This window comes from Patiria miniata, unplaced genomic scaffold (genome assembly GCF_015706575.1).
Source record: "Patiria miniata isolate m_02_andy unplaced genomic scaffold, ASM1570657v1 HiC_scaffold_25, whole genome shotgun sequence".
NCBI lineage: Eukaryota > Metazoa > Echinodermata > Asteroidea > Valvatida > Asterinidae > Patiria > Patiria miniata.
The window spans coordinates 15,110,775-15,171,814 of NW_024037064.1; the positions used below are offsets into that span (position 1 = coordinate 15,110,775).

Genomic DNA, 61,040 nt, shown 5'->3' on the forward strand with positions numbered 1-61,040 from the left:
CTGTTAAAATAACAGGACAACTACCCGTCAAGAAAAAAGACAACTCCGCGAAGAAGAGACGACGCGACCTGGGGTCAGTCGGGGCATAAACTGTGCACAATCGCACACCCTTTCCTCCCCCCGGACCGCGCAAAATTCCAGAAACGATCCTTCCATCAGAATCGATGGAAAGATCAGAAAATTCAAAAGGACTTTTGGCAGGCAGAAGGATGACGGTCCCGCAGGAAGAAGATGTGCCAAAACTGGCAAAAATCTTCCCCCTCCACTCCGCCTGCCAAGAAACTAAATCGTCATTGCCAGAAATATGACACTCCTGAAGACAGGAAATATCATACTCCCGACAAAGACTAAAAACGCGTCTCCTCTTCACGGGGTCACGCATTCCATTGACGTTCAATGAAAGCAAATTGACCATGGTGTGCTGAAGTGAACATATTACTCGGGTGGATCACCTTTCGGTTTACCACCCGAGTCTAGAGTGGCAGCGGGGGGAGAACTACTGTCCCCCACCCGCTTGTCCGTATCCGGGCCCTGGGGCTCGGACCGGCTAGTTTGTGTGTCCCCCGAAGGTGTTGTGCGGGGGACAGCACTAGTTTTGGATGAGCTTGTAGGCTCATCCACTTTCATCTCAGACTCAGATGAGTCTGAGAGACATTTCCCCGAGATTTTTTTGGGGACTGCACCCGAAGAGGGAGAATCGGAGCCAGAAGAGGGATGACGAGCCCTCTTCTTCATCTTCCTCTTCCCTCTAACGGGTAAAAAACCCACCGCCCTATCTATTGCAGCCGCCTGGCAGTCAATGGCGTCGCAAGACACCACGGGCTTGGTGTTAATACCCGTGCAGTCCGCGCAGCCGGCCACATGAAAGGGCATAGCCCTCGAAATCCCACGGTCGCAATGGAAACATTCCCACGCGACCGGAGACTTCAGAGGGCCTATCTGCCTCGAGCATTGAATGCACGATGCTCGAGGCAATTCAAAAATCGATGACTCGGAACTCTCCGAGTCTGACAAATCAGACCCGGGAGTTACAGCTGGGTTGGACTTCTCCGCCGCCGCCACGTCCAAAACGGGCGTGGACTCGGGGGAAGACGGAGAAGACTCCAACCCACTAGATTTGGCAGGAGAGGATTCCGCTCCAACAGATGGTACTGGAGCAGACCTCCCCTGCACTACTACATCAGCCCACCGTTTGGTGGGCTGAACTTTCCTGGCGAAGGATTTGGGACACAGCTTAAAGCCATGCCCCTCCTCCTCGCACAAAGTACAAACCACCCTGTTGGGGCATTCCCCAGAAGGGTGGCCTACAAGCAAACATTTGTAGCACCTTACGGTACTACATTTGTTTGCCGAGTGTGTCGGGTCCCCGCACCGGGCGCACGTCCGGGTCTGGCCGGAGTGGCCGACCCAGGCGTTGCGGTTCCCAATGCGGAGAACCGACGGAATAGATTTGACACCCGACATTAAGTACTGTCGGGTGCCAGTGAATACGGCAGGTTCCTCGGGGTAGGTTTGGAATCTTCCCTTGTGGACCCTGCCGTACCTAGACAAGATGGACCGGACGACATTGTCGTCCACGTCCATCTCTACGTACTTGACAGTGACCAGCTTCAGGCCGAATGATGAAACACGGCAACCTGGAAGCCGGTCTAAAACTGGCTCAAACTTTCGAGCTAGTGCGACCGATTTGAACGTCATGTCAAATCGGCCGCCAGGTAGGGGTTGCAAGGCCTCAAGGTGAGTGGCCGGGATAATCCCGACCCCCTTGAGGGCCTTGAACACATCACTTGACGTCTCCTTGCCCCCAAAACTAAGTTCGAGGGCTCGGAGACGCCTGGCTTCGCTAGCGTTTGACGGCATGCTAAGCCTAGAAAGAAAAAGGAAAGGAAAAATCCGACTTGGATTTCCTTCACAAAAAATAAAAAATACCGTTACAAGCTTGTAACGGTATTGACTATATTAAATATATACAACGAAGAGTGAGTCACAACTGCTGACTCACTCAACAAGAAGATAAATCACAGGTAGCAACTGCCTACCTGTGATTAAGAAAGAAAAATGAACGCGGAGGCCAGGCCCCGCAGACCCGAAATTCCCCACCGGTGTAGTGCAGAGAACCCCGAGCCTACAGGCCCGCAATACCCGCGCTACGGCTCGCTCCCCGCTGCCGACCCACCACCTAGTGTAACGGCGGTAGTCGGCTGCGTAACGGGTCACAAGCCGCAGCACAAGCACACGGGTCCCAACCCCGCAAACACTAAAGAAAGGAAAAAATTCCCCCAACAAAGGACTTCACGGGGCTATGCACACGCACAGCCCCACCCAAATGAATAGGGCCGCGCACGCTGCCACGGCCTAAACAAAGAAACACGTAGAAACGAATGGGCCGTGCACGCTGCCACGGCCCAAACAATAGACGTGTACAAATGAATAGGCTGGCGTGTACAGCACTGCGTACACAGCCAGCAACGAAAAACCAACACGAAAAACACCCAAAATATCACCAAAAATGAAACAAAAATCTGTAAAAACTAGACCCACTTGGTCTATAAACCAAGACAAAAAGGTGGATATCAAAATTATCCTCTCACTCGATCTAAAAACTTGATTTTCTTCGAAGACAACCCGGAGCTCCGGGGAGGCGTGGCTGTCTGAAAAGAACAGATACTAATTTTTCATTTTAGGATCCCCCTAAAGAAGATCCCAGGGTAGGGTAGTCCCACTACACCTTAGTACGTGAGGCTACGAGCCTCCCTACCCTTTTAACCTAATATTTAAACCAACAGACACTTGACAAAGACAAGACATGCAGTCAGTGTAGCCACGCTACCCACGCATTACCATGGTAGGGTACGACCCTAACTGGCTGACAGGAAAAATAAACAAAAAGAAAACTATACCATAGAACTTCCGGACGCAACAACGCTCATACGAGCAAACATTCAATAAAAAGGACCTAAAGGGTCCTAACCAACAGAGCGAAAACGCTCACAGGTCCGACATTAGGATCCGAAACGGTCCTAAGACAACAAAAGCCAGCACAAAGCTAAGCTTAGTAAAAAAAGGCCTAAAGGGCCCCAAAACCAGGAGCAATAAAGACTCCCAGAAAAGGGGACCTAAAGGGTCCCAAAAAACAAGGAGCAAAAGGCTCCCTCAAAAAAGACCTAAAGGGTCCAAAAAGCAGGGAGTAACAGCTCCCACACAAAGGACCTAAAGGGCCCGAGATAAACAAGGAGGAAAAAAAATCTCCCACACGAAAAAAGGTTGCAATAATGCAACAACAAATTTAGAACTTGAGGACAAGATGGTCGTCAATGACGACACATACCGCTCCCCGCACGCACCAGATGGTGCGGAACTTGGCCCGGTCCAGCCGGACAAAGTCTAAATGTAAGCGGTTCTTGACCGCAGCCTTGACACGGTGAAGCACGTGGTCGGCATCCGGCCGTGAGCCATCATACAATGTCTCACAGCGCGAACACCAAACCAACCACTTCACCGTGCTAATCAAATACCAGACCAGAAGAGAGTCTGGCCTGGTCTCTAGCCCTGACCCATACAAAACGCAGGAACGGGTCAGGGAAAAATAACGGGCCAGGGCTTTGCAACCAATGTGCTCGACCCAGGCCCACAAAATGTAAACGAAAGGGCAGTCCCAAAAAACGTGGCTAAGTGACTCTGGAGCGGCACAGCCGACCCGAGGACACTTGCCATCACCAATGCCCCAATGGCCTAAACGTTGGGAGGTTTTTAGCGCCCCCCATGCCACCCTCCAATTCAAGTCCCGCAAGCGGTTACTCAAATTGGAGGAGTGACAAAGTTTAAAAACATGCTTAAAATCAACACCAAAAATTGCCGGATGCTGGGTAGGCTCCCGGCTCGACAACAGGTCGTAAAGTTGCCGGACCCTTACGGGCCCCCAGTCGATGTCCGGCGTAATGGTACAAATAAGCAAGACCAGCTTGCAAAATTGACGATAAAACCCAGTGGGTTGCAGGGCGTGTGGGCTGTCATTCCTCCAGACGTTTCGGGGGAGAACCCCAAGGAGTGACGAGGCCGCCCAGTACAGAGAAAAAAATCTCCAAGGAGGACCATCATCACTCAACAAAACCCTAAACCCACTGGCAAAGAAAGCGTCACATTTGTGACGAATATTGGTGACCCCAAGGCCACCATTAGCTAAAGTCTGGACAAGGACTGACCTTTTTACAAGTTCAGTCTTGCCAGACCAAATAAACGAAAAAATGGCCCGGTTAATAACCCTCTCTACCGAAACCGGCAGAGGATAAACCGGGGCCAAGAAAAACAAAGGAGTTAAAATCAAGGTGTTGACCAGCAACACCTTGCCTAAAAGAGAGAGCATTCTCCCTTTCCACATGTCCAAAGTGGACTGCAGATTGGGGATCCGCTCTCTCCAATTCATAGGGCCCATGTCCCCACCGCCAACCCAGACACCGTTGATTTTAATCGGGTCTCTGGTCCACTGGATAGGGACCTCGTCGGGAAGGCAGTCGGGCCATGAGCCAAAAACCAAGCCTTTGGACTTGGCGAAGTTAAGGCGAGACCCGCTCGCACGAGAAAATGCATCGATGATGCCAAACAACCGCCTCACCGATCTGAAATCCCGAACTATGCAGGTAGTGTCGTCTGCGTACTGTAGAACCCTGCATTCGAGACCACTGGCCCCGGGGATTGTCAGACCGGTGAGACGGCAATCTCTAACAATAGTTTGAGCAAAAGGCTCAATAAAAAGCACATACAAAAGAGGGGAGAGGGGGCAACCCTGCCTCACTCCCCTCGTGACTAAAAAGGGATCCGACAAAGATCCATTGATAAAAATGGCACTGGATATGTCTGTATATAGCAGCTCTATCCAGTGCCGGAAATTAGGTCCAAAACCAAAACGGTCAAGGACCTTAAAAAGAAAATCCCAATTGACCCTGTCAAAGGCCTTCTGCTGGTCAAGGGAAATAACAAGGCAGTCAAGGTTCTTCCCATCCACGAATGCTACCAGATCCCGAAGGAGTCTGATATTATCATGGATGGACCTCCCCTTGACGCCACAAGTTTGAAACTGACCGACAATGTCGGGCAACACCCGACCAAGGCGGAGGCACAAGGCCTTCGACAGGATCTTGTAATCTACATTGAGAAGGGATATGGGGCGCTTGTTCCTAGGATCAAGCGGATCCCCTCCCTTCTCTAAAAGTGTGATGATTCCCAATCGCTGAGAATCACCTAGACTATTTACAGAAAAGGCGCAACGGAAGACCCCCAGAAGGTCGGGACCGACCAAATCCCAGAACTTCACGTAGAATTCCTTGGGCAGGCCGTCCCCACCAGGAGTCTTACCGTTGGCCATGCTACTTAAAGCCGCATCAAGTTCCGACAGCTCAAGTTGGCTGTCCAAATCGATGCGGCTCTCTTCGTCTAGAAACGCCGACAAAGAGTCTAAAAAAGGAGATTGCAAATCGACCTCCACAGGCTCGTCTGAAAACAAATCGAGATAAAAATCTCGATAAACAGCGGCGATCTCCTCTGGAGAGGAAACAGTGTCCCCTCCGGGACTGTAAACGGAAGAAATGATTTTCTTCCGAGCCTGGGAGGTTTCTTTTTGGTAGAAGTATTTGGACGGCTTCTCCCCTTCATCGAGGTCACGAACCCGCGAGCGGACTCGAGCCCCCTCCGCTTCGAAGTCGTCCAGTTCGGAAATTGCACTCCTAATATTTTCATGCCGAGCAAGAACTTCAGGAGTGGAGTGCCCGGCATTAAGTTCTGAAACGACGGAGCGCAGGGCAGCCAAAAGTGACTCCCTGCGCCTCCGTCTACTTCTAACTTGTCTATAAGAAAAAATGGAAATAAATCGCCTAATGCGGGACTTGACGTCCTCCCACCAGAGGAGTTCGTTTCCGTACCCCTCCTTGAGAGATCGCCAGCCCGCATAAGCTTCTCTAAATTCCCTTTGAAAGCCAGCGTCGGCCAGGATGGAAACATTACATTTCCAATAACCCCGACCGGCGCCAGCAATCTCCGGGAGATTAAATTGCAAAACAACACCGTCATGGTCGCTAAAGTAGCATGGCGAATGCAGGCAAGACACCACGTCGACCGAACTGGACGCGTAAATACGATCCAGCCGGCTCGACACCGTGTTCGCCGCATTGCGCCATGTAAAAGAAATTTCTGACGGATTGAGAGACCGCCAGCAGTCGCTCAAAGAGAAATCGTCTATGAGATGGCCCAGCTCGCCGGACCCAATCCCACAAGATGTGGAATCAGAACCACGGCGATCTAGGTCCAAATTTAAAACACAATTAAAATCTCCCGTAAGAATTACGGGAAGATGTCCCGTCAGACGGGATGCAACTTCCGTGAAGAAGAGACGACGCGTCCTGGGGTCGGTAGGGGCATAAACAGTGCAAAGTCGCACTCCCCTCCCTCCTCCAGGAGCGCGCAAAATACCAGAAACGACCCTCCCTTCAGAATCAAAGGAAGGATCGGAAAAAACAAACGGACTTCTGGCAGGCAGGAGGATGATGGTGCCTCGGGAAGAGGAAGTGCCAAAACTGGCAAACATCTTCCCCTTCCACTCTGCCCGCCAAGAAGCTAAGTCATCATTGCCGGCAATATGACACTCCTGAAGACAAGAAATGTCATACCCCCGGCAAAGACTAAAAATCCGTCTCCTCTTCACTGGATCACGCATCCCATTCACATTTAGTGTGAGAATGGCGACCATGCCGAGTGTATAAAAAATTACTCGGGCGGATCACCCTTAGGGGATCCGTCCTTTGTTTTGCTAGGTGAGGGAGGGGGTTTTGCAACCCTCTTCCCTCTGTCTGAGTCTGAAGACGACTCAGACAGGTTAACTGATGCCGCCCCACCCGGGATGGATGGCGCGGCACTAGAGGAGGGTGCGGCCTTAGCCTTACCCTCCTCCATCTCCGAACCGGAGGAAAACCCTGGCCCCGTGCTCTTTTTCGGGGCCACACACGAAGAGGCCGAGTCCGAACCAGAAGAAGTACTTCTGGCCCTCTTCTTCTTCAATTTTCTCTTCTTCCCCTCTACTGGGGAAAAAGGAATTGCTTTCTCGATGGCCGCTGCCTGGCATTCGATGTCATCACAGACCACCACTGGTGGTCCGTTGACGCCAGTACAGTCGGCACAACCGACCCGATTCGTGAGTGTGCCTCTGGTGATCTCACGACCGCAGTGGAAACATGCCCACGCGGTCGGAGCCTCCAGAGACCCACAAACCCTCGCGCAGCGCAAACACGCTGCTCGAGGCAGTTCAAAGGTGGCTAGAGTCGGAGCCTCCGAGTCCGATGTGTCGGACTTCGAAGACTCAAACTCGTCCGAGTCGGAGCTCTCCACCCCCGTCACATCCACAGCTGTGGATGCGGTAGGAGGCGAAGGAGGCTCCGACTGGCTAGGTTGTGCAGGGGCAGATTTCCCCTGCACAACTACGTCAGCCCACCGTTTGGTGGGCTTCACTTTATTAGCGAAAGACTTGGGGCACTTCTGAAAGTTGTGCCCCTCGTCCCCGCAAAACGTGCACTTAACTCGGTTGGGGCACTCAGACGAGAGATGCCCCAACTTTAAACATTTGTAGCATTTAACGGCCTTACAGGCAGATGCTACGTGGGCTTGGTCTCCGCACCGGGCGCAAGTCCGGGTCTGGCCAGTGTAGCCAACCCAGGCATTGCGGTTCCCGATGCGGAGAACCGAGGGAATGTTTTGGACACCCGACATAAGGTATTGTCGTGGTGCCCGTAAATACGGAGGGCTCTTCGGGGTAGGTCTGAAACCTACCCTTATGAACCCTCCCGTATCTAGAGAGGATGGATCGGACGACGTTATCGTCCAGATCCACCTCGACAAACTTAACAGAAACCAGCTTGAGGGTGCCGTGTGAAAGCACACGGCACCCTTCAAGCCGGTCTAAATGCGGTAAAAACCGCTTGGCTTGGGCGGCAGATTTGAACGTTACGTCAAATCTGCCACCCGGCAACGGCTGTAAGGCCTCAAGATGGGCCGCGGGGGAAATCCCCACGCCTTTGAGCGCCTTAAACGCGTCACTAGGCGCCCCCTTGCCGTCAAATTTGACTTCAACGGCGCGGAGGCGCCGAGCTTCGTATGTCTTGGAAGACATATTGAAGCGATCCCCAAAATAAACCGTCCAACTAGGACCAAGAAAGAAAAAACAAAAGAATGGACACCGAAACTAACTTGTGTCGATGTCCAAACTAAGGGATGGTAGCAAACTGCCTACCAGTCCCACAGAAATATATAATACAGATACCGATACAAACTTGTATCGGTAATAAATTATTTATTATATACAAAAGAGTGAGTCACAACTGCTGACTCACTCAACAAGAAGATAAATCACAGGTAGCAACTGCCTACCTGTGATTAAGAAAGAAAAATGAACGCGGAGGCCAGGCCCCGCAGACCCGAAATTCCCCACCGGTGTAGTGCAGAGAACCCCGAGCCTACAGGCCCGCAATACCCGCGCTACGGCTCGCTCCCCGCTGCCGACCCACCACCTAGTGTAACGGCGGTAGTCGGCTGCGTAACGGGTCACAAGCCGCAGCACAAGCACACGGGTCCCAACCCCGCAAACGCTATAGAAAGGAGAAAATTCCCCCAACAAAGGACTTCACGGGGCTATGCACACGCACAGCCCCACCCAAATGAATAGGGCCGTGCACGCTGCCACGGCCTAAACAAAGAAACGCGTAGAAACGAATGGGCCGTGCACGCTGCCACGGCCCAAACAAAAGACGTGTACAAATGAATAGGCTGGCGTGTACAGCACTGCGTACACAGCCAGCAACGAAAAACCAACACGAAAAACACCCAAAATATCACCAAAAATGCAACGAAAATCTCTAAAAACTAGACCTACTTGGTCTATAAACGAAGACAAAAAGGAAGATACAAAATTATCTTCTCACGCGATCGAAAAACTTGAATATAGTCGCAGACAACCCGGAGCTCCGGGGAGGCGTGGCTGTCTGAAAAGAACAGATACTACACATGATCTTAGCCAAAAGGCCGAGAAGCGATAACGATTAATATTAAAACAATAGCGCGGAAAGGGATTATTCGTCTTGAAATACTGTTTGCTATTGTTCTTCTTATTATTTATTTTTGCCTTTTTTTGTTTCCTGGTGTGAAAACAAAAAAAAGACTCCTGCGCGTCCACCGCAACTCAACGAAACCAGGGGAGAGAGAGATGAGCAAGAAATCTCCGGCTTTCTCAGATTAACAGAGACATATACATTCTTAAAAATATTTCTATCATGCATTTTCATACACCTCGATCATATTTCACCCAAAATCTTGTTGAAAAAATTAATCCAGACAAAAAATGGGATCAATGCATCAGTGAGCGAGAGCGTCGGCACTAAATGCCGTACGTACGATGTACCGGGACAAGCATATCAATAGATGGCGCCCTTCAACACTCCCGGTCATCGCGCCTCGGCGTTTCCCATCTGGGTATTTCTCAGGGCCTGCCAATGGGTCCCACATTAGGGGCGGGGAAATACTTCAGTTTGTCAGTAAGCTCCGTGGCCGAGTGGTTAGAGAGCACATGTAGAAAGTAATAGACCGTGGGTTCGAGTCCCAGCCTGCCGCTTTCCTTTAATTGCTTGGTTATTGTTTTGTTTTGTTATTTTTTCACTTACTTATTTCCCCTTTTTGTAATAATTACTATTTTATTTCATTGATTTATTGTTTATTTCGTCATGAAGTTATAAGAAGAAAATTCGAAAGAAAAGAAAACATTCGTCATACCGTTTTCATTTGCGCTTATAATACTTATGTATCAATATCAATGCGGTCCCGCGGGGAGTTAATTGAAGAGAGAGAAAGAAAGAAAAGAAACAAACGGGAAACAAATGTCAACGCACCATTATTTGTCCATTTTTGTAACCTTTGGTGAATAAGTCATTCACATTCTACATGAGGCAACATTTAAGACAATGCATATACATACATGTATGGCTAATGTACTCAGCCGGCCGGCCGGTCACATACGCAGTGCGTAAAATTTTGCATAATGATTAAGTTAAAGGACACAGTGGGAATTCTATCTGGAACAGTGTTCTATTGTTTATAAAAAAAATTAGAGAAATTGATTTCGGCTATGAGTGAAGGTAGAGGTGGAGTTAGACAGGCAGCGACAAATCTCTTTTTTGAAGGTTGTGGTGGCTCTGAAAAGAGCCTTTTGGGTTTGTGGATGCAAAGTAAGTTCTTTTCTTTACTTTGACACTTTGGCGGTCTTCTTGGGCAGAAGAACTTGCTGGATGTTGGGAAGGACACCACCCTGCGCGATGGTAACTCCGCTCATCAACTTGTTCAACTCCTCGTCGTTGCGTATAGCAAGCTGCAGATGGCGGGGATTAATTCTCGTCTTCTTGTTGTCTCGTGCAGCGTTTCCGGCCAGTTCCAAGATCTCCGCGGTAAGGTACTCCATCACTGCCGCAAGGTAGACCGGTGCACCGGCACCGACACGCTGGGCGTAGTTGCCCTTACGCAGAAATCTGTGAACACGACCCACGGGGAACTGGAGTCCCGCCCTGGAGGACCTGCTCTTGGCCTTGCTTCTTGCTTTGCCGCTCTTTCCTCGCCCAGTCATCTTGACAGTATAGTGACAGAAGATGAATGTACTCTGCAGTAAAGGTGGTGTGTGAATGAACCCACTTGGAAAACACAACACTAGTTATAGCGTTCTGGTGGATTGGCTGAAGCGTGCCAAGTAGCCAATCACGCGACACGGGCGTGCCCGTCGCACGGTTGGGTGCACCGCATCCATTTTGGACGCGGGGGACGAGGGAACAAAAAATTACAACTGTGTCATCGTCGTTCAAAGTAATGGAATCACTAGATAAAACACAGAAACATGCAACATTCTTACCTCCATTTTAAGACGTTTTATTGTTATTCCGCCGAAGAAGTCCCATGATCTTTCGACCAGCCTCCGCACAATGGCAGTGATTCGTTGCTCTCACGCGGCGGTTAAAACTGGCCTCGGTTTCTTGCTAGATATTTGTAACATCCCACAGACGAAATCCTAATTTATTTTTTAATAGTAACCCACTCAACAAAATGCAAGCACTCGTCCGGAGATTGAAAGAAATGACCAATTGAAAAAGGCTGTGGCATAAATTAAATTATGTGTTTACGACGACGACAAGACTCAGGGATTAACTTTAATCGCATTACCTCCCCTCGCCTCACGAAGGGTAAAAGCATATTAAAAAAAAAGAGAGAGAGTGAAAGGGACACAACAGAATAAAAAAAGGTTAGTTGTAAAACCTAAGAAATGGGCTGATCGGGCGAACTGAGCTGACTGGCAAATCTCTTTTTGGAAACTGTGTTGGCTCTGAAAAGAGCCGTTTGGTTTTGAAGCCTTCAAAATTTCTATTTTGAAGTCGTGTACTTGGTGACGGCCTTGGTGCCTTCGCTGACTGCATGCTTAGCAAGCTCCCCGGGAAGAAGTAGGCGTACTGCTGTCTGCACTTCACGGCTTGTGATGGTGGACTTCTTGTTGTAGAGAGCGAGGCGAGAAGATTCGCTGGCGATGCGCTCAAACACGTCGTTGACAAAGCTGTTCATGATGCTCATTGCCTTGCTCGAGATTCCGGTGTCGGGGTGCACCTGTTTCATCACTTTGTAGATGTAGATGCCGTAGCTCTCCTTGCGACGCCGGTGCCTCTTTTTGTTTGCGCTAACCGGACCCTTAGTATTTCCGGCCTTCTTCTGACCTTTTCCGCTAACTTTGGGAGCCATATTGGAGGACTTGGAATGTATCGGATCGTGAGATCGAATGAAAGACCAGCACGTCTTGGCCGGCTTTTATTGTGCACAGCTTGGATTCTGACCACCCATGCATCGTCCACTTTCCCGCCAGTGACCGCTAACCCATGCGTGAAGAAAGCGGTATGCGTGCATAGTTATACAATGCACGCACGGCACGACCCCCCCCCCCCCCCCCCGGCAAGGGTATTTTTAGCCTTTTTCTCAGACTGACACGTGTATAAGTGTCCTTCTTAAATATTATTGTCTACTGAATTTCTGGGAAATAATAAAGTCATCTCCAGCGGAGGGCGAATTAATATGTCGTAGTGCACCAATACTTCTTTAAATGTTGTTTCCCCCTTATGCACCATCCATTTATAATGAATCATACAATGTAACGCAAAACCGACGAAAATAAGAGAACGAGTACCTGTAATTGTCAAAACAGATAGGAAATATATATCATTATTACCATGCCCATAACAATTCAATTTTGCCTGGAACACGTTTCGGATGAGGCATACGTATAGAACCCAAAAAGTGGAATGTATTTGGACAGAATATCAACAATAATAATTCGGAAAAAAATCAACGGCCCTTTATTCTTTATTTGAAGGAAAACTCAGGGATTGGACTTAATCTCTCTTTGAAGAAGTAGTGGCTCTGAAAAGAGCCGTTAGTTTTATTTCTTTTTGCGCACACAACGTGCTCAAGCTCGTTCACCCCGAATTCGGCGGGCCAACTGGATGTCCTTGGGCATGATGGTGACCCTCTTGGCGTGAATGGCGCACAGGTTGGTGTCTTCGAAGAGGCCGACGAGGTAAGCTTCGCTCGCTTCTTGCAATGCCATGACGGCAGAACTCTGGAATCGCAGTTCAGTTTTGAAATCCTGTGCAATTTCACGCACAAGTCTCTGGAATGGCAGCTTTCGGATCAGCAGTTCGGTGCTCTTCTGGTAGCGGCGAATCTCACGGAGGGCGACGGTTCCCGGTCGGTACCGATGGGGTTTCTTGACACCGCCAGTCGCCGGTGCGCTCTTGCGGGCCGCCTTGGTGGCCAACTGCTTCCTGGGGGCTTTCCCCCCGGTGCTCTTTCTTGCCGTCTGCTTGGTGCGCGCCATGGTCAAGGGTATGGTTTGATGAACGGTGATCACAACTGAGTGCAGATTGAGCGAACGGACCCCGCCTCTTAAGGCCGGCGCATAGCATCCTAGGTTGGAAGCCTAACAATGGGCTATCTTCCGATTGGGTGCTTCGGGGGCCAAGCGGAGACGCTTCAGTGATCACGATTTCCGTACGTTGAAAAAGTATAGACGTTAAATTTCAATCGAAAATGCTGCTTTTCCGAGCCTATAGTATTATGAGCCCTCGGCAACAGAATCCATTTGGGATCGTTGTGACTACAATATTTCTCCCACCCCCTACTTGGGATTAATTGAACCCCAATAAACACCCCCTCCCCCACCCCCTAAAAGAAAAGTGACAAACATACGGATTTCCCTGGCTGCTGTTTATGTTTGTTTTGTAATAAAGACAATAATCACACACACCCATTCGCGAACAAAATGTCACGGATCCCTCTATACGTTCCCCGCTATATCCTGAGACGAGCACCCAGTAATTATTACTTAATCGACTTTGACAAAAAATGGAGACCAGACATGTTTTACAGTGGAAATAGGGAGGGGAAAAGCAACTCTAAGAACACACATGACAAGGACAAGTGAAATCGAGTAAAATCAAGATTCAATCTCTTTTTTGAAATAGTGGTGGCTCTGAAAAGAGCCGTTCGGTTTGATTTTTGAATATGGTGTCTAGCCGCCGAAGCCGTACAGCGTGCGTCCCTGTCTCTTCAGCGCATACACCACGTCCATTGCAGTGACAGTCTTCCTCTTGGCGTGCTCGCAGTAGGTGACTGCATCGCGGATAACGTTCTCCAGGAAAACCTTGAGGACTCCGCGGGTTTCTTCGTAGATGAGCCCGGAGATACGCTTGACTCCTCCGCGGCGGGCCAGCCGACGAATGGCTGGTTTAGTGATTCCCTGGATGTTATCTCGGAGAACCTTGCGGTGTCGCTTGGCACCCCCTTTGCCTAGTCCCTTTCCTCCTTTGCCACGGCCAGACATGTTTGTGTCTCCTCAGTCGGTTGTAGATGATTCAATGGCCATCCCAGCCCCGGCGAGGCAACTTATAGGACATGCGCGGACGCGATATGAGCATGCGAAGCCATCAACTGTTACGGCGCCCTCTGGCGACCAATCGTGGCAGGAGCACTCATCCTGGGAAACAAACAAATCAGAAGCAAAACAAGGGGGAAAAGGGATAACAAATAAGAAAAGGAAGAAGATGCCTAGAAACATATTGCAACGAGACTCAAACAATACATTTATAACCAGACACAGAGGGGTCGTGGCCAAGCCTTTTTTTTTTTTTTTTTTTTTTTTACACCTTGAACGGAAATCAATGGAAACGCCAACATCATAATTTAACAAGACTTTACACACTTACTAATATTTACCGTAATTCAATGTGAAAGCCCTGTCACCAAAACGTCAAAAGAAAACGAACCTTTAACGACGGGGCACCGTAGTCAGAACCTGTTTTTGTATTAATTTATGTTCCCCGAAGGGAGTGGGCCGAATCCCGGATGTACTGCTATACCGGGCCAACCCGTGGCCGGGACGAGGCAAGCCTCTATTCCACGGCCCAAATCCAAAAATCAGTTTAATATACTGGCTGTTCAATGAACAGCGTTTCAGATATTAAGCTGAAAAGAACAGATACTAATTTTTTGGTTTCGGGATCCTCCTAAAGAAGATCCCAGGATAGGGTAGTCACACTACACCTTAGTAAGTGAGGCTACGAGCCTCCCTACCCTTTTACCTACTATCAAGAACAAACAGACACTTGACAAAGACAAGACATGCAGTCTGTGTAGCCACGCTACCCACGCATTACCATGGTAGGGTACGACCCTAACTGACTGGCAGGAAAATATACAAACAGAAAACTATACCATGAAACTTCCGGACTCAACAACGCTCATGCGAGCAAACATGCACTAAAAAAGACCTAAAGGGTCCTAACCAACAGAGCGAAAACGCTCACAGGTCCGACCTAAGGAACCGAAACGGTCCTTAAACAACAAAAGCCAGCAAAAAGCCAAGCTTAGTAAAAAAAGGCCTAAGGGGCCCCAAAACCAGGAGCAAAAGAACTCCCACAAAAAGGGGACCTAAAGGGTCCCAAAAACAAGGAGCAAAAGGCTCCCACAAAAAAGGACCTAAGGGGCCCGAGATAAACAAGGAGCGAAAGTCTCAAGGCTGTAATAGTGCAAAAAAACAAAATCACAACCTAAAGACAAGTTGGTCGTCTCTGATGAAACATACCGCTCCCCGCACGCACCAGATGGTGCGGAACTTGGCCCGGTCCAGCCGGACGAAGTCTAAACGAATGCGGTTCTTGACCGCAGCCTTGACACGGTGAAGCACGTGGTCGGCATCCGGCCGTGAGCCATCATACAATGTCTCACAGCGCGAACACCAAACCAACCACTTCACCGTGCTAATCAAATACCAGACCAGAAGAGAGTCTGGCCTGGTCTCTAGCCCTGACCCATACAAAACGCAGGAGCGGGTCAGGGAAAAATAGCGGGCTAGGGCTTTACCACCAATGTGTTCGACCCATGCCCACAAAATGTAAACAAAAGGGCAGTCCCAGAAAACGTGGCCCAGTGACTCGGGAGCGGCACAGCCAACCCGAGGACACTGGCCGTCACCAATGCCCCAATGGCCTAAACGTTGGGAAGTTTTCAAGGCCCCCCATATCACCCTCCAATTCAAGTCGCGCAAGCGGTTACTCAAATTGGAGGAGTGACACAATTTAAAAAGATGAAGAAAATCATCGCACCTAACCGCCGGACACTGGACCGGCTGCTGACCTGACAACAGGTCATACAGTTGTCGGACCGTAATTGGCCCCCAGTCAATATCCGGCGAAATTGTAGATACAAGCAGGACCAGCCTGCAAAAATGGCGATAAAACCCAGTGGGTTGGAGGGCGTGTGGGGTATCATTCCTCCAGATGTTACGGGGGAGAACCCCAAGGAGTGACGAGGCCGCCCAGTACAGAGAAAAAAATCTCCAAGGAGGACCATCGTCACTCAACAAAACCTTAAACCCACTGACAAAGAAAGCGTCACATTTGTGACGAATATTGGTGACCCCAAGGCCACCATTAGCTAAAGTCTGGACAAGGACTGACCTTTTTACAAGTTCAGTCTTGCCAGACCAAATAAACGAAAAAATGGCCCGGTTAATAACCCTCTCTACCGAAACCGGCAGAGGATAAACCGGGGCCAAGAAAAACAACGGAGTTAAAATCAAGGTGTTGACCAGCAACACCTTGCCTAAAAGAGAGAGCATTCTCCCTTTCCACATGTCCAAAGTGGACTGCAGATTGGGGATCCGCTCTCTCCAATTCATAGGGCCCATGTCCCCACCGCCAACCCAGACACCGTTGATTTTAATCGGGTCTCTGGTCCACTGGATAGGGACCTCGTCGGGAAGGCAGTCGGGCCATGAGCCAAAAACCAAGCCTTTCGACTTGGCGAAGTTAAGGCGAGACCCGCTCGCACGAGAAAATGCATCGATGATGCCAAACAACCGCCTCACCGATCTGAAATCCCGAACTATGCAGGTTGTATCGTCTGCGTACTGCAGAACCCTGCATTCGAGGCCACTGGCCCCAGGGATTGTCAGACCGGCAAGACGGCTATCTTTAATGACAGTCTGAGCAAAAGGCTCGATAAAAAGCACGTATAAAAGAGGGGAGAGGGGGCAACCCTGCCTCACTCCCCTCGTGACTAAAAAGGGTTCTGAAAGAGAACCATTAGTTAAAACGGCACTGGATATGTTTGTGTACAACAGCTCTATCCAGTGCCTAAAATTAGGTCCAAAACCAAAACGGTCGAGGACCTTAAAAAGAAAATCCCAATTGACCCTGTCAAAGGCCTTCTGCTGGTCTAGGGAAATAACAAGGCAGTCAAGGTTCTTCCCATCCACGAATGCTACCAGATCCCGAAGGAGTCTGATATTATCATGGATGGACCTCCCCTTGACGCCACAAGTTTGAAACTGACCGACAATGTCGGGCAACACCCGACCAAGGCGGAGGCACAAGGCCTTCGACAGGATCTTGTAGTCAACATTGAGAAGGGATATAGGACGCTTGTTCCTAGGATCAAGCGGATCCCCACCCTTCTCTAAAAGTGTGATGATTCCCAATCGCTGGGAATCACCTAGACTATTAAAAGAAAAGGCACAACGGAAGACCCCGAGAAGGTCGGGACCGACCAAATCCCAGAACTTCACGTAGAATTCCTTGGGCAGGCCGTCCCCACCAGGAGTCTTACCGTTGGCCATACTACGTAGAGCCACATCGAGCTCAGGCAGCCCAAGTGGGCTGTCCAAGTCAATGCGGCTAGCTTCGTCCAAAACATTGGACAGAGAGTCCAGAAACGGAGACTGCGATTCAACCTCCACAGGCTCGGCCGAAAACAAATCGAGATAAAAATCTCTATAAACTGTCGAGATTTCTTCCGGAGAGGAAACAATGTCCCCTCCAGGACTATAAACGGAAGAAATAGTTTTCTTCCGAGCCTGAGAGGTCTCGAGCTGGTAAAAATACCTGGACGGCTTCTCCCCTTCCTCGAGGTCACGAACCCGCGCGCGGATCCGAGCCCCCTCCGCTTCAAAGTCGTCCAGTTTAGCAAGCTCGTTTCTAATTTCCTCGTGCCGAGCAAGAACCTCAGGGTTACATTGCCCGGAATTGAGGGCGGAAACGACTGAGCGCAGGGCAGCCACAAGTGACTCCCTGCGCCGTCGTCTATTTCTTACCAACCGGCAAGAAAAGGAAATAATAAATCGCTTAATGCGGGACTTGACGTCCTCCCACCAGAGGAGTTCGTTTCCGTACCCCTCCTTGAGAGTCCGCCAGCCCGCATAAGCCTTTCTGAAATCCGTTTGAAAGCCAGCGTCGGCCAGGACGGAAACATTACATTTCCAAAAACCCCGACCGGCGCCGGCAATCTCCGGGAAATTAAATTTCAAATCAACACAGTCATGGTCACTGAAATAGCATGGCGAATGCCCGCAAGACACGACACCCACCGAACTGGATGTGTAAATACGATCCAGCCGGCTAGTGATCGTGTTTGCCGCATTTCGCCATGTAAAAGAATGCGTGGACGGGTTGAAAGACCGCCAGCAGTCCTTAAAAGAAAAGTCGGAAATGAGGTGACCGAGCTCCGCGGCGCCGATCCCACAAGATGTGGAATCCGAACCACGGCGGTCAAGCTCTAAATCCAGGACACAGTTGAAGTCTCCTGTTAAAATAACAGGACAACTACCCGTCAAGAAAAAAGACAACTCCGTGAAGAAGAGACGACGCGACCTGGGGTCAGTCGGGGCATAAACTGTGCACAATCGCACACCCTTTCCTCCCCCCGGACCGCGCAAAATTCCAGAAACGATCCTTCCATCAGAATCGATGGAAAGATCAGAAAATTCAAAAGGACTTTTGGCAGGCAGAAGGATGACGGTCCCGCAGGAAGAAGATGTGCCAAAACTGGCAAAAATCTTCCCCCTCCACTCCGCCTGCCAAGAAACTAAATCGTCATTGCCAGAAATATGACACTCCTGAAGACAGGAAATATCATACTCCCGACAAAGACTAAAAACGCGTCTCCTCTTCACGGGGTCACGCATTCCATTGACGTTCAATGAAAGCAAATTGACCATGGTGTGCTGAAGTGAACATATTACTCGGGTGGATCACCTTTCGGTTTACCACCCGAGTCTAGAGTGGCAGCGGGGGGAGAACTACTGTCCCCCACCCGCTTGTCCGTATCCGGGCCCTGGGGCTCGGACCGGCTAGTTTGTGTGTCCCCCGAAGGTGTTGTGCGGGGGACAGCACTAGTTTTGGATGAGCTTGTAGGCTCATCCACTTTCATCTCAGACTCAGATGAGTCTGAGAGACATTTCCCCGAGATTTTTTTGGGGACTGCACCCGAAGAGGGAGAATCGGAGCCAGAAGAGGGATGACGAGCCCTCTTCTTCATCTTCCTCTTCCCTCTAACGGGTAAAAAACCCACCGCCCTATCTATTGCAGCCGCCTGGCAGTCAATGGCGTCGCAAGACACCACGGGCTTGGTGTTAATACCCGTGCAGTCTGCGCAGCCGGCCACATGAAAGGGCATAGCCCTCGAAATCCCACGGTCGCAATGGAAACATTCCCACGCGACCGGAGACTTCAGAGGGCCTATCTGCCTCGAGCATTGAATGCACGATGCTCGAGGCAATTCAAAAATCGATGACTCGGAACTCTCCGAGTCTGACAAATCAGACCCGGGAGTTACAGCTGGGTTGGACTTCTCCGCCGCCGCCACGTCCAAAACGGGCGTGGACTCGGGGGAAGACGGAGAAGACTCCAACCCACTAGATTTGGCAGGAGAGGATTCCGCTCCAACAGATGGTACCGGAGCAGACTTCCCCTGCACTACTACATCAGCCCACCGTTTGGTGGGCTGAACTTTCCTGGCGAAGGATTTGGGACACAGCTTAAAGCCATGCCCCTCCTCCTCGCACAAAGTACAAACCACCCTGTTGGGGCATTCCCCAGAAGGGTGGCCTACAAGCAAACATTTGTAGCACCTTACGGTACTACATTTGTTTGCCGAGTGTGTCGGGTCCCCGCACCGGGCGCACGTCCGGGTCTGGCCGGAGTGGCCGACCCAGGCGTTGCGGTTCCCAATGCGGAGAACCGACGGAATAGATTTGACACCCGACATTAAGTACTGTCGGGTGCCAGTGAATACGGCAGGTTCCTCGGGTAGGTTTGGAATCTTCCCTTGTGGACCCTGCCGTACCTAGACAAGATGGACCGGACGACATTGTCGTCCACGTCCATCTCTACGTACTTGACAGTGACCAGCTTCAGGCCGAATGATGAAACACGGCAACCTGGAAGCCGGTCTAAAACTGGCTCAAACTTTCGAGCTAGTGCGACCGATTTGAACGTCATGTCAAATCGGCCGCCAGGTAGGGGTTGCAAGGCCTCAAGGTGAGTGGCCGGGATAATCCCGACCCCCTGAGGGCCTTGAACACATCACTTGACGTCTCCTTGCCCCCAAAACTAAGTTCGAGGGCTCGGAGACGCCTGGCTTCGCTAGCGTTTGACGGCATGCTAAGCCTAGAAAGAAAAAGGAAAGGAAAAATCCGACTTGGATTTCCTTCACAAAAATAAAAAATACCGTTACAAGCTTGTAACGGTATTGACTATATTAAATATATACAACGAAGAGTGAGTCACAACTGCTGACTCACTCAACAAGAAGATAAATCACAGGTAGCAACTGCCTACCTGTGATTAAGAAAGAAAAATGAACGCGGAGGCCAGGCCCCGCAGACCCGAAATTCCCCACCGGTGTAGTGCAGAGAACCCCGAGCCTACAGGCCCGCAATACCCGCGCTACGGCTCGCTCCCCGCTGCCGACCCACCACCTAGTGTAACGGCGGTAGTCGGCTGCGTAACGGGTCACAAGCCGCAGCACAAGCACACGGGTCCCAACCCCGCAAACACTAAAGAAAGGAAAAAATTCCCCCAACAAAGGACTTCACGGGGCTATGCACACGCACAGCCCCACCCAAATGAATAGGGCCGTGCACGCTGCCACGGCCTAAACAAAGAAACACGTAGAAACGAATGGGCCGTGCACGCTGCCACGGCCCAAACAATAGACGTGTACAAATGAATAGGCTGGCGTGTACAGCACTGCGTACACAGCCAGCAACGAAAAACCAACACGAAAAACACCCAAAATATCACCAAAAATGAAACAAAAATCTGTAAAAACTAGACCCACTTGGTCTATAAACCAAGACAAAAAGGTGGATATCAAAATTATCCTCTCACGCGATCTAAAAACTTGATTTTCTTCGAAGACAACCCGGAGCTCCGGGGAGGCGTGGCTGTCTGAAAAGAACAGATACTACACATGATCTTAGCCAAAAGGCCGAGAAGCGATAACGATTAATATTAAAACAATAGCGCGGAAAGGGATTATTCGTCTTGAAATACTGTTTGCTATTGTTCTTCTTATTATTTATTTTTGCCTTTTTTTGTTTCCTGGTGTGAAAACAAAAAAAAAAGACTCCTGCGCGTCCACCGCAACTCAACGAAACCAGGGGAGAGAGAGATGAGCAAGAAATCTCCGGCTTTCTCAGATTAACAGAGACATATACATTCTTAAAAATATTTCTATCATGCATTTTCATACACCTCGATCATATTTCACCCAAAATCTTGTTGAAAAAATTAATCCAGACAAAAAATGGGATCAATGCATCAGTGAGCGAGAGCGTCGGCACTAAATGCCGTACGTACGATGTACCGGGACAAGCATATCAATAGATGGCGCCCTTCAACACTCCCGGTCATCGCGCCTCGGCGTTTCCCATCTGGGTATTTCTCAGGGCCTGCCAATGGGTCCCACATTAGGGGCGGGGAAATACTTCAGTTTGTCAGTAAGCTCCGTGGCCGAGTGGTTAGAGAGCACATGTAGAAAGTAATAGACCGTGGGTTCGAGTCCCAGCCTGCCGCTTTCCTTTAATTGCTTGGTTATTGTTTTGTTTTGTTATTTTTTCACTTACTTATTTCCCCTTTTTGTAATAATTACTATTTTATTTCATTGATTTATTGTTTATTTCGTCATGAAGTTATAAGAAGAAAATTCGAAAGAAAAGAAAACATTCGTCATACCGTTTTCATTTGCGCTTATAATACTTATGTATCAATATCAATGCGGTCCCGCGGGGAGTTAATTGAAGAGAGAGAAAGAAAGAAAAGAAACAAACGGGAAACAAATGTCAACGCACCATTATTTGTCCATTTTTGTAACCTTTGGTGAATAAGTCATTCACATTCTACATGAGGCAACATTTAAGACAATGCATATACATACATGTATGGCTAATGTACTCAGCCGGCCGGCCGGTCACATACGCAGTGCGTAAAATTTTGCATAATGATTAAGTTAAAGGACACAGTGGGAATTCTATCTGGAACAGTGTTCTATTGTTTATAAAAAAAATTAGAGAAATTGATTTCGGCTATGAGTGAAGGTAGAGGTGGAGTTAGACAGGCAGCGACAAATCTCTTTTTTGAAGGTTGTGGTGGCTCTGAAAAGAGCCTTTTGGGTTTGTGGATGCAAAGTAAGTTCTTTTCTTTACTTTGACACTTTGGCGGTCTTCTTGGGCAGAAGAACTTGCTGGATGTTGGGAAGGACACCACCCTGCGCGATGGTAACTCCGCTCATCAACTTGTTCAACTCCTCGTCGTTGCGTATAGCAAGCTGCAGATGGCGGGGATTAATTCTCGTCTTCTTGTTGTCTCGTGCAGCGTTTCCGGCCAGTTCCAAGATCTCCGCGGTAAGGTACTCCATCACTGCCGCAAGGTAGACCGGTGCACCGGCACCGACACGCTGGGCGTAGTTGCCCTTACGCAGAAATCTGTGAACACGACCCACGGGGAACTGGAGTCCCGCCCTGGAGGACCTGCTCTTGGCCTTGCTTCTTGCTTTGCCGCTCTTTCCTCGCCCAGTCATCTTGACAGTATAGTGACAGAAGATGAATGTACTCTGCAGTAAAGGTGGTGTGTGAATGAACCCACTTGGAAAACACAACACTAGTTATAGCGTTCTGGTGGATTGGCTGAAGCGTGCCAAGTAGCCAATCACGCGACACGGGCGTGCCCGTCGCACGGTTGGGTGCACCGCATCCATTTTGGACGCGGGGGACGAGGGAACAAAAAATTACAACTGTGTCATCGTCGTTCAAAGTAATGGAATCACTAGATAAAACACAGAAACATGCAACATTCTTACCTCCATTTTAAGACGTTTTATTGTTATTCCGCCGAAGAAGTCCCATGATCTTTCGACCAGCCTCCGCACAATGGCAGTGATTCGTTGCTCTCACGCGGCGGTTAAAACTGGCCTCGGTTTCTTGCTAGATATTTGTAACATCCCACAGACGAAATCCTAATTTATTTTTTAATAGTAACCCACTCAACAAAATGCAAGCACTCGTCCGGAGATTGAAAGAAATGACCAATTGAAAAAGGCTGTGGCATAAATTAAATTATGTGTTTACGACGACGACAAGACTCAGGGATTAACTTTAATCGCATTACCTCCCCTCGCCTCACGAAGGGTAAAAGCATATTAAAAAAAAAGAGAGAGAGTGAAAGGGACACAACAGAATAAAAAAAGGTTAGTTGTAAAACCTAAGAAATGGGCTGATCGGGCGAACTGAGCTGACTGGCAAATCTCTTTTTGGAAACTGTGTTGGCTCTGAAAAGAGCCGTTTGGTTTTGAAGCCTTCAAAATTTCTATTTTGAAGTCGTGTACTTGGTGACGGCCTTGGTGCCTTCGCTGACTGCATGCTTAGCAAGCTCCCCGGGAAGAAGTAGGCGTACTGCTGTCTGCACTTCACGGCTTGTGATGGTGGACTTCTTGTTGTAGAGAGCGAGGCGAGAAGATTCGCTGGCGATGCGCTCAAACACGTCGTTGACAAAGCTGTTCATGATGCTCATTGCCTTGCTCGAGATTCCGGTGTCGGGGTGCACCTGTTTCATCACTTTGTAGATGTAGATGCCGTAGCTCTCCTTGCGACGCCGGTGCCTCTTTTTGTTTGCGCTAACCGGACCCTTAGTATTTCCGGCCTTCTTCTGACCTTTTCCGCTAACTTTGGGAGCCATATTGGAGGACTTGGAATGTATCGGATCGTGAGATCGAATGAAAGACCAGCACGTCTTGGCCGGCTTTTATTGTGCACAGCTTGGATTCTGACCACCCATGCATCGTCCACTTTCCCGCCAGTGACCGCTAACCCATGCGTGAAGAAAGCGGTATGCGTGCATAGTTATACAATGCACGCACGGCACGACCCCCCCCCCCCCCCCTCCCCGGCAAGGGTATTTTTAGCCTTTTTCTCAGACTGACACGTGTATAAGTGTCCTTCTTAAATATTATTGTCTACTGAATTTCTGGGAAATAATAAAGTCATCTCCAGCGGAGGGCGAATTAATATGTCGTAGTGCACCAATACTTCTTTAAATGTTGTTTCCCCCTTATGCACCATCCATTTATAATGAATCATACAATGTAACGCAAAACCGACGAAAATAAGAGAACGAGTACCTGTAATTGTCAAAACAGATAGGAAATATATATCATTATTACCATGCCCATAACAATTCAATTTTGCCTGGAACACGTTTCGGATGAGGCATACGTATAGAACCCAAAAAGTGGAATGTATTTGGACAGAATATCAACAATAATAATTCGGAAAAAAATCAACGGCCCTTTTCTTTATTTGAAGGAAAACTCAGGGATTGGACTTAATCTCTCTTTGAAGAAGTAGTGGCTCTGAAAAGAGCCGTTAGTTTATTTCTTTTTGCGCACACAACGTGCTCAAGCTCGTTCACCCCGAATTCGGCGGGCCAACTGGATGTCCTTGGGCATGATGGTGACCCTCTTGGCGTGAATGGCGCACAGGTTGGTGTCTTCGAAGAGGCCGACGAGGTAAGCTTCGCTCGCTTCTTGCAATGCCATGACGGCAGAATCTGGAATCGCAGTTCAGTTTTGAAATCCTGTGCAATTTCACGCACAAGTCTCTGGAATGGCAGCTTTCGGATCAGCAGTTCGGTGCTCTTCTGGTAGCGGCGAATCTCACGGAGGGCGACGGTTCCCGGTCGGTACCGATGGGGTTTCTTGACACCGCCAGTCGCCGGTGCGCTCTTGCGGGCCGCCTTGGTGGCCAACTGCTTCCTGGGGGCTTTCCCCCCGGTGCTCTTTCTTGCCGTCTGCTTGGTGCGCGCCATGGTCAAGGGTATGGTTTGATGAACGGTGATCACAACTGAGTGCAGATTGAGCGAACGGACCCCGCCTCTTAAGGCCGGCGCATAGCATCCTAGGTTGGAAGCCTAACAATGGGCTATCTTCCGATTGGGTGCTTCGGGGGCCAAGCGGAGACGCTTCAGTGATCACGATTTCCGTACGTTGAAAAAGTATAGACGTTAAATTTCAATCGAAAATGCTGCTTTTCCGAGCCTATAGTATTATGAGCCCTCGGCAACAGAATCCATTTGGATCGTTGTGACTACAATATTTCTCCCACCCCCTACTTGGGATTAATTGAACCCCAATAAACACCCCCTCCCCACAAGTGACAAACATACGGATTTCCCTGGCTGCTGTTTATGTTTGTTTTGTAATAAAGACAATAATCACACACACCCATTCGCGAACAAAATGTCACGGATCCCTCTATACGTTCCCCGCTATATCCTGAGACGAGCACCCAGTAATTATTACTTATCGACTTTGACAAAAAATGGAGACCAACATGTTTTACAGTGGAAATAGGGAGGGGAAAAGCAACTCTAAGAACACACATGACAAGGACAAGTGAAATCGAGTAAAATCAAGATTCAATCTCTTTTTTGAAATAGTGGTGGCTCTGAAAAGAGCCGTTCGGTTTGATTTTTTGAATATGGTGTCTAGCCGCCGAAGCCGTACAGCGTGCGTCCCTGTCTCTTCAGCGCATACACCACGTCCATTGCAGTGACAGTCTTCCTCTTGGCGTGCTCGCAGTAGGTGACTGCATCGCGGATAACGTTCTCCAGGAAAACCTTGAGGACTCCGCGGGTTTCTTCGTAGATGAGCCCGGAGATACGCTTGACTCCTCCGCGGCGGGCCAGCCGACGAATGGCTGGTTTAGTGATTCCCTGGATGTTATCTCGGAGAACCTTGCGGTGTCGCTTGGCACCCCCTTTGCCTAGTCCCTTTCCTCCTTTGCCACGGCCAGACATGTTTGTGTCTCCTCAGTCGGTTGTAGATGATTCAATGGCCATCCCAGCCCCGGCGAGGCAACTTATAGGACATGCGCGGACGCGATATGAGCATGCGAAGCCATCAACTGTTACGGCGCCCTCTGGCGACCAATCGTGGCAGGAGCACTCATCCTGGGAAACAAACAAATCAGAAGCAAAACAAGGGGGAAAAGGGATAACAAATAAGAAAAGGAAGAAGATGCCTAGAAACATATTGCAACGAGACTCAAACAATACATTTATAACCAGACACAGAGGGGTCGTGGCCAAGCCTTTTTTTTTTTTTTTTTTTTTTTTACACTTGAACGAAATCAATGGAAACGCCAACATCATAATTTAACAAGACTTTACACACTTACTAATATTTACTAATTCAATGTGAAAGCCTGTCACAAAAACGTCAAAAGAAACGAACCTTTAACGACGGGGCACCACAGTCAGAACCTGCGCCGTATTAATTTCTGTTCCCCGAAGGGAGTGGGCCGAATCCCGGATGTACTGCTATACCGGGCCAACCCGTGGCCGGGACGAGGCAAGCCTCTAGAGTCCGCCAGCCCAAATCCAAAAATCAGTTTAATATACTGGCTGTTCAATGAACAGCGTTTCAGATATTAAGCCGGAAAAGAACAGATACTAATTTTGGTTTCGGGATCCTCCTAAAGAAGATCCCAGGATAATGGTAGTCACACTACACCTTAGTAAGTGAGGCTACGATCCAGCCGGCTAGTGATCGTGTTTGCCGCATTTCGCCATGTAAAAGAATGCGTGGACGGGTTGAAAGACCGCCAGCCAGTCCTTAAAAAGAAAAGTCGGAAATGAGGTGACCGAGCTCCGCGGCGCCGATCCCACAAGATGTGGAATCTGAACCACGGCGGTCAAGCTCTAAATCCAGGACACAGTTAAAGTCTCCTGCTAAAATAACAGGACAAACTACCCGTCAAGAAACAAGACAACTCCGTGAAGAAGAGACGACGCGACCTGGGGTCAGTCGGGGCATAAACTGTGCACAATCGCACACCTTTCCTCCCCCCGGACCGCGCAAAATTCCAGAAACGATCCTTCCATCAGAATCGATGGAAAGATCAGAAAATTCAAAAGGACTTTTGGCAGGCAGAAGGATGACGGTCCCGCAGGAAGAAGATGTGCCAAAACTGGCAAAAATCTTCCCCCTCCACTCCGCCTGCCAAGAAACTAAATCGTCATTGCCAGAAATATGACACTCCTGAAGACAGGAAATATCATACTCCCGACAAAGACTAAAAAACGCGTCTCTCTTCACGGGGTCACGCATTCCATTGACATTCAATGAAAGCATTGACCATGGTGTGCTGAAGTGAACATATTACTCGGGTGGATCACCTTTCGGTTTACCACCCGAGTCTAGAGTGGCAGCGGGGGGAGAACTACTGTCCCCCACCCGCTTGTCCGTATCCGGGCCCTGGGGCTCGGACCGGCTAGTTTGTGTGTCCCCCAAAGGTGTTGTGCGGGGGACAGCACTAATTTTGGATGACTTTGTAGGCTCATCCACTTTCATCTCAGACTCAGATGAGTCTGAGAGACATTTCCCCGAGATTTTTTTGGGGACTGCACCCGAAGAGGGAGAATCGGAGCCAGAAGAGGGATGACGAGCCCTCTTCTTCATCTTCCTCTTCCCTCTAACGGGTAAAAAACCCACCGCCCTATCTATTGCAGCCGCCTGGCAGTCAATGGCGTCGCAAGACACCACGGGCTTGGCGTTAATACCCGTGCAGTCTGCGCAGCCGGCCACATGAAAGGGCATAGCCCTCGAAATCCACGGTCGCAATGGAAACATTCCCACGCGACCGGAGACTTCAGAGGGCCTATCTGCCTCGAGCATTGAATGCACGCTGCTCGAGGCAATTCAAAATTCGACGACTCGGAACTCTCCGAGTCTGACAAATCAGACCCGGGAGTTACAGCTGGGTTGGACTTCTCCGCCGCCGCCACGTCCAAAACGGGCGTGGACTCGGGGGAAGACGGAGAAGACTCCAACCCACTAGATTTGGCAGGAGAGGATTCCGCTCCAACAGATGGTACCGGAGCAGACTTCCCCTGCACTACTACATCAGCCCACCGTTTGGTGGGCTGAACTTTCCTGGCGAAGGATTTGGGACACAGCTTAAAGCCATGCCCCTCCTCCTCGCACAAAGTACAAACCACCCTGTTGGGGCATTCCCCAGAAGGGTGGCCTACAAGCAAACATTTGTAGCACCTTACGGTACTACATTTGTTTGCCGAGTGTGTCGGGTCCCCGCACCGGGCGCACGTCCGGGTCTGGCCGGAGTGGCCGACCCAGGCGTTGCGGTTCCCAATGCGGAGAACCGACGGTATAGATTTGACACCCGACATTAAGTACTGTCGGGTGCCAGTGAATACGGCAGGTTCCTCAGGGTAGGTTTGGAATCTTCCCTTGTGGACCCTGCCGTACCTAGACAAGATGGACCGGACGACATTGTCGTCCACGTCCATCTCAACGTACTTGACAGTGACCAGCTTCAGGCCGAATGATGAAACACGGCAACCTGGAAGCCGGTCTAAAACTGGCTCAAACTTTCGAGCTAGTGCGACCGATTTGAACGTCATGTCAAATCGGCCGCCAGGTAGGGGTTGCAAGGCCTCAAGGTGAGTGGCCGGGATAATCCCGACCCCCTGAGGGCCTTGAACACATCACTTGACGTCTCCTTGCCCCCAAAACTAAGTTCGAGGGCTCGGAGACGCCTGGCTTCGCTAGCGTTTGACGGCATGCTAAGCCTAGAAAGAAAAAGGAAAGGAAAAATCCGACTTGGATTTCCTTCACAAAAATAAAAATACCGTTACAAGCTTGTAACGGTATTGACTATATTAAATATATACAACGAAGAGTGAGTCACAACTGCTGACTCACTCAACAAGAAGATAAATCACAGGTAGCAACTGCCTACCTGTGATTAAGAAAGAAAAATGAACGCGGAGGCCAGGCCCCGCAGACCCGAAATTCCCCACCGGTGTAGTGCAGAGAACCCCGAGCCTACAGGCCCGCAATACCCGCGCTACGGCTCGCTCCCCGCTGCCGACCCACCACCTAGTGTAACGGCGGTAGCCGGCTGCGTAACGGGTCACAAGCCGCAGCACAAGCACACGGGTCCCAACCCCGCAAACACTAAAGAAAGGAAAAAATTCCCCCAACAAAGGACTTCACGGGGCTATGCACACGCACAGCCCCACCCAAATGAATAGGGCCGTGCACGCTGCCACGGCCTAAACAAAGAAACACGTAGAAACGAATGGGCCGTGCACGCTGCCACGGCCCAAACAATAGACGTGTACAAATGAATAGGCTGGCGTGTACAGCACTGCGTACACAGCCAGCAACGAAAAACCAAAACCAAAAACACCCAAAATATCACCAAAATGAAACAAAAATCTGTAAAAACTAGACCTACTTGGTCTATAAACCAAGACAAAAACGTGATACAAAAATTATCGACTCACGCGATCTAAAAACTTGATTTTCTTCGAAGACAACCCGGAGCTCCGGGGAGGCGTGGCTGTCTGAAAAGAACAGATACTACACATGATCTTAGCCAAAAGGCCGAGAAGCGATAACGATTAATATTAAAACAATAGCGCGGAAAGGGATTATTCGTCTTGAAATACTGTTTGCTATTGTTCTTCTTATTATTTATTTTTGCCTTTTTTGTTTCCTGGTGTGAAAACAAAAAAAAAGACTCCTGCGCGTCCACCGCAACTCAACGAAACCAGGGGAGAGAGAGATGAGCAAGAAATCTCCGGCTTTCTCAGATTAACAGAGACATATACATTCTTAAAAATATTTCTATCATGCATTTTCATACACCTCGATCATATTTCACCCAAAATCTTGTTGAAAAAATTAATCCAGACAAAAAATGGGATCAATGCATCAGTGAGCGAGAGCGTCGGCACTAAATGCCGTACGTACGATGTACCGGGACAAGCATATCAATAGATGGCGCCCTTCAACACTCCCGGTCATCGCGCCTCGGCGTTTCCCATCTGGGTATTTCTCAGGGCCTGCCAATGGGTCCCACATTAGGGGCGGGGAAATACTTCAGTTTGTCAGTAAGCTCCGTGGCCGAGTGGTTAGAGAGCACATGTAGAAAGTAATAGACCGTGGGTTCGAGTCCCAGCCTGCCGCTTTCCTTTAATTGCTTGGTTATTGTTTTGTTTTGTTATTTTTTCACTTACTTATTTCCCCTTTTTGTAATAATTACTATTTTATTTCATTGATTTATTGTTTATTTCGTCATGAAGTTATAAGAAGAAAATTCGAAAGAAAAGAAAACATTCGTCATACCGTTTTCATTTGCGCTTATAATACTTATGTATCAATATCAATGCGGTCCCGCGGGGAGTTAATTGAAGAGAGAGAAAGAAAGAAAAGAAACAAACGGGAAACAAATGTCAACGCACCATTATTTGTCCATTTTTGTAACCTTTGGTGAATAAGTCATTCACATTCTACATGAGGCAACATTTAAGACAATGCATATACATACATGTATGGCTAATGTACTCAGCCGGCCGGCCGGTCACATACGCAGTGCGTAAAATTTTGCATAATGATTAAGTTAAAGGACACAGTGGGAATTCTATCTGGAACAGTGTTCTATTGTTTATAAAAAAAATTAGAGAAATTGATTTCGGCTATGAGTGAAGGTAGAGGTGGAGTTAGACAGGCAGCGACAAATCTCTTTTTTGAAGGTTGTGGTGGCTCTGAAAAGAGCCTTTTGGGTTTGTGGATGCAAAGTAAGTTCTTTTCTTTACTTTGACACTTTGGCGGTCTTCTTGGGCAGAAGAACTTGCTGGATGTTGGGAAGGACACCACCCTGCGCGATGGTAACTCCGCTCATCAACTTGTTCAACTCCTCGTCGTTGCGTATAGCAAGCTGCAGATGGCGGGGATTAATTCTCGTCTTCTTGTTGTCTCGTGCAGCGTTTCCGGCCAGTTCCAAGATCTCCGCGGTAAGGTACTCCATCACTGCCGCAAGGTAGACCGGTGCACCGGCACCGACACGCTGGGCGTAGTTGCCCTTACGCAGAAATCTGTGAACACGACCCACGGGGAACTGGAGTCCCGCCCTGGAGGACCTGCTCTTGGCCTTGCTTCTTGCTTTGCCGCTCTTTCCTCGCCCAGTCATCTTGACAGTATAGTGACAGAAGATGAATGTACTCTGCAGTAAAGGTGGTGTGTGAATGAACCCACTTGGAAAACACAACACTAGTTATAGCGTTCTGGTGGATTGGCTGAAGCGTGCCAAGTAGCCAATCACGCGACACGGGCGTGCCCGTCGCACGGTTGGGTGCACCGCATCCATTTTGGACGCGGGGGACGAGGGAACAAAAAATTACAACTGTGTCATCGTCGTTCAAAGTAATGGAATCACTAGATAAAACACAGAAACATGCAACATTCTTACCTCCATTTTAAGACGTTTTATTGTTATTCCGCCGAAGAAGTCCCATGATCTTTCGACCAGCCTCCGCACAATGGCAGTGATTCGTTGCTCTCACGCGGCGGTTAAAACTGGCCTCGGTTTCTTGCTAGATATTTGTAACATCCCACAGACGAAATCCTAATTTATTTTTTAATAGTAACCCACTCAACAAAATGCAAGCACTCGTCCGGAGATTGAAAGAAATGACCAATTGAAAAAGGCTGTGGCATAAATTAAATTATGTGTTTACGACGACGACAAGACTCAGGGATTAACTTTAATCGCATTACCTCCCCTCGCCTCACGAAGGGTAAAAGCATATTAAAAAAAAAGAGAGAGAGTGAAAGGGACACAACAGAATAAAAAAAGGTTAGTTGTAAAACCTAAGAAATGGGCTGATCGGGCGAACTGAGCTGACTGGCAAATCTCTTTTTGGAAACTGTGTTGGCTCTGAAAAGAGCCGTTTGGTTTTGAAGCCTTCAAAATTTCTATTTTGAAGTCGTGTACTTGGTGACGGCCTTGGTGCCTTCGCTGACTGCATGCTTAGCAAGCTCCCCGGGAAGAAGTAGGCGTACTGCTGTCTGCACTTCACGGCTTGTGATGGTGGACTTCTTGTTGTAGAGAGCGAGGCGAGAAGATTCGCTGGCGATGCGCTCAAACACGTCGTTGACAAAGCTGTTCATGATGCTCATTGCCTTGCTCGAGATTCCGGTGTCGGGGTGCACCTGTTTCATCACTTTGTAGATGTAGATGCCGTAGCTCTCCTTGCGACGCCGGTGCCTCTTTTTGTTTGCGCTAACCGGACCCTTAGTATTTCCGGCCTTCTTCTGACCTTTTCCGCTAACTTTGGGAGCCATATTGGAGGACTTGGAATGTATCGGATCGTGAGATCGAATGAAAGACCAGCACGTCTTGGCCGGCTTTTATTGTGCACAGCTTGGATTCTGACCACCCATGCATCGTCCACTTTCCCGCCAGTGACCGCTAACCCATGCGTGAAGAAAGCGGTATGCGTGCATAGTTATACAATGCACGCACGGCACGACCCCCCCCCCCCCCCCCTCCCCGGCAAGGGTATTTTTAGCCTTTTTCTCAGACTGACACGTGTATAAGTGTCCTTCTTAAATATTATTGTCTACTGAATTTCTGGGAAATAATAAAGTCATCTCCAGCGGAGGGCGAATTAATATGTCGTAGTGCACCAATACTTCTTTAAATGTTGTTTCCCCCTTATGCACCATCCATTTATAATGAATCATACAATGTAACGCAAAACCGACGAAAATAAGAGAACGAGTACCTGTAATTGTCAAAACAGATAGGAAATATATATCATTATTACCATGCCCATAACAATTCAATTTTGCCTGGAACACGTTTCGGATGAGGCATACGTATAGAACCCAAAAAGTGGAATGTATTTGGACAGAATATCAACAATAATAATTCGGAAAAAAATCAACGGCCCTTTATTCTTTATTTGAAGGAAAACTCAGGGATTGGACTTAATCTCTCTTTGAAGAAGTAGTGGCTCTGAAAAGAGCCGTTAGTTTTATTTCTTTTTGCGCACACAACGTGCTCAAGCTCGTTCACCCCGAATTCGGCGGGCCAACTGGATGTCCTTGGGCATGATGGTGACCCTCTTGGCGTGAATGGCGCACAGGTTGGTGTCTTCGAAGAGGCCGACGAGGTAAGCTTCGCTCGCTTCTTGCAATGCCATGACGGCAGAACTCTGGAATCGCAGTTCAGTTTTGAAATCCTGTGCAATTTCACGCACAAGTCTCTGGAATGGCAGCTTTCGGATCAGCAGTTCGGTGCTCTTCTGGTAGCGGCGAATCTCACGGAGGGCGACGGTTCCCGGTCGGTACCGATGGGGTTTCTTGACACCGCCAGTCGCCGGTGCGCTCTTGCGGGCCGCCTTGGTGGCCAACTGCTTCCTGGGGGCTTTCCCCCCGGTGCTCTTTCTTGCCGTCTGCTTGGTGCGCGCCATGGTCAAGGGTATGGTTTGATGAACGGTGATCACAACTGAGTGCAGATTGAGCGAACGGACCCCGCCTCTTAAGGCCGGCGCATAGCATCCTAGGTTGGAAGCCTAACAATGGGCTATCTTCCGATTGGGTGCTTCGGGGGCCAAGCGGAGACGCTTCAGTGATCACGATTTCCGTACGTTGAAAAAGTATAGACGTTAAATTTCAATCGAAAATGCTGCTTTTCCGAGCCTATAGTATTATGAGCCCTCGGCAACAGAATCCATTTGGGATCGTTGTGACTACAATATTTCTCCCACCCCCTACTTGGGATTAATTGAACCCCAATAAACACCCCCTCCCCCACCCCCTAAAAGAAAAGTGACAAACATACGGATTTCCCTGGCTGCTGTTTATGTTTGTTTTGTAATAAAGACAATAATCACACACACCCATTCGCGAACAAAATGTCACGGATCCCTCTATACGTTCCCCGCTATATCCTGAGACGAGCACCCAGTAATTATTACTTAATCGACTTTGACAAAAAATGGAGACCAGACATGTTTTACAGTGGAAATAGGGAGGGGAAAAGCAACTCTAAGAACACACATGACAAGGACAAGTGAAATCGAGTAAAATCAAGATTCAATCTCTTTTTTGAAATAGTGGTGGCTCTGAAAAGAGCCGTTCGGTTTGATTTTTGAATATGGTGTCTAGCCGCCGAAGCCGTACAGCGTGCGTCCCTGTCTCTTCAGCGCATACACCACGTCCATTGCAGTGACAGTCTTCCTCTTGGCGTGCTCGCAGTAGGTGACTGCATCGCGGATAACGTTCTCCAGGAAAACCTTGAGGACTCCGCGGGTTTCTTCGTAGATGAGCCCGGAGATACGCTTGACTCCTCCGCGGCGGGCCAGCCGACGAATGGCTGGTTTAGTGATTCCCTGGATGTTATCTCGGAGAACCTTGCGGTGTCGCTTGGCACCCCCTTTGCCTAGTCCCTTTCCTCCTTTGCCACGGCCAGACATGTTTGTGTCTCCTCAGTCGGTTGTAGATGATTCAATGGCCATCCCAGCCCCGGCGAGGCAACTTATAGGACATGCGCGGACGCGATATGAGCATGCGAAGCCATCAACTGTTACGGCGCCCTCTGGCGACCAATCGTGGCAGGAGCACTCATCCTGGGAAACAAACAAATCAGAAGCAAAACAAGGGGGAAAAGGGATAACAAATAAGAAAAGGAAGAAGATGCCTAGAAACATATTGCAACGAGACTCAAACAATACATTTATAACCAGACACAGAGGGGTCGTGGCCAAGCCTTTTTTTTTTTTTTTTTTTTTTTACACCTTGAACGGAAATCAATGGAAACGCCAACATCATAATTTAACAAGACTTTACACACTTACTAATATTTACCGTAATTCAATGTGAAAGCCCTGTCACCAAAACGTCAAAAGAAAACGAACCTTTAACGACGGGGCACCGTAGTCAGAACCTGTTTTTGTATTAATTTATGTTCCCCGAAGGGAGTGGGCCGAATCCCGGATGTACTGCTATACCGGGCCAACCCGTGGCCGGGACGAGGCAAGCCTCTATTCCACGGCCCAAATCCAAAAATCAGTTTAATATACTGGCTGTTCAATGAACAGCGTTTCAGATATTAAGCTGAAAAGAACAGATACTTATTTTTTAGGGTTCCCCCACAAGACCACAAGTGGGGAACCAGGCAGGCCGACCACGCCGGACCAAGCTAGTAGGGTTGCGAACCCTCCTGCCCGGGACAAAACAACAACACGCAAAACCCGAAGGTTTACATAAAACTGACAACATAGAAACGGCCCGAAGGCCACACACATAGGCCTGTACATTTGGGGGTGGCACTAGGTACCAACCACTTGCCAAATGCACAGAAAACACCCCGAAGGGATACCACCAAGGTAGGATCACCCGAACTGGCCGCCCTTGGGAAACCAGCCGGGGACCGCTTCGGGGGCGGGGCCTTACAGTCTCAAGGCAAAGTGCAATGCCGAGTCTGGACCTCCTCCTGATATTCCTGACCAAGACTTAGACCAAAGTGCAATGATCTTAGCCAAAAGGCCGAGAAGCGATAACGATTAATATTAAAACAATAGCGCGGAAAGGGATTATTCGTCTTGAAATACTGTTTGCTATTGTTCTTCTTATTATTTATTTTTGCCTTTTTTTGTTTCCTGGTGTGAAAACAAAAAAAAAGACTCCTGCGCGTCCACCGCAACTCAACGAAACCAGGGGAGAGAGAGATGAGCAAGAAATCTCCGGCTTTCTCAGATTAACAGAGACATATACATTCTTAAAAATATTTCTATCATGCATTTTCATACACCTCGATCATATTTCACCCAAAATCTTGTTGAAAAAATTAATCCAGACAAAAAATGGGATCAATGCATCAGTGAGCGAGAGCGTCGGCACTAAATGCCGTACGTACGATGTACCGGGACAAGCATATCAATAGATGGCGCCCTTCAACACTCCCGGTCATCGCGCCTCGGCGTTTCCCATCTGGGTATTTCTCAGGGCCTGCCAATGGGTCCCACATTAGGGGCGGGGAAATACTTCAGTTTGTCAGTAAGCTCCGTGGCCGAGTGGTTAGAGAGCACATGTAGAAAGTAATAGACCGTGGGTTCGAGTCCCAGCCTGCCGCTTTCCTTTAATTGCTTGGTTATTGTTTTGTTTTGTTATTTTTTCACTTACTTATTTCCCCTTTTTGTAATAATTACTATTTTATTTCATTGATTTATTGTTTATTTCGTCATGAAGTTATAAGAAGAAAATTCGAAAGAAAAGAAAACATTCGTCATACCGTTTTCATTTGCGCTTATAATACTTATGTATCAATATCAATGCGGTCCCGCGGGGAGTTAATTGAAGAGAGAGAAAGAAAGAAAAGAAACAAACGGGAAACAAATGTCAACGCACCATTATTTGTCCATTTTTGTAACCTTTGGTGAATAAGTCATTCACATTCTACATGAGGCAACATTTAAGACAATGCATATACATACATGTATGGCTAATGTACTCAGCCGGCCGGCCGGTCACATACGCAGTGCGTAAAATTTTGCATAATGATTAAGTTAAAGGACACAGTGGGAATTCTATCTGGAACAGTGTTCTATTGTTTATAAAAAAAATTAGAGAAATTGATTTCGGCTATGAGTGAAGGTAGAGGTGGAGTTAGACAGGCAGCGACAAATCTCTTTTTTGAAGGTTGTGGTGGCTCTGAAAAGAGCCTTTTGGGTTTGTGGATGCAAAGTAAGTTCTTTTCTTTACTTTGACACTTTGGCGGTCTTCTTGGGCAGAAGAACTTGCTGGATGTTGGGAAGGACACCACCCTGCGCGATGGTAACTCCGCTCATCAACTTGTTCAACTCCTCGTCGTTGCGTATAGCAAGCTGCAGATGGCGGGGATTAATTCTCGTCTTCTTGTTGTCTCGTGCAGCGTTTCCGGCCAGTTCCAAGATCTCCGCGGTAAGGTACTCCATCACTGCCGCAAGGTAGACCGGTGCACCGGCACCGACACGCTGGGCGTAGTTGCCCTTACGCAGAAATCTGTGAACACGACCCACGGGGAACTGGAGTCCCGCCCTGGAGGACCTGCTCTTGGCCTTGCTTCTTGCTTTGCCGCTCTTTCCTCGCCCAGTCATCTTGACAGTATAGTGACAGAAGATGAATGTACTCTGCAGTAAAGGTGGTGTGTGAATGAACCCACTTGGAAAACACAACACTAGTTATAGCGTTCTGGTGGATTGGCTGAAGCGTGCCAAGTAGCCAATCACGCGACACGGGCGTGCCCGTCGCACGGTTGGGTGCACCGCATCCATTTTGGACGCGGGGGACGAGGGAACAAAAAATTACAACTGTGTCATCGTCGTTCAAAGTAATGGAATCACTAGATAAAACACAGAAACATGCAACATTCTTACCTCCATTTTAAGACGTTTTATTGTTATTCCGCCGAAGAAGTCCCATGATCTTTCGACCAGCCTCCGCACAATGGCAGTGATTCGTTGCTCTCACGCGGCGGTTAAAACTGGCCTCGGTTTCTTGCTAGATATTTGTAACATCCCACAGACGAAATCCTAATTTATTTTTTAATAGTAACCCACTCAACAAAATGCAAGCACTCGTCCGGAGATTGAAAGAAATGACCAATTGAAAAAGGCTGTGGCATAAATTAAATTATGTGTTTACGACGACGACAAGACTCAGGGATTAACTTTAATCGCATTACCTCCCCTCGCCTCACGAAGGGTAAAAGCATATTAAAAAAAAAGAGAGAGAGTGAAAGGGACACAACAGAATAAAAAAAGGTTAGTTGTAAAACCTAAGAAATGGGCTGATCGGGCGAACTGAGCTGACTGGCAAATCTCTTTTTGGAAACTGTGTTGGCTCTGAAAAGAGCCGTTTGGTTTTGAAGCCTTCAAAATTTCTATTTTGAAGTCGTGTACTTGGTGACGGCCTTGGTGCCTTCGCTGACTGCATGCTTAGCAAGCTCCCCGGGAAGAAGTAGGCGTACTGCTGTCTGCACTTCACGGCTTGTGATGGTGGACTTCTTGTTGTAGAGAGCGAGGCGAGAAGATTCGCTGGCGATGCGCTCAAACACGTCGTTGACAAAGCTGTTCATGATGCTCATTGCCTTGCTCGAGATTCCGGTGTCGGGGTGCACCTGTTTCATCACTTTGTAGATGTAGATGCCGTAGCTCTCCTTGCGACGCCGGTGCCTCTTTTTGTTTGCGCTAACCGGACCCTTAGTATTTCCGGCCTTCTTCTGACCTTTTCCGCTAACTTTGGGAGCCATATTGGAGGACTTGGAATGTATCGGATCGTGAGATCGAATGAAAGACCAGCACGTCTTGGCCGGCTTTTATTGTGCACAGCTTGGATTCTGACCACCCATGCATCGTCCACTTTCCCGCCAGTGACCGCTAACCCATGCGTGAAGAAAGCGGTATGCGTGCATAGTTATACAATGCACGCACGGCACGACCCCCCCCCCCCCCTCCCCGGCAAGGGTATTTTTAGCCTTTTTCTCAGACTGACACGTGTATAAGTGTCCTTCTTAAATATTATTGTCTACTGAATTTCTGGGAAATAATAAAGTCATCTCCAGCGGAGGGCGAATTAATATGTCGTAGTGCACCAATACTTCTTTAAATGTTGTTTCCCCCTTATGCACCATCCATTTATAATGAATCATACAATGTAACGCAAAACCGACGAAAATAAGAGAACGAGTACCTGTAATTGTCAAAACAGATAGGAAATATATATCATTATTACCATGCCCATAACAATTCAATTTTGCCTGGAACACGTTTCGGATGAGGCATACGTATAGAACCCAAAAAGTGGAATGTATTTGGACAGAATATCAACAATAATAATTCGGAAAAAAATCAACGGCCCTTTATTCTTTATTTGAAGGAAAACTCAGGGATTGGACTTAATCTCTCTTTGAAGAAGTAGTGGCTCTGAAAAGAGCCGTTAGTTTTATTTCTTTTTGCGCACACAACGTGCTCAAGCTCGTTCACCCCGAATTCGGCGGGCCAACTGGATGTCCTTGGGCATGATGGTGACCCTCTTGGCGTGAATGGCGCACAGGTTGGTGTCTTCGAAGAGGCCGACGAGGTAAGCTTCGCTCGCTTCTTGCAATGCCATGACGGCAGAACTCTGGAATCGCAGTTCAGTTTTGAAATCCTGTGCAATTTCACGCACAAGTCTCTGGAATGGCAGCTTTCGGATCAGCAGTTCGGTGCTCTTCTGGTAGCGGCGAATCTCACGGAGGGCGACGGTTCCCGGTCGGTACCGATGGGGTTTCTTGACACCGCCAGTCGCCGGTGCGCTCTTGCGGGCCGCCTTGGTGGCCAACTGCTTCCTGGGGGCTTTCCCCCCGGTGCTCTTTCTTGCCGTCTGCTTGGTGCGCGCCATGGTCAAGGGTATGGTTTGATGAACGGTGATCACAACTGAGTGCAGATTGAGCGAACGGACCCCGCCTCTTAAGGCCGGCGCATAGCATCCTAGGTTGGAAGCCTAACAATGGGCTATCTTCCGATTGGGTGCTTCGGGGGCCAAGCGGAGACGCTTCAGTGATCACGATTTCCGTACGTTGAAAAAGTATAGACGTTAAATTTCAATCGAAAATGCTGCTTTTCCGAGCCTATAGTATTATGAGCCCTCGGCAACAGAATCCATTTGGGATCGTTGTGACTACAATATTTCTCCCACCCCCTACTTGGGATTAATTGAACCCCAATAAACACCCCCTCCCCCACCCCCTAAAAGAAAAGTGACAAACATACGGATTTCCCTGGCTGCTGTTTATGTTTGTTTTGTAATAAAGACAATAATCACACACACCCATTCGCGAACAAAATGTCACGGATCCCTCTATACGTTCCCCGCTATATCCTGAGACGAGCACCCAGTAATTATTACTTAATCGACTTTGACAAAAAATGGAGACCAGACATGTTTTACAGTGGAAATAGGGAGGGGAAAAGCAACTCTAAGAACACACATGACAAGGACAAGTGAAATCGAGTAAAATCAAGATTCAATCTCTTTTTTGAAATAGTGGTGGCTCTGAAAAGAGCCGTTCGGTTTGATTTTTGAATATGGTGTCTAGCCGCCGAAGCCGTACAGCGTGCGTCCCTGTCTCTTCAGCGCATACACCACGTCCATTGCAGTGACAGTCTTCCTCTTGGCGTGCTCGCAGTAGGTGACTGCATCGCGGATAACGTTCTCCAGGAAAACCTTGAGGACTCCGCGGGTTTCTTCGTAGATGAGCCCGGAGATACGCTTGACTCCTCCGCGGCGGGCCAGCCGACGAATGGCTGGTTTAGTGATTCCCTGGATGTTATCTCGGAGAACCTTGCGGTGTCGCTTGGCACCCCCTTTGCCTAGTCCCTTTCCTCCTTTGCCACGGCCAGACATGTTTGTGTCTCCTCAGTCGGTTGTAGATGATTCAATGGCCATCCCAGCCCCGGCGAGGCAACTTATAGGACATGCGCGGACGCGATATGAGCATGCGAAGCCATCAACTGTTACGGCGCCCTCTGGCGACCAATCGTGGCAGGAGCACTCATCCTGGGAAACAAACAAATCAGAAGCAAAACAAGGGGGAAAAGGGATAACAAATAAGAAAAGGAAGAAGATGCCTAGAAACATATTGCAACGAGACTCAAACAATACATTTATAACCAGACACAGAGGGGTCGTGGCCAAGCCTTTTTTTTTTTTTTTTTTTTTTTACACCTTGAACGGAAATCAATGGAAACGCCAACATCATAATTTAACAAGACTTTACACACTTACTAATATTTACCGTAATTCAATGTGAAAGCCCTGTCACCAAAACGTCAAAAGAAAACGAACCTTTAACGACGGGGCACCGTAGTCAGAACCTGTTTTTGTATTAATTTATGTTCCCCGAAGGGAGTGGGCCGAATCCCGGATGTACTGCTATACCGGGCCAACCCGTGGCCGGGACGAGGCAAGCCTCTATTCCACGGCCCAAATCCAAAAATCAGTTTAATATACTGGCTGTTCAATGAACAGCGTTTCAGATATTAAGCTGAAAAGAACAGATACTAATTTTTTGGTTTCGGGATCCTCCTAAAGAAGATCCCAGGATAGGGTAGTCACACTACACCTTAGTAAGTGAGGCTACGAGCCTCCCTACCCTTTTACCTACTATCAAGAACAAACAGACACTTGACAAAGACAAGACATGCAGTCTGTGTAGCCACGCTACCCACGCATTACCATGGTAGGGTACGACCCTAACTGACTGGCAGGAAAATATACAAACAGAAAACTATACCATGAAACTTCCGGACTCAACAACGCTCATGCGAGCAAACATACAATAAAAAGGACCTAAAGGGTCCTAACCAACAGAGCGAAAACGCTCACAGGTCCGACCTAAGGAACCGAAACGGTCCTTAAACAACAAAAGCCAGCAAAAAGCCAAGCTTAGTAAAAAAAGGCCTAAGGGGCCCCAAAACCAGGAGCAAAAGAACTCCCACAAAAAGGGGACCTAAAGGGTCCCAAAAAACAAGGAGCAAAAGGCTCCCACAAAAAAGGACCTAAGGGGCCCGAGATAAACAAGGAGCGAAAGTCTCAAGGCTGTAATAGTGCAAAAAAACAAAATCACAACCTAAAGACAAGTTGGTCGTCTCTGATGAAACATACCGCTCCCCGCACGCACCAGATGGTGCGGAACTTGGCCCGGTCCAGCCGGACGAAGTCTAAACGAATGCGGTTCTTGACCGCAGCCTTGACACGGTGAAGCACGTGGTCGGCATCCGGCCGTGAGCCATCATACAATGTCTCACAGCGCGAACACCAAACCAACCACTTCACCGTGCTAATCAAATACCAGACCAGAAGAGAGTCTGGCCTGGTCTCTAGCCCTGACCCATACAAAACGCAGGAGCGGGTCAGGGAAAAATAGCGGGCTAGGGCTTTACCACCAATGTGTTCGACCCATGCCCACAAAATGTAAACAAAAGGGCAGTCCCAGAAAACGTGGCCCAGTGACTCGGGAGCGGCACAGCCAACCCGAGGACACTGGCCGTCACCAATGCCCCAATGGCCTAAACGTTGGGAAGTTTTCAAGGCCCCCCATATCACCCTCCAATTCAAGTCGCGCAAGCGGTTACTCAAATTGGAGGAGTGACACAATTTAAAAAGATGAAGAAAATCATCGCACCTAACCGCCGGACACTGGACCGGCTGCTGACCTGACAACAGGTCATACAGTTGTCGGACCGTAATTGGCCCCCAGTCAATATCCGGCGAAATTGTAGATACAAGCAGGACCAGCCTGCAAAAATGGCGATAAAACCCAGTGGGTTGGAGGGCGTGTGGGGTATCATTCCTCCAGATGTTACGGGGGAGAACCCCAAGGAGTGACGAGGCCGCCCAGTACAGAGAAAAAAATCTCCAAGGAGGACCATCGTCACTCAACAAAACCCTAAACCCACTGACAAAGAAAGCGTCACATTTGTGACGAATATTGGTGACCCCAAGGCCACCATTAGCTAAAGTCTGGACAAGGACTGACCTTTTTACAAGTTCAGTCTTGCCAGACCAAATAAACGAAAAAATGGCCCGGTTGATAACCCTCTCTACCGAAACCGGCAGAGGATAAACCGGGGCCAAGAAAAACAACGGAGTTAAAATCAAGGTGTTGACCAGCAACACCTTGCCTAAAAGAGAGAGCATTCTCCCTTTCCACATGTCCAAAGTGGACTGCAGATTGGGGATCCGCTCTCTCCAATTCATAGGGCCCATGTCCCCACCGCCAACCCAGACACCGTTGATTTTAATCGGGTCTCTGGTCCACTGGATAGGGACCTCGTCGGGAAGGCAGTCGGGCCATGAGCCAAAAACCAAGCCTTTCGACTTGGCGAAGTTAAGGCGAGACCCGCTCGCACGAGAAAATGCATCGATGATGCCAAACAACCGCCTCACCGATCTGAAATCCCGAACTATGCAGGTTGTATCGTCTGCGTACTGCAGAACCCTGCATTCGAGGCCACTGGCCCCAGGGATTGTCAGGCCGGCAAGACGGCTATCTTTAATGACAGTCTGAGCAAAAGGCTCGATAAAAAGCACGTATAAAAGAGGGGAGAGGGGGCAACCCTGCCTCACTCCCCTCGTGACTAAAAAGGGTTCTGAAAGAGAACCATTAGTTAAAACGGCACTGGATATGTTTGTGTACAACAGCTCTATCCAGTGCCTAAAATTAGGTCCAAAACCAAAACGGTCGAGGACTTTAAAAAGAAAATCCCAATTGACCCTGTCAAAGGCCTTCTGCTGGTCTAGGGAAATAACAAGGCAGTCAAGGTTCTTCCCATCCACGAATGCTACCAGATCCCGAAGGAGTCTGATATTATCATGGATGGACCTCCCCTTGACGCCACAAGTTTGAAACTGACCGACAATGTCGGGCAACACCCGACCAAGGCGGAGGCACAAGGCCTTCGACAGGATCTTGTAGTCAACATTAAGAAGGGATATAGGACGCTTGTTCCTAGGATCAAGCGGATCCCCACCCTTCTCTAAAAGTGTGATGATTCCCAATCGCTGGGAATCACCTAGACTATTTAAAGAAAAGGCACAACGGAAGACCCCGAGAAGGTCGGGACCGACCAAATCCCAGAACTTCACGTAGAATTCCTTGGGCAGGCCGTCCCCACCAGGAGTCTTACCGTTGGCCATACTACGTAGAGCCACATCGAGCTCAGGCAGCCCAAGTGGGCTGTCCAAGTCAATGCGGCTCGCTTCGTCCAAAACATTGGACAGAGAGTCTAGAAACGGAGACTGCGATTCAACCTCCACAGGCTCGGCCGAAAACAAATCGAGATAAAAATCTCTATAAACTGTCGAGATTTCTTCCGGAGAGGAAACAATGTCCCCTCCAGGACTATAAACGGAAGAAATAGTTTTCTTCCGAGCCTGAGAGGTCTCGAGCTGGTAAAAATACCTGGACGGCTTCTCCCCTTCCTCGAGGTCACGAACCCGCGCGCGGATCCGAGCCCCCTCCGCTTCAAAGTCGTCCAGTTTAGCAAGCTCGTTTCTAATTTCCTCGTGCCGAGCAAGAACCTCAGGGTTACATTGCCCGGAATTGAGGGCGGAAACGACTGAGCGCAGGGCAGCCACAAGTGACTCCCTGCGCCGTCGTCTATTTCTTACCAACCGGCAAGAAAAGGAAATAATAAATCGCTTAATGCGGGACTTGACGTCCTCCCACCAGAGGAGTTCGTTTCCGTACCCCTCCTTGAGAGTCCGCCAGCCCGCATAAGCCTTTCTGAAATCCGTTTGAAAGCCAGCGTCGGCCAGGACGGAAACATTACATTTCCAAAAACCCCGACCGGCGCCGGCAATCTCCGGGAAATTAAATTTCAAATCAACACAGTCATGGTCACTGAAATAGCATGGCGAATGCCCGCAAGACACGACACCCACCGAACTGGATGTGTAAATACGATCCAGCCGGCTAGTGATCGTGTTTGCCGCATTTCGCCATGTAAAAGAATGCGTGGACGGGTTGAAAGACCGCCAGCAGTCCTTCAAAGAAAAGTCGGAAATGAGGTGACCGAGCTCCGCGGCGCCGATCCCACAAGATGTGGAATCTGAACCACGGCGGTCAAGCTCTAAATCCAGGACACAGTTGAAGTCTCCTGCTAAAATAACAGGACAACTACCCGTCAAGAAACAAGACAACTCCGTGAAGAAGAGACGACGCGACCTGGGGTCAGTCGGGGCATAAACTGTGCACAATCGCACACCCTTTCCTCCCCCCGGACCGCGCAAAATTCCAGAAACGATCCTTCCATCAGAATCGATGGAAAGATCAGAAAATTCAAAAGGACTTTTGGCAGGCAGAAGGATGACGGTCCCGCAGGAAGAAGATGTGCCAAAACTGGCAAAAATCTTCCCCCTCCACTCCGCCTGCCAAGAAACTAAATCGTCATTGCCAGAAATATGACACTCCTGAAGACAGGAAATATCATACTCCCGACAAAGACTAAAAACGCGTCTCCTCTTCACGGGGTCACGCATTCCATTGACGTTCAATGAAAGCAAATTGACCATGGTGTGCTGAAGTGAACATATTACTCGGGTGGATCACCTTTCGGTTTACCACCCGAGTCTAGAGTGGCAGCGGGGGGAGAACTACTGTCCCCCACCCGCTTGTCCGTATCCGGGCCCTGGGGCTCGGACCGGCTAGTTTGTGTGTCCCCCGAAGGTGTTGTGCGGGGGACAGCACTAGTTTTGGATGAGCTTGTAGGCTCATCCACTTTCATCTCAGACTCAGATGAGTCTGAGAGACATTTCCCCGAGATTTTTTTGGGGACTGCACCCGAAGAGGGAGAATCGGAGCCAGAAGAGGGATGACGAGCCCTCTTCTTCATCTTCCTCTTCCCTCTAACGGGTAAAAAACCCACCGCCCTATCTATTGCAGCCGCCTGGCAGTCAATGGCGTCGCAAGACACCACGGGCTTGGTGTTAATACCCGTGCAGTCTGCGCAGCCGGCCACATGAAAGGGCATAGCCCTCGAAATCCCACGGTCGCAATGGAAACATTCCCACGCGACCGGAGACTTCAGAGGGCCTATCTGCCTCGAGCATTGAATACACGATGCTCGAGGCAATTCAAAAATCGACGACTCGGAACTCTCCGAGTCTGACAAATCAGACCCGGGAGTTACAGCTGGGTTGGACTTCTCCGCCGCCGCCACGTCCAAAACGGGCGTGGACTCGGGGGAAGACGGAGAAGACTCCAACCCACTAGATTTGGCAGGAGAGGATTCCGCTCCAACAGATGGTACCGGAGCAGACTTCCCCTGCACTACTACATCAGCCCACCGTTTGGTGGGCTGAACTTTCCTGGCGAAGGATTTGGGACACAGCTTAAAGCCATGCCCCTCCTCCTCGCACAAAGTACAAACCACCCTGTTGGGGCATTCCCCAGAAGGGTGGCCTACAAGCAAACATTTGTAGCACCTTACGGTACTACATTTGTTTGCCGAGTGTGTCGGGTCCCCGCACCGGGCGCACGTCCGGGTTTGGCCGGAGTGGCCGACCCAGGCGTTGCGGTTCCCAATGCGGAGAACCGACGGTATAGATTTGACACCCGACATTAAGTACTGTCGGGTGCCAGTGAATACGGCAGGTTCCTCAGGGTAGGTTTGGAATCTTCCCTTGTGGACCCTGCCGTACCTAGACAAGATGGACCGGACGACATTGTCGTCCACGTCCATCTCAACGTACTTGACAGTGACCAGCTTCAGGCCGAATGATGAAACACGGCAACCTGGAAGCCGGTCTAAAACTGGCTCAAACTTTCGAGCTAGTGCGACCGATTTGAACGTCATGTCAAATCGGCCGCCAGGTAGTGGTTGCAAGGCCTCAAGGTGATTGGCCGGGATAATCCCGACCCCCTTGAGGGCCTTGAACACATCACTTGACGTCTCCTTGCCCCCAAAACTAAGTTCGAGGGCTCGGAGACGCCTGGCTTCGCTACCGTTTGACGGCATGCTAAGCCGAGAAAGAAAAAAGAAGAGGAAAAATCCGACTTGGATTACTTTCACAAAAATAAAAAATACCGTTACAAGCTTGTAACGGTATTGACTATATTAAATATATACAACGAAGAGTGAGTCACAACTGCTGACTCACTCAACAAGAAGATAAATCACAGGTAGCAACTGCCTACCTGTGATTAAGAAAGAAAAATGAACGCGGAGGCCAGGCCCCGCAGACCCGAAATTCCCCACCGGTGTAGTGCAGAGAACCCCGAGCCTACAGGCCCGCAATACCCGCGCTACGGCTCGCTCCCCGCTGCCGACCCACCACCTAGTGTAACGGCGGTAGCCGGCTGCGTAACGGGTCACAAGCCGCAGCACAAGCACACGGGTCCCAACCCCGCAAACACTAAAGAAAGGAAAAAATTCCCCCAACAAAGGACTTCACGGGGCTATGCACACGCACAGCCCCACCCAAATGAATAGGGCCGTGCACGCTGCCACGGCCTAAACAAAGAAACACGTAGAAACGAATGGGCCGTGCACGCTGCCACGGCCCAAACAATAGACGTGTACAAATGAATAGGCTGGCGTGTACAGCACTGCGTACACAGCCAGCAACGAAAAACCAAAACCAAAAACACCCAAAAGATCACCAAAAATGAAACAAAAATCTGTAAAAACTAGACCCACTTGGTCTATAAACTAAGACGAAAAGGTAGATACAAAATTATCGACTAACGCGATCTAAAAACTTGATTTTCTTCGAAGACAACCCGGAGCTCCGGGGAGGCGTGGCTGTCTGAAAAGAACAGATACTAATTTTTTGGTTTCGGGATCCTCCTAAAGAAGATCCCAGGATAGGGTAGTCACACTACACCTTAGTAAGTGAGGCTACGAGCCTCCCTACCCTTTTACCTACTATCAAAACAAACAGACACTTGACAAAGACAAGACATGCAGTCTGTGTAGCCACGCTACCCACGCATTACCATGGTAGGGTACGACCCTAACTGACTGGCAGGAAAATATACAAACAGAAAACTATACCATGAAACTTCCGGACTCAACAACGCTCATGCGAGCAAACATACAATAAAAAGGACCTAAAGGGTCCTAACCAACAGAGCGAAAACGCTCACAGGTCCGACCTAAGGATCCGAAACGGTCCTTAAACAACAAAAGCCAGCAAAAAAGCCAAGCTTAGTAAAAAAAGGCCTAAGGGGCCCCAAAACCAGGAGCAAAGAAACTCCCACAAAAAGGGGACCTAAAGGGTCCCAAAAACAAGGAGCAAAAGGCTCCCACAAAAAAGGACCTAAGGGCCCGAGATAAACAAGGAGCGAAAGTCTTAAGGCTGTAATAGTGCAAAAAAAACAAAATCACAACCTAAAGACAAGTTGGTCGTCTCTGATGAAACATACCGCTCCCCGCACGCACCAGATGGTGCAGAACTTGGCCCGGTCCAGCCGGACAAAGTCTAAACGAATGCGGTTCTTGACCGCAGCCTTGACACGGTGAAGCACGTGGTCGGCATCCGGCCGTGAGCCATCATACAATGTCTCACAGCGCGAACACCAAACCAACCACTTCACCGTGCTAATCAAATACCAGACCAGAAGAGAGTCTGGCCTGGTCTCTAGCCCTGACCCATACAAAACGCAGGAGCGGGTCAGGGAAAAATAGCGGGCCAGGGCTTTACCACCAATGTGTTCGACCCATGCCCACAAAATGTAAACAAAAGGGCAGTCCCAGAAAACGTGGCCCAGTGATTCGGGAGCGGCACAGCCAACCCGAGGACACTGGCCGTCACCAATGCCCCAATGGCCTAAACGTTGGGAAGTTTTCAAGGCTCCCCATATCACCCTCCAATTCAAGTCGCGCAAGCGGTTACTCAAATTGGAGGAGTGACACAATTTAAAAAGATGAAGAAAATCATCGCACCTAACCGCCGGACACTGGACCGGCTGCTGACCTGACAACAGGTCATACAGTTGTCGGACCGTAATTGGCCCCCAGTCAATATCCGGCGAAATTGTAGATACAAGCAGGACCAGCCTGCAAAAATGGCGATAAAACCCAGTGGGTTGGAGGGCGTGTGGGGTATCATTCCTCCAGATGTTACGGGGGAGAACCCCAAGGAGTGACGAGGCCGCCCAGTACAGAGAAAAAAATCTCCAAGGAGGACCATCGTCACTCAACAAAACCCTAAACCCACTGACAAAGAAAGCGTCACATTTGTGACGAATATTGGTGACCCCAAGGCCACCATTAGCTAAAGTCTGGACAAGGACTGACCTTTTTACAAGTTCAGTCTTGCCAGACCAAATAAACGAAAAAATGGCCCGGTTAATAACCCTCTCTACCGAAACCGGCAGAGGATAAACCGGGGCCAAGAAAAACAACGGAGTTAAAATCAAGGTGTTGACCAGCAACACCTTGCCTAAAAGAGAGAGCATCCTCCCTTTCCACATGTCCAAAGTGGACTGCAGATTGGGGATCCGCTCTCTCCAATTCATAGGGCCCATGTCCCCACCGCCAACCCAGACACCGTTGATTTTAATCGGGTCTCTGGTCCACTGGATAGGGACCTCGTCGGGAAGGCAGTCGGGCCATGAGCCAAAAACCAAGCCTTTCGACTTGGCGAAGTTAAGGCGAGACCCGCTCGCACGAGAAAATGCATCGATGATGCCAAACAACCGCCTCACCGATCTGAAATCCCGAACTATGCAGGTTGTATCGTCTGCATACTGCAGAACCCTGCATTCGAGGCCACTGGCCCCAGGGATTGTCAGACCGGCAAGACGGCTATCTTTAATGACAGTCTGAGCAAAAGGCTCGATAAAAAGCACGTATAAAAGAGGGGAGAGGGGGCAACCCTGCCTCACTCCCCTCGTGACTAAAAAGGGTTCTGAAAGAGAACCATTAGTTAAAACGGCACTGGATATGTTTGTGTACAACAGCTCTATCCAGTGCCTAAAATTAGGTCCAAAACCAAAACGGTCGAGGACTTTAAAAAGAAAATCCCAATTGACCCTGTCAAAGGCCTTCTGCTGGTCTAGGGAAATAACAAGGCAGTCAAGGTTCTTCCCATCCACGAATGCTACCAGATCCCGAAGGAGTCTGATATTATCATGGATGGACCTCCCCTTGACGCCACAAGTTTGAAACTGACCGACAATGTCGGGCAACACCCGACCAAGGCGGAGGCACAAGGCCTTCGACAGGATCTTGTAGTCAACATTAAGAAGGGATATAGGACGCTTGTTCCTAGGATCAAGCGGATCCCCACCCTTCTCTAAAAGTGTGATGATTCCCAATCGCTGGGAATCACCTAGACTATTTAAGAAAAGGCACAACGGAAGACCCCGAGAAGGTCGGGACCGACCAAATCCCAGAACTTCACGTAGAATTCCTTGGGCAGGCCGTCCCCACCAGGAGTCTTACCGTTGGCCATACTACGTAGAGCCACATCGAGCTCAGGCAGCCCAAGTGGGCTGTCCAAGTCAATGCGGCTAGCTTCGTCCAAAACATTGGACAGAGAGTCCAGAAACGGAGACTGCGATTCAACCTCCACAGGCTCGGCCGAAAACAAATCGAGATAAAAATCTCTATAAACTGTCGAGATTTCTTCCGGAGAGGAAACAATGTCCCCTCCAGGACTATAAACGGAAGAAATAGTTTTCTTCCGAGCCTGAGAGGTCTCGAGCTGGTAAAAATACCTGGACGGCTTCTCCCCTTCCTCGAGGTCACGAACCCGCGCGCGGATCCGAGCCCCCTCCGCTTCAAAGTCGTCCAGTTTAGCAAGCTCGTTTCTAATTTCCTCGTGCCGAGCAAGAACCTCAGGGTTACATTGCCCAGAATTGAGGGCGGAAACGACTGAGCGCAGGGCAGCCACAAGTGACTCCCTGCGCCGTCGTCTATTTCTTACCAACCGGCAAGAAAAGGAAATAATGAATCGCTTAATGCGGGACTTGACGTCCTCCCACCAGAGGAGTTCGTTTCCGTACCCCTCCTTGAGAGTCCGCCAGCCCGCATAAGCCTTTCTGAAATCCGTTTGAAAGCCAGCGTCGGCCAGGACGGAAACATTACATTTCCAAAAACCCCGACCGGCGCCGGCAATCTCCGGGAAATTAAATTTCAAATCAACACAGTCATGGTCACTGAAATAGCATGGCGAATGCCCGCAAGACACGACACCCACCGAACTGGATGTGTAAATACGATCCAGCCGGCTAGTGATCGTGTTTGCCGCATTTCGCCATGTAAAAGAATGCGTGGACGGGTTGAAAGACCGCCAGCAGTCCTTAAAAGAAAAGTCGGAAATGAGGTGACCGAGCTCCGCGGCGCCGATCCCACAAGATGTGGAATCTGAACCACGGCGGTCAAGCTCTAAATCCAGGACACAGTTAAAGTCTCCTGCTAAAATAACAGGACAACTACCCGTCAAGAAACAAGACAACTCCGTGAAGAAGAGACGACGCGACCTGGGGTCAGTCGGGGCATAAACTGTGCACAATCGCACACCCTTTCCTCCCCCCGGACCGCGCAAAATTCCAGAAACGATCCTTCCATCAGAATCGATGGAAAGATCAGAAAATTCAAAAGGACTTTTGGCAGGCAGAAGGATGACGGTCCCGCAGGAAGAAGATGTGCCAAAACTGGCAAAAATCTTCCCCCTCCACTCCGCCTGCCAAGAAACTAAATCGTCATTGCCAGAAATATGACACTCCTGAAGACAGGAAATATCATACTCCCGACAAAGACTAAAAACGCGTCTCCTCTTCACGGGGTCACGCATTCCATTGACATTCAATGAAAGCAATTTGACCATGGTGTGCTGAAGTGAACATATTACTCGGGTGGATCACCTTTCGGTTTACCACCCGAGTCTAGAGTGGCAGCGGGGGAGAACTACTGTCCCCCACCCGCTTGTCCGTATCCGGGCCCTGGGGCTCGGACGCGGCTAGTTTGTGTGTCCCCCAAAGGTGTTGTGCGGGGGACAGCACTAATTTTGGATGACTTTGTAGGCTCATCCACTTTCATCTCAGACTCAGATGAGTCTGAGAGACATTTCCCCGAGATTTTTTTGGGGGACTGCACCCGAAGAGGGAGAATCGGAGCCAGAAGAGGGATGACGAGCCCTCTTCTTCATCTTCCTCTTCCCTCTAACGGGTAAAAAACCCACCGCCCTATCTATTGCAGCCGCCTGGCAGTCAATGGCGTCGCAAGACACCACGGGCTTGGCGTTAATACCCGTGCAGTCCGCGCAGCCGGCCACATGAAAGGGCATAGCCCTCGAAATCCCACGTTCGCAATGGAAACATTCCCACGCGACCGGAGACTTCAGAGGGCCTATCTGCCTCGAGCATTGAATGCACGCTGCTCGAGGCAATTCAAAATTCGACGACTCGGAACTCTCCGAGTCTGACAAATCAGACCCGGGAGTTACAGCTGGGTTGGACTTCTCCGCCGCCGCACGTCCAAAACGGGCGTGGACTCGGGGGAAGACGGAGAAGACTCCAACCCACTAGATTTGGCAGGAGAGGATTCCGCTCCAACAGATGGTACCGGAGCAGACTTCCCCTGCACTACTACATCAGCCCACCGTTTGGTGGGCTGAACTTTCCTGGCGAAGGATTTGGACACAGCTTAAAGCCATTAAAAGTACAATGCACCCTGTTGGGGCATTCCCCAGAAGGGTGGCCTGTTGGGGCATTAGCACCTTACGGTGGCCTACAAGCAAACATTTGTAGCACCTTACGGTACTACTTTGTTGGCCGAGTGTGTCGGGTCCCCGCACCGGGCGCACGTCCGGGTCTGGCCGGAGTGGCCGACCCAGGCGTTGCGGTTCCCAACGAAACCAGGGGAGAGAGAGATGAGCAAGAAATCTCCGGCTTTCTCAGATTAACAGAGACATATACATTCTTCAAAATATTTCTATCATGCATTTTCATACACCTCGATCATATTTCACCCAAAATCTTGTTGAAAAAATTAATCCAGACAAAAAATGGGATCAATGCATCAGTGAGCGAGAGCGTCGGCACTAAATGCCGTACGTACGATGTACCGGGGACAAGCATATCAATAGATGGCGCCCTTCAACACTCCCGGTCATCGCGCCTCGGCGTTTCCCATCTGGGTATTTCTCAGGGCCTGCCAATGGGTCCCACATTAGGGGCGGGGAAATACTTCAGTTTGTCAGTAAGCTCCGTGGCCGAGTGAGTGGTTAGAGAGCACATGTAGAAAGTAATAGACCGTGGGTTCGAGTCCCAGCCTGCCGCTTTCCTTTAATTGCTTGGTTATTGTTTTGTTTTGTTATTTTTTCACTTACTTATTTCCCCTTTTTGTAATAATACTATTTTATTTCATTGATTTATTGTTTATTTCGTCATGAAGTTATAAGAAGAAAATTCGAAAGAAAAGAAAACATTCGTCATACCGTTTTCATTTGCGCGTTTATAATACTTATGTATCAATATCAATGCGGTCCCGCGCGGGGAGTTAATTGAAGAGAGAGAAAGAAAGAAAAGAAACAAACGGGAAACAAATGTCAACGCACCATTATTTGTCCATTTTGTAACCTTGGTGAATAAGTCATTCACATTCTACATGAGGCAACATTTAAGACAATGCATATACATACATGTATGGCTAATGTACTCAGCGGCCGGCCGGTCACATACGCAGTGCGTAAAATTTTGCATAATGATTAAGTTAAAGGACACAGTGGGAATTCTATCTGGAACAGTGTTCTATTGTTTATAAAAAAAATTAGAGAAATTGATTTCGGCTATGAGTGAAGGTAGAGGTGGAGTTAGACAGGCAGCGACAAATCTCTTTTTGAAGGTTGTGGTGGCTCTGAAAAGAGCCTTTTGGGTTTGTGGATGCAAAGTAAGTTCTTTTCTTTACTTGACACTTTGGCGGTCTTCTTGGGCAGAAGAACTTGCTGGATGTTGGAAGGACACCACCCTGCGCGATGGTAACTCCGCTCATCAACTTGTTCAAACTCCTCGTCGTTGCGTATAGCAAGCTGCAGATGGCGGGGATTAATTCTCGTCTTCTTGGTCTCGTGCAGCGTTTCCGGCCAGTTCCAAGATCTCCGCGGTAAGGTACCCATCACTGCCGCAAGTGTAGACCGGTGCACCGGCACCGACACGCTGGGCGTAGTTGCCCTTACGCAGAAATCTGTGAACACGACCCACGGGGAACTGGAGTCCCGCCCTGGAGGACCTGCTCTTGGCCTTGCTTCTTGCTTTGCCGCTCTTTCCTCGCCCAGTCATCTTGACAGTATAGTGACAGAAGATGAATGTACTCTGCAGTAAAGGTGGTGTGTGAATGAACCCACTTGGAAAACACAACACTAGTTATAGCGTTCTGGTGGATTGGCTGAAGCGTGCCAAGTAGCCAATCACGCGACACGGGCGTGCCCGTCGCACGGTTGGGTGCACCGCATCCATTTTGGACGCGGGGGACGAGGGAACAAAAAATTACAACTGTGTCATCGTCGTTCAAAGTAATGGAATCACTAGATAAAACACAGAAACATGCAACATTCTTACCTCCATTTTAAGACGTTTTATTGTTATTCCGCCGAAGAAGTCCCATGATCTTTCGACCAGCCTCCGCACAATGGCAGTGATTCGTTGCTCTCACGCGGCGGTTAAAACTGGCCTCGGTTTCTTGCTAGATATTTGTAACATCCCACAGACGAAATCCTAATTTATTTTTTAATAGTAACCCACTCAACAAAATGCAAGCACTCGTCCGGAGATTGAAAGAAATGACCAATTGAAAAAGGCTGTGGCATAAATTAAATTATGTGTTTACGACGACGACAAGACTCAGGGATTAACTTTAATCGCATTACCTCCCCTCGCCTCACGAAGGGTAAAAGCATATTAAAAAAAAAGAGAGAGAGTGAAAGGGACACAACAGAATAAAAAAAGGTTAGTTGTAAAACCTAAGAAATGGGCTGATCGGGCGAACTGAGCTGACTGGCAAATCTCTTTTTGGAAACTGTGTTGGCTCTGAAAAGAGCCGTTTGGTTTTGAAGCCTTCAAAATTTCTATTTTGAAGTCGTGTACTTGGTGACGGCCTTGGTGCCTTCGCTGACTGCATGCTTAGCAAGCTCCCCGGGAAGAAGTAGGCGTACTGCTGTCTGCACTTCACGGCTTGTGATGGTGGACTTCTTGTTGTAGAGAGCGAGGCGAGAAGATTCGCTGGCGATGCGCTCAAACACGTCGTTGACAAAGCTGTTCATGATGCTCATTGCCTTGCTCGAGATTCCGGTGTCGGGGTGCACCTGTTTCATCACTTTGTAGATGTAGATGCCGTAGCTCTCCTTGCGACGCCGGTGCCTCTTTTTGTTTGCGCTAACCGGACCCTTAGTATTTCCGGCCTTCTTCTGACCTTTTCCGCTAACTTTGGGAGCCATATTGGAGGACTTGGAATGTATCGGATCGTGAGATCGAATGAAAGACCAGCACGTCTTGGCCGGCTTTTATTGTGCACAGCTTGGATTCTGACCACCCATGCATCGTCCACTTTCCCGCCAGTGACCGCTAACCCATGCGTGAAGAAAGCGGTATGCGTGCATAGTTATACAATGCACGCACGGCACGACCCCCCCCCCCCCCCTCCCCGGCAAGGGTATTTTTAGCCTTTTTCTCAGACTGACACGTGTATAAGTGTCCTTCTTAAATATTATTGTCTACTGAATTTCTGGGAAATAATAAAGTCATCTCCAGCGGAGGGCGAATTAATATGTCGTAGTGCACCAATACTTCTTTAAATGTTGTTTCCCCCTTATGCACCATCCATTTATAATGAATCATACAATGTAACGCAAAACCGACGAAAATAAGAGAACGAGTACCTGTAATTGTCAAAACAGATAGGAAATATATATCATTATTACCATGCCCATAACAATTCAATTTTGCCTGGAACACGTTTCGGATGAGGCATACGTATAGAACCCAAAAAGTGGAATGTATTTGGACAGAATATCAACAATAATAATTCGGAAAAAAATCAACGGCCCTTTTTCTTTATTTGAAGGAAAACTCAGGGATTGGACTTAATCTCTCTTTGAAGAAGTAGTGGCTCTGAAAAGAGCCGTTAGTTTTATTTCTTTTTGCGCACACAACGTGCTCAAGCTCGTTCACCCCGAATTCGGCGGGCCAACTGGATGTCCTTGGGCATGATGGTGACCCTCTTGGCGTGAATGGCGCACAGGTTGGTGTCTTCGAAGAGGCCGACGAGGTAAGCTTCGCTCGCTTCTTGCAATGCCATGACGGCAGAACTCTGGAATCGCAGTTCAGTTTTGAAATCCTGTGCAATTTCACGCACAAGTCTCTGGAATGGCAGCTTTCGGATCAGCAGTTCGGTGCTCTTCTGGTAGCGGCGAATCTCACGGAGGGCGACGGTTCCCGGTCGGTACCGATGGGGTTTCTTGACACCGCCAGTCGCCGGTGCGCTCTTGCGGGCCGCCTTGGTGGCCAACTGCTTCCTGGGGGCTTTCCCCCCGGTGCTCTTTCTTGCCGTCTGCTTGGTGCGCGCCATGGTCAAGGGTATGGTTTGATGAACGGTGATCACAACTGAGTGCAGATTGAGCGAACGGACCCCGCCTCTTAAGGCCGGCGCATAGCATCCTAGGTTGGAAGCCTAACAATGGGCTATCTTCCGATTGGGTGCTTCGGGGGCCAAGCGGAGACGCTTCAGTGATCACGATTTCCGTACGTTGAAAAAGTATAGACGTTAAATTTCAATCGAAAATGCTGCTTTTCCGAGCCTATAGTATTATGAGCCCTCGGCAACAGAATCCATTTGGGATCGTTGTGACTACAATATTTCTCCCACCCCCTACTTGGGATTAATTGAACCCCAATAAACACCCCCTCCCCCACCCCCTAAAAGAAAAGTGACAAACATACGGATTTCCCTGGCTGCTGTTTATGTTTGTTTTGTAATAAAGACAATAATCACACACACCCATTCGCGAACAAAATGTCACGGATCCCTCTATACGTTCCCCGCTATATCCTGAGACGAGCACCCAGTAATTATTACTTAATCGACTTTGACAAAAAATGGAGACCAGACATGTTTTACAGTGGAAATAGGGAGGGGAAAAGCAACTCTAAGAACACACATGACAAGGACAAGTGAAATCGAGTAAAATCAAGATTCAATCTCTTTTTGAAATAGTGGTGGCTCTGAAAAGAGCCGTTCGGTTTGATTTTTGAATATGGTGTCTAGCCGCCGAAGCCGTACAGCGTGCGTCCCTGTCTCTTCAGCGCATACACCACGTCCATTGCAGTGACAGTCTTCCTCTTGGCGTGCTCGCAGTAGGTGACTGCATCGCGGATAACGTTCTCCAGGAAAACCTTGAGGACTCCGCGGGTTTCTTCGTAGATGAGCCCGGAGATACGCTTGACTCCTCCGCGGCGGGCCAGCCGACGAATGGCTGGTTTAGTGATTCCCTGGATGTTATCTCGGAGAACCTTGCGGTGTCGCTTGGCACCCCCTTTGCCTAGTCCCTTTCCTCCTTTGCCACGGCCAGACATGTTTGTGTCTCCTCAGTCGGTTGTAGATGATTCAATGGCCATCCCAGCCCCGGCGAGGCAACTTATAGGACATGCGCGGACGCGATATGAGCATGCGAAGCCATCAACTGTTACGGCGCCCTCTGGCGACCAATCGTGGCAGGAGCACTCATCCTGGGAAACAAACAAATCAGAAGCAAAACAAGGGGAAAAGGGATAACAAATAAGAAAAGGAAGAAGATGCCTAGAAACATATTGCAACGAGACTCAAACAATACATTTATAACCAGACACAGAGGGGTCGTGGCCAAGCCTTTTTTTTTTTTTTTTTTTTTTTACACCTTGAACGGAAATCAATGGAAACGCCAACATCATAATTTAACAAGACTTTACACACTTACTAATATTTACCGTAATTCAATGTGAAAGCCCTGTCACCAAAACGTCAAAAGAAAACGAACCTTTAACGACGGGGCACCGTAGTCAGAACCTGTTTTTGTATTAATTTATGTTCCCCGAAGGGAGTGGGCCGAATCCCGGATGTACTGCTATACCGGGCCAACCCGTGGCCGGGACGAGGCAAGCCTCTATTCCACGGCCCAAATCCAAAAATCAGTTTAATATACTGGCTGTTCAATGAACAGCGTTTCAGATATTAAGCTGAAAAGAACAGATACTTATTTTTTAGGGTTCCCCCACAAGACCACAAGTGGGGAACCAGGCAGGCCGACCACGCCGGACCAAGCTAGTAGGGTTGCGAACCCTCCTGCCCGGGACAAAACAACAACACGCAAAACCCGAAGGTTTACAAAAAACTAACAACATAGAAACGGCCCGAAGGCCACACACATAGGCCTGTACATTTGGGGGTGGCACTAGGTACCAACCACTTGCCAAATGCACAGAAAACACCCCGAAGGGATACCACCAAGGTAGGATCACCCGAACTGGCCGCCCTTGGGAAACCAGCCGGGGACCGCTTCGGGGGCGGGGCCTTACAGTCTCAAGGCAAAGTGCAATGCCGAGTCTGGACCTCCTCCTGATATTCCTGACCAAGACTTAGACCAAAGTGCAATGATCTTAGCCAAAAGGCCGAGAAGCGATAACGATTAATATTAAAACAATAGCGCGGAAAGGGATTATTCGTCTTGAAATACTGTTTGCTATTGTTCTTCTTATTATTTATTTTTGCCTTTTTTTGTTTCCTGGTGTGAAAACAAAAAAAAAGACTCCTGCGCGTCCACCGCAACTCAACGAAACCAGGGGAGAGAGAGATGAGCAAGAAATCTCCGGCTTTCTCAGATTAACAGAGACATATACATTCTTAAAAATATTTCTATCATGCATTTTCATACACCTCGATCATATTTCACCCAAAATCTTGTTGAAAAAATTAATCCAGACAAAAAATGGGATCAATGCATCAGTGAGCGAGAGCGTCGGCACTAAATGCCGTACGTACGATGTACCGGGACAAGCATATCAATAGATGGCGCCCTTCAACACTCCCGGTCATCGCGCCTCGGCGTTTCCCATCTGGGTATTTCTCAGGGCCTGCCAATGGGTCCCACATTAGGGGCGGGGAAATACTTCAGTTTGTCAGTAAGCTCCGTGGCCGAGTGGTTAGAGAGCACATGTAGAAAGTAATAGACCGTGGGTTCGAGTCCCAGCCTGCCGCTTTCCTTTAATTGCTTGGTTATTGTTTTGTTTTGTTATTTTTTCACTTACTTATTTCCCCTTTTTGTAATAATTACTATTTTATTTCATTGATTTATTGTTTATTTCGTCATGAAGTTATAAGAAGAAAATTCGAAAGAAAAGAAAACATTCGTCATACCGTTTTCATTTGCGCTTATAATACTTATGTATCAATATCAATGCGGTCCCGCGGGGAGTTAATTGAAGAGAGAGAAAGAAAGAAAAGAAACAAACGGGAAACAAATGTCAACGCACCATTATTTGTCCATTTTTGTAACCTTTGGTGAATAAGTCATTCACATTCTACATGAGGCAACATTTAAGACAATGCATATACATACATGTATGGCTAATGTACTCAGCCGGCCGGCCGGTCACATACGCAGTGCGTAAAATTTTGCATAATGATTAAGTTAAAGGACACAGTGGGAATTCTATCTGGAACAGTGTTCTATTGTTTATAAAAAAAATTAGAGAAATTGATTTCGGCTATGAGTGAAGGTAGAGGTGGAGTTAGACAGGCAGCGACAAATCTCTTTTTTGAAGGTTGTGGTGGCTCTGAAAAGAGCCTTTTGGGTTTGTGGATGCAAAGTAAGTTCTTTTCTTTACTTTGACACTTTGGCGGTCTTCTTGGGCAGAAGAACTTGCTGGATGTTGGGAAGGACACCACCCTGCGCGATGGTAACTCCGCTCATCAACTTGTTCAACTCCTCGTCGTTGCGTATAGCAAGCTGCAGATGGCGGGGATTAATTCTCGTCTTCTTGTTGTCTCGTGCAGCGTTTCCGGCCAGTTCCAAGATCTCCGCGGTAAGGTACTCCATCACTGCCGCAAGGTAGACCGGTGCACCGGCACCGACACGCTGGGCGTAGTTGCCCTTACGCAGAAATCTGTGAACACGACCCACGGGGAACTGGAGTCCCGCCCTGGAGGACCTGCTCTTGGCCTTGCTTCTTGCTTTGCCGCTCTTTCCTCGCCCAGTCATCTTGACAGTATAGTGACAGAAGATGAATGTACTCTGCAGTAAAGGTGGTGTGTGAATGAACCCACTTGGAAAACACAACACTAGTTATAGCGTTCTGGTGGATTGGCTGAAGCGTGCCAAGTAGCCAATCACGCGACACGGGCGTGCCCGTCGCACGGTTGGGTGCACCGCATCCATTTTGGACGCGGGGGACGAGGGAACAAAAAATTACAACTGTGTCATCGTCGTTCAAAGTAATGGAATCACTAGATAAAACACAGAAACATGCAACATTCTTACCTCCATTTTAAGACGTTTTATTGTTATTCCGCCGAAGAAGTCCCATGATCTTTCGACCAGCCTCCGCACAATGGCAGTGATTCGTTGCTCTCACGCGGCGGTTAAAACTGGCCTCGGTTTCTTGCTAGATATTTGTAACATCCCACAGACGAAATCCTAATTTATTTTTTAATAGTAACCCACTCAACAAAATGCAAGCACTCGTCCGGAGATTGAAAGAAATGACCAATTGAAAAAGGCTGTGGCATAAATTAAATTATGTGTTTACGACGACGACAAGACTCAGGGATTAACTTTAATCGCATTACCTCCCCTCGCCTCACGAAGGGTAAAAGCATATTAAAAAAAAAGAGAGAGAGTGAAAGGGACACAACAGAATAAAAAAAGGTTAGTTGTAAAACCTAAGAAATGGGCTGATCGGGCGAACTGAGCTGACTGGCAAATCTCTTTTTGGAAACTGTGTTGGCTCTGAAAAGAGCCGTTTGGTTTTGAAGCCTTCAAAATTTCTATTTTGAAGTCGTGTACTTGGTGACGGCCTTGGTGCCTTCGCTGACTGCATGCTTAGCAAGCTCCCCGGGAAGAAGTAGGCGTACTGCTGTCTGCACTTCACGGCTTGTGATGGTGGACTTCTTGTTGTAGAGAGCGAGGCGAGAAGATTCGCTGGCGATGCGCTCAAACACGTCGTTGACAAAGCTGTTCATGATGCTCATTGCCTTGCTCGAGATTCCGGTGTCGGGGTGCACCTGTTTCATCACTTTGTAGATGTAGATGCCGTAGCTCTCCTTGCGACGCCGGTGCCTCTTTTTGTTTGCGCTAACCGGACCCTTAGTATTTCCGGCCTTCTTCTGACCTTTTCCGCTAACTTTGGGAGCCATATTGGAGGACTTGGAATGTATCGGATCGTGAGATCGAATGAAAGACCAGCACGTCTTGGCCGGCTTTTATTGTGCACAGCTTGGATTCTGACCACCCATGCATCGTCCACTTTCCCGCCAGTGACCGCTAACCCATGCGTGAAGAAAGCGGTATGCGTGCATAGTTATACAATGCACGCACGGCACGACCCCCCCCCCCCCCCCCTCCCCGCAAGGGTATTTTTAGCCTTTTTCTCAGACTGACACGTGTATAAGTGTCCTTCTTAAATATTATTGTCTACTGAATTTCTGGGAAATAATAAAGTCATCTCCAGCGGAGGGCGAATTAATATGTCGTAGTGCACCAATACTTCTTTAAATGTTGTT

General features: G+C 48.8%; 5 non-coding genes and 3 pseudogenes across 5 annotated transcripts; all 8 read right to left on the reverse strand.

Annotated features, from left to right (window-relative positions):
- Nucleotides 1-8,854: 8,854 nt before the first annotated feature.
- Nucleotides 8,855-9,072, reverse strand: LOC119733542 (annotated as a pseudogene).
- A 5,364-nt stretch (nucleotides 9,073-14,436) lies between these two features.
- LOC119733596 lies at nucleotides 14,437-14,629 on the reverse strand. The gene has a single exon (XR_005271934.1). It is a non-coding gene; the product is annotated as a U2 spliceosomal RNA (small nuclear RNA).
- A 6,086-nt stretch (nucleotides 14,630-20,715) lies between these two features.
- On the reverse strand, nucleotides 20,716-20,892 carry LOC119733543 (annotated as a pseudogene).
- A 5,343-nt stretch (nucleotides 20,893-26,235) lies between these two features.
- On the reverse strand, nucleotides 26,236-26,430 carry LOC119733524. The gene has a single exon (XR_005271889.1). It is a non-coding gene; the product is annotated as a U2 spliceosomal RNA (small nuclear RNA).
- A 2,761-nt stretch (nucleotides 26,431-29,191) lies between these two features.
- Nucleotides 29,192-29,367, reverse strand: LOC119733530 (annotated as a pseudogene).
- A 5,367-nt stretch (nucleotides 29,368-34,734) lies between these two features.
- Nucleotides 34,735-34,919, reverse strand: LOC119733493. The gene has a single exon (XR_005271862.1). It is a non-coding gene; the product is annotated as a U2 spliceosomal RNA (small nuclear RNA).
- A 5,765-nt stretch (nucleotides 34,920-40,684) lies between these two features.
- On the reverse strand, nucleotides 40,685-40,877 carry LOC119733597. The gene has a single exon (XR_005271935.1). It is a non-coding gene; the product is annotated as a U2 spliceosomal RNA (small nuclear RNA).
- Nucleotides 40,878-57,358: 16,481 nt separating this feature from the next.
- Nucleotides 57,359-57,543, reverse strand: LOC119733494. The gene has a single exon (XR_005271863.1). It is a non-coding gene; the product is annotated as a U2 spliceosomal RNA (small nuclear RNA).
- Nucleotides 57,544-61,040: the final 3,497 nt, after the last annotated feature.